The sequence below is a fragment of the Phascolarctos cinereus genome, unplaced genomic scaffold, assembly GCF_003287225.1.
Source record: "Phascolarctos cinereus isolate Bilbo 61053 unplaced genomic scaffold, phaCin_HiC Scaffold_4;HRSCAF=312, whole genome shotgun sequence".
NCBI classification, from domain to species: Eukaryota; Metazoa; Chordata; class Mammalia; order Diprotodontia; family Phascolarctidae; genus Phascolarctos; species Phascolarctos cinereus.
In genome coordinates, this window is record NW_027555847.1 from 587,830,539 (window position 1) to 587,902,627 (window position 72,089).

Sequence of the window (72,089 nt, forward strand, 5' to 3'; positions counted from 1 at the left end):
CAGGTAAGCAATATAGTGGGGAGACTGGTTTAAATTTCCATTCTGATGTAGGACAATATTCACTCTCCCAGGATGAATTAAGCAACATCAATAAAAGGCCAATTCAGAGATTTAGATCAAGAATAGACCTTGAAGTTTATCTAGTCCAACCAACTCCCCCATTTTACATGTGAAAAAATTGAGAGCAAGAGAGGATAAATAATTTATTAAAAGTCATGTAAGTAGTAAGCATCAGAGTAGGAACTTGAACCCAGGCCCTCTGATTCCCACACCACTGACCATTCTACTGTCCCATGCTATGAACCCAATCCATGTAATGATATAGTCCTGACTGAGAGGATGAGGAATTTGCTCAGAGTCACACGGTATGTGTCAGAGGCAGAACTTGAACCCAGGTGTTCCTGGCTGGAAGGCTAGTTCTCTATCTTCTTTGCCTCACTTCTTTAACGGAATTAGGAAATAAGCCCAGGAAAAGAAATTAAGGAAATGGATTAGATGCAGGTTAATGCTGTATTTGAAAAGGTAACACCACACGAGTTTTTATTGGGCATGCTAATTTGAAATGCCTGGGCTTTCACTATTCTAAAATGAATTGATACATTGACACAAAGGTTTGTTGGAAATGTTCAACAATGGCTCTCTGGGGGAAAAGCGCAAGCAAGATATACTTTTAAGTTTAATTTGCATTAACAACATTTTCTCTATAATCTTATTACGTCTAGACAATCAACAACAAAAAAATCAAACTGTAGCATCTACCGACTTCTGAGGTATAAATTCTCACACTCAGAATTTAACAATCAGCTCTCCTGAGTCAATCACCAATGCCTGAAATTAATGTAATGGAAGAGGTCAGAAGTTTGTGATGGAAATACCAAATGAGATTCAATCTGGGAAATGTAAAATAATATACTGCGTAGGAAAATAACCCCAATTGCATACAATTAAGTAGAAAGGAAATACAATACATGAAAAATGTTCCTGGGATTAGCCATGTTACAATTAGACTTGCAATGTGACAAAGAACCAACCATTGTACTTACTGTATTAGTCAGACATAGGGGCAGGTTTGTGTGCTGTGCTTTGGTGTGAATAAGACCACATTCATTAATTCACTTATAATGAGGACCTCTCTGCACTAGAAGGCACTCTGGGATAACTACCAAGCTCTCTGTGCCTACCTAAGGTTCTCAGATAAGTTGGATATCACGTATTCCTTAGCTTCATCCCTTCAAAGATGGTGGTATGTTCTTAGATTAGTTTAGGGATTGTGAATGTATCATCTAATCAAAGCTTGTGGCTTTGGAGTGGGACCTCCCTGAACCTCTGTTTCCTTCTGTAAACTAAAGGGGTTGGACCAGAGAGTCTTTGAGGCCCCAGGTCTACATCTATAATCTAATAAATCTATGAATGGGTAAGGTAGAAGGGGGAGAAAAGGGATGTTTAGGAAGACTTCTGATGTTTAGGACTCCGTGATAGCCTCTGATAAGACCACTGGCTACTCTTATTATCCCTTAGTGTTTCAGAAGTATATTATTAAAGACTTTAACTGGAATGGTAAAAAATAAATTGTGGTACATTAATATCTGTGCACTGAATGTATGTTTTCTTAGCTGGTGACTTCCAATTCCCAGAATCAACCCCTCAACCTACTGGCAGGACAGAAACTTGAAGGTCAGTTTCCTGTCACTTGCAGCTAGATATGGGTGGGGTTTTCGCTCTGGGTTTTTCCACTCAAAAACTTCTGCACCAGATAGACTTTTGTTGATCCAATATGTAACTCCTATCCCAAAGCCATTGGCATAGGCATAGGACTTTCCTGATTGTGGAGATGAATGCCCTGTCCTGTGTAAGGGATGGGGCAGAGTTGTCCAGAGCTGAAAGAGAGCTTCATTTCTCAGGGAGTCCCTTTCAGGACTCATCTAGCTTCTTGTCCTTTTTAGGACTCTTCAAGTGGTTAAGTCACTTTGGACATTTCTGGCTTCCAGCTTTGAAAAAGAAGATGGAAAAGGCCAACCCCACTTCAGGTTGCAGAAGGAAAAGACTGTGGGGAAACATGAGAAGAGCTGGCAGTCTCCATCATGTCCCTATTCCCAATTTGCTACACTAGAGACTTTGGGGAGTTTCCCCTTGGGTAAGATGCAAGACGCTCTCTCAGTTGAGTTGTTACCTGTCTCCCAATGGGAGAAGTCCTTCATGATGTATTATCTAAAATATATTCTGCTGTGTATATCTTTTCTGATTTCTGCTTGGCTATTGATTTGGATAAATGAATTTCCTTTGCTATTTTTTGTATTCATTCATTGTGGAACTGGTATTTGGTAAGAAAGCAGTCAAGCTTTGGATGTAGGGTCTAAGACCCCTCTTTCCCACAATGATAATAATGACATAGTAATCAAAAATTAGGATTGTATCCAATCATATCCATTGGACTAATAATATTGAAGGGAGCAGATAAACATAATTCTAGCCCAGTCCCTCCTTTCTCTGAGGAGAGCAGAGTGGCTCTTGCCCCAACTTTCTGCTTCTCCTCCTGGTAGGAATGAAAGCCTTCCTTGGAGAAGGGTAGGGGGAGAAGAGGTTAGATGTGTCTATTCTGCCTCCCTTTGAACCATACACAATGACAGCCCTCACCACAGGTAGGCCTCTCTAAATGTAGATCTTCCTTACAAATGTAAGAATTTGGAATGAGTGCCCTCCTGGTCTCTCCCAATGTAGCTCCAACTGTTGATATCCATTCCAGGGATCCACAGTTCTAGTCTCCAAGTTCCAGCTGTCTTTCCTCTTGTTAACACTTGAATGCATCTAACTATGTCCTGTGTAAGATCAAGGGGGTTTCCCTACAGATTCTAAATTGTTTGGTTATCATAACCCCACTCATCAATTCACATGGAGAGGAGGACTACACAGACATCAGTGAGCGCAGAGCCACTGCCTCAAACTCTTCTTTCACCTCAGATCTATTCTTTGTTCCCAAATTCCTCACCCTGGCTTTCTCCACTGCTTGGACCATCCAAGGTCCCATGCTCCTAGGGCACTTGCTCCTTCCTAGAACTGTCAGGAAGGAGCCTAGGTGACATCTATTCATTCACAACAAATATTCGTTAAGCATTATGAGTATGCAAGGCTCTGTGCTAAGGGAAGAGTTGAAAAGGGCTATAAAGATAGGCTGTGACAGGCCCCCTCTTCTAGAGGCAGTGTGGTACACTGGAAAAATTCCTGTATTTAGAGTCAGAGGACCTGAGTTCAAATCCCACCTCTGTCACATACTAGCTTTGTAGCCTTAGAGAAGTCACTTAATCTCTCTGAGTCTTTGTGTTAATTATATAATATATTACGTATATAATTAATATAATGAGATTGGATGAGGTGACCTCTGAGGTCCCTTTCAATACTAAATCTATGCTCCTAAGAGAATTTTCAATCTAATATGGAGTGTTTCTAAGCTGCAAACTCTAGTCTATTCCAGATAGCTCAATATTTAAATAGTATCTACATTGGGAGTCAACCTAGACAAAAGGAAGAGGGGAAGTTAAACGGATGTATTGGGGAGAAGTGATTAAAAAATAATCTTTTAATTACTGCAGTGTATCAGTTGATCCATAATGAGCTCTTTAAGGGAAACTTAACTATACAGTAGTTACTTTAGGGAAGCTGGATTTTAGGATCATAGATTCAAATCTGCAAGTGAATAAGAGACTAGTCCAACCCCCTCATTGTATGCATGAGGAAGCTGAGTCCCAGAGCAGTTAAGTGACTTGCTCAAGGTCACACAGGTAGTTAAGTGCCAGAGGTGAGATTTGAACCCAGGTCCTCAGAGTCCAGATCCTGTGTTTTATCCTTTGTACCACATTATCTCTCGGGCAGGGTTAATCTGCTGTTCATAGTCATCCTGGGAATCAAACACCATCCTGCGACCTTCTGTCTCATTTGGTGATTGGTCATCTGAAGTGAGTGGTTAAAGTGAAACACCTCTGAGCCTCAGTTTTCTTATCTGTAAAATGAGGGGATTGGACCTAATGGCCTCTGAAATCCCTTCTAAGTTCTAGGTCAAAGAGCTTATAATCATATAAATGGGTAGGGTAGAAATATTAGAGAAATGAGAAAGAAATCTGAGAGAGAGAAAGAGAGAGACAGAGACCTAGAGACAGAGCCAAAGAGACACAAAGAGAGCTCAAGAAACTTCATGATGACTTTGGGGCAGCTAAGTTTAGGAGAGAAATGAAAAGCATGTGTGTGTCATGAGGAGAAGGACACAGAACTAGGCACTGTGAGGAGACTCGTAGTGTCTGAAATAGAGATGCCATCCTAAAGCAAGGGAGGTGACTGAGAACAAGGTTTCAATAGTCTAGAAAGAGGATGACCACAGACTCGCAGAGTATGGATTGGACTGTGAGGATGGATTGAAGAGATAGGGGCAGATCCAAAAGTGTTTGTGAAAGAAGACCAGGCAAGCCTTGGCAACATTCCTGATTTGACTCCATTAGTTTTGCTTTATTTTTCCATCAGCTAAAAGGGCCAAAATTTCGGTGTGCTTTCACTTGATCTCGTATTTCGTGGTCCACCCCTCCCTTCAGATCTGCTCAGTCTTGACCCTGAGGAGTGGCCTCCATGGTCATGGAGGCATCTTGTCACTATTTGGTCCTGTCTCAATCCCACCAGCCTCCTCAGAGACAGTGGATGCCAAAGTTCTTTTGCAAATATGTAGGGAGATGTTTGAGTCACACTCTTGCTCAAGTGGACACTGTATGCATTTTCAGACATATGACTAACTCGGCAAAAATGGTTTAAAAAAATCAGAATAACACGATGTTCAGCAGCAGCAGGAGGAGAGTTATTCTTTTTTTCTCCCCCCCTTGTTTAGGGTAGGGGGATAAGGGTGAAGGAGTGGAATTGGTGAGAGATGCAATACACACCAAGGAGGGCAGATAGACCTGGAATCAGTCACCAAGTGGTGTTTCATTCTGGGTTGTTTTTCCTGGTCAAGTTTCAGAAGCACAGGGACAGTTAGAATATTGGCCACTTTTTTTTTGCTGGATTCATTTCACTGACCATCAGCAGCCTTTGCCTAATTTAACACTCATATGAGGAAAAAAAGAAAGAGGAGGGGAGATGACAATGCCAACTAGAAATTTAATTTGATGAGCTTTTTTTTTTGAGTATTTTCAAAGTGACACATGAGCACTAATGCTGGAGCAGTGAATATACAGGGTTGGAAGACATTTAAAGCACACTGACGTTTTAGCCAAAGCAGCTTGCAATAACTGGAATTTGAAAAAAAAACTAATTGGAGGTTTTCACATTTAGTTCTGAAGCACATTTTTTGGTCCCCTTGTGCCTTGTTTCCAAGATGGTAGCACCTGGAAAAACATGCAGCCTGATTTTTGTAATAGATATGAGCTCAGATAGTAAGGACTGCATTACACCAGTTCCTTTGAAACTGGTGGCGATATGGATGGAGCCTAAGTGGTGGAATCTTGTGTCTGGGAAGAGAAACATATTAGTCTGTGAAAAACACCAGACTTAGACAGTTTATGCACAACACACTGGACAAACTAGCAAGTGTCTCATTACCCATAAGAATCCAGGCCAAAACTTGGGGAATACAAAGCCAGATAAATCCTGCAGTTTTCCTTAAGTCTTTTATTTGGATAACTGACCTTGTGATTCCATTAATTCCTAAGTGAGAACTTTTCTGTGAGACTGATGAGATGGCCCTGCTCAGGGCAGTAGCGAGTTACCCATATGCTTCACCAAATCAAGTGTCCAAAGAACATTTCCTTTCACCCTGACTTGATTAATCACCCTGGAAAGCCCCTATTTCATCCTGCATACTGAAATGGGAGTAATTAGAGTGGTCCATGACTCTTTCTTCTCTTCCCCTCTAAGTTTACAGTATACTGTGAAATATGATAAGTTAATTCTTAAATACATAATTTTATGCTGAGAACAAGTATCTCTTATTTGATTTTCTGTACCCCCACTGGAACTTACTATTGTTGATTTAAGAATTAGACATCCAGCTTTTTTGTCAGATGAAATTGAGGGAAAATGTCCTCTGTCTAACATAACTGCCTTATCATGGGAGGGTTCCTGAACTTGTCCTATATCTTAATATCTGGAATAACAGTGGGATTGTTTGAGGGTCTGGGAATGGTGTGGTTTTAGCCTGTACTTCAGAACAGTGGCTTAATAGAATAAGAGAAAATGGTTAGGCTGTCATAATCTAATATATCACTGGTCAAAGGCATGAAAAGTGGAAGAGGAGACCAAACGTCCAATATTTTTTAAATCTTCCTATTAGTTTTGTGATGTCGGGTAAGTCATTTCACCTCTCCTGGTCCTAGTTTCTTTATCTGTAATTTGAGGCACTTAAATGAGAGAATCTATGAAGTCCCTCCCAATTCTGACACTCTATCATCCTATAATTCTATTTTGTATATTTTCTTGATGCATTTGAAGAAGGGGATAGGGCAAAATGGCCAAGGAAGCAGATAATACACAAAATCATTTCTACGGGGTGTGCCAATGGTCTAACAACACTAAAACTTTTAGGTCACCCTACATAATGCTTTTAATCATTCAATCAATATTTATTACACATCTACAATGTGCCAGGTGCTATGCTAAACACTGGGGATTCAAAGAAATGTAAAAGATACCCTTCCCTCAAGGAGCTTACGATCTAATGGGGAGGAAGCAACGTGGAAGCAAATGTATACAAACAAGCTATATATAGGATAAATAGGACATAATTAATGGAGGGAAGGAACAATGATTAAGGGGCTTTGGGAAAGACTTCCTATAAAAGATGAGATTTTAGTTGAAGCTTAAAGGAAGCCAAGAAGTCAATGGATGGAGTTGAGGAAAGAGAGTTCTCTAGGCATAGGGGACAGCCAGAGGAAATGTCTGGTGTAGAGAGATAGGATGTCTTATTTGTGGAACAGCCAGGAGGCCAGTGCCACTGAATGGAAGAGTTCATGGTGTGCATACATTATCTCATCTGACATTTACAACAACTTTGTGAAGTAGTTACTACAGCTCTTATTACCCCTCTTATTATGCCATTTTCAGATGAGAAATAGAGGTTAATTGGCATGTCACAGAGCATTGTACAAGACTGGAACATACATCTCACCTGACTCTAAGTATAGAATTCTTTCTTTCCCATTATGCCATTGGGTTTCTCAAAATGTGGGACTATAGTACAAATAGAATGTTACTCAAATATGGGAGAAAACATTGAAAAAGCAATAGAACTATAGTATTCAAGAGGAAATGTAGAGGGCAGCTTGATGCTATTTTTCTTTTCTTTTCTTTTTTTTTTAGGCAATTGGGGTTAAGTGACTTGCCCAGGGTCACACAGCTAGTAAGTGTCAAGTGTTTGGTCTGAGGCCGGATTTGAACTCAGGTCCTCCTGACTTCAGGGCCGGTGCTCTATCCACTGCGCCACCTAGCTGCCCCTATTTTTCTTTTCTGATTGTTAAAACTCTGCTTTCCTGGTCATTTGCACATTTAACTGGCACAACCTACTGTCTAGTTATGGTACAAAATACAAGACTTCCACCTGCCCCGGATGCCTGGGGTTTGATTTACCTGCCATATTGTATCATCAAACAAATGTGTTTTTTCCTTTAAATATATTTTTGTCAGTGGTACACTAAACACTAGCCAAGTCATTTCCCCCTGAACCCAAAAGAAGAATTAATTCCAGAAGTATAAATATTTTGAGAGAAAATTGTTCGCCATCCTATTTTCAAAATAGAAGACTCTCAATGAGATTTATGTGATGTAGCAAATAGAAAGCTAGATTTAGAATTAGCATACTTGGGTTCAAATACTGGTTCTATCACTTAATATCTAATTGATCTTGGGCAAGTCACTCAACCCTTCTAGGCCAGTTTCCTCATTTGTAAAATGAAGGTGTTATGTTAGATGATCTTAAAAGTCCCTGCTAGCTCTAAATGTTTCATACAATGTAATTCCAAGGGATTTAAAGAGGAAAAAAAAAGCCATAATCCCTGCCCTAGGGGATTTTGTGATCTCATATCAGTGATATTATCAATACACAAGTAATTCTTATCAAATAGTAAGTGCATAGAACTGGTCCAAATAGGACCAAATATCCCAGGATTGTAAAGAAGGTAGAATTCATTTATAGTTGTGGGGGATCATGAGAAACTTCATGGAGGAGGTTAGGCTTTGAAGGAAGGGAAAGATGTAGACATATGGGTGGAGATCTTTCCAGGCATAAGGGAAAGCATGTATAAAAACAATGGAGTTGGAGAAAGGAAGGATGGGATCAGGGAATGCTGAGTAGTGAGTAGAAGTCAACAAAGCTAGAAAGGCAGCTTTGGAGGCAACAGAAACATCTGGAATTTATAAGGGAACTCACAAAAGAGGTTCCCTCCATGGGTCAGTACCTTGGAAGAATTGGGTCATTCTATTCTGCACTGCCTCTGGCTGGCAGAAGCTTTTGGGGTGCAAATGGAGATAAATCAAGCTTGTGATGTTCCTCATTCTTCAATTCAGTTCAGTTTTATAGTGATTAATTATCCATTATGCCCAAAACACTGTGCTAGGCACTGTGGGGGGAGATTAAAAAAAAATCTCTTTTCATGTCTCATGGTAGCATTTGAATCACAGAGACAGACACCAAAACATGAAGCAAAGGGAGAGTAGTGCTGGAGCAAGGAAGCAGGCAAAGAAGAAGCAATTTTTCTCACATAGTCTATCTACTACCTAAACTTCATTCAGCTCTAACATTCCATGCTTCATAGCTTTTTTTCTGAACCCTGATCAATCTATAGTTGATATTTTCAACAAGTCAATGGTTCTGTAAGTCATACACACTTCCACTAAGTCTTGGGGAGGTAGAACTCGGTAAAATGAAAAAGGCCCCGAGGTCTTGGGTTCAAATCCTATTACTTGCTATTTGTGCTATTTGCACAAGTCCCTTAATCCCTCTGTGTCCCATTTTTCTCATCTGTAAAATGAGGGGTTAGGCTGGATGGTCTCTAAGGTTCTTTGCAGCTCTAAATCAACAATCCTATCGAGTTTTCGCTCCTCCATCCCCTACTCAAACTCTCTTTCCCCCCACATCATGGAAATTGAGGTATTTTATTCATTTGTTTATTGGTTGCTTGCTGCAGCTGCCGCTGCTGCTGTTTGTCCTTCGTTCTTGAAGACGACTGTGACATCGGCGAGGTGATGCCATGACGTGCAAGTGAACTGGATTTAAGTGAAGGAGGTAACTTGCAAAGTGAAGCTTTTCACTCAGTTCAGAAATGAAAGGTTAGAAAACTAACCTTCTAACTCAGTAAGCCCATCCACTCATTCGGGACTTAAAATTCCCCAAACAGGCAAATTCCCTCTCTTTGGAAGGAAATCCTCAGAAGGCTAGAGTTTGACATCATCAGATGAGCCTTTCAAAGAGCACAGACTCTTAAGGGAGTTTCCCCACGCAGGCAGTCCTGAGTGCCTTGACGCAAGCTGGCTGAAGGGGTGCATGTGTTCCCGTGCACAGGCAGTGTTCGGGTGCTGTCTGGCCTTAGTCTGTTTCTTTTGTTTGCATGTTCTCTCGGATGACAGACCCTAGTGAAAAATGCTTCTGATATTAATCATCTTGGAAGGCTGCTCCAGACACATTTTCAGCAGAGGTGCAGCGGTTATGTCTGCACACTGAACGCTGTGCAAATAGTTCCACTTCCGAAAAACACATACACGCCCCCAGACAAGTCTTTTTGTTTTTCCCTTCTCTGAACACAAGAATAGCCTGACTACACATTCTGAGGGCATTTGGGGGCACAGCCGCCCATTTTGCATGTACATATTTGTGGGCTCAGTGGGGTATGTATTCAGTCAATAGTAACACATGTTGGCAAGTGATCTCTGTCCAGCTGGTGCCCAGCCTTCTTCCAAAGACCGGAAGGCTTAGCCATCATTTGACAGGGACCCTTGGTAGTCAGGAGACAGGGAGTGGTCAAACAGATTGTTATCTAGGCAGAGCTATAGAGAAAAGTTCAAGCTACAGTGACCACAGCAATATATTTATATATCTGGGTAGTAGATTGTATGTTCACATCTGGACTATAAAAGTAAACAAGAGTGAGGTAATTCTCCCCCTGCTATGGCATGAAAAAGGGAAACCCAGTCATTCAATGGTTATTGGTGAAGATTTTATGGATCCTTCTTTCTTCTCCTTTCCACTTCCCTAAGTACATGTTCCTGCCCTCAGATTCCTAGCTGGGTTGATATACAAATAATGCCACTGCCTTAGTGGGAAAGCTAACATCTCATACTTAATGTCAAGGCTAGGGCTTTTTCTTGGGATGCTTGCTGTGGGACAGGGAGAACAAGTAGGATACCATCTCTTGCACAGGATGGTAAAGCATGCCAAATCAGAGGATTTGGATTTTAACTTACCCTGAGCCAGTGATATTTCCCCAAGGAAAGGCTTTTCAGACTTGTGCTCCTCGGAGCCATCCTTGGCCCACATGATGAGTTGTTTACATGAATGGAATTAGCAACAATAGGTAGAAGATGCAGAGAGGCAGAATTAACTGGACGTGGAAAAAGTGGAAAGAGTTGCCTAGGGAACAGCTTTTCCCCAACCCTCATTGGAGGTCTTTAGGTGAAGATTGGATAGGAACTAGTGGGGTGTGATATAGGCTATCTTTTCACTCAAGTAACAGTTAAACTAAATGACTTCTGAGATGACTTCCAATTTTAACAATCCAAGAGAAACATTTTAGAAAAAGGCTACAATGCGTAGTTTGGCTAGCCACACATTAATCACATTTTGCTTCTGCCTCATATCAGTGAGATCTTTAGAAATCTGGATGACATGTAGGAGGATCAATTTAAAGTTGAAAGGGCCCTTAGACGTCACCTAGTCCAAACTCCATATTTTATAGGTGAGGAAATTGAGTGTCCCAGATGTTAAATGACTTTCCCAAGGTCACCACCATTTACCAACGCGGTAAGTGACAGGGCCGGGTCATCTGTTTACAAATCTACCTTGTTTCAATCACACCATGCCTTTCTTCTATATTCCTAACTACTGAATCACATAATTTAAGAGCTGGAAAGAACCTTAGCAGCCATCTATTCACACCTATACCTGAAAAGAACCGCTGCAACAATATCCCACCAGTTGGATCATAGACTTTAGGGCTAGTAGAGAATCTTAGCCGTCATCTGATCCAATCGCTTCATTTTACAAATAAAGAAAGCAAAATCCGGAGAAGTTATGTGACTTGTCCAGGGTCACACAGGATGTGAAATGGTTATCCTTCTTTGAAGATCTCCAGTGAAAGGGAGAAATCCTGCCCATTCCAATGTTTGGATTGCTCAAATGTCTAAGCCCTACTTCAAAATTAAATTTGCTTTTTGGTAGTTTGCTATTGCTCCTAGCTCTGCACAGTGAAGCCAAGAAAAAAATCATAGTCCTCTTCCACAGAGAACCTTTTGAGTACTTAAATATGGAAAAAATCTTAGCTGTGATTTTTTTTCTTCAAGGTGTGTCTCAAACACCACCTTCTAGGGAACCATAGGACCTGAAGCCTTTGCTGATTCATGCTAATACCTTTCCCATTTTATCTTGTGTCTTGTATTTAATCTCTCTGTATTTATTCTCTATGAACACGTATGTGTAATTGTTGTCTCTTCCAGTAGACTGTAAGCTCCTTGAGAGCAGGGAGTGTTTCATTCTCTGTCTTTTTATCCCTAGCACTCTGAACAGTGCCTGGTGACTGATGTTTGTTGATTGATTGATTGACGGTTTGGTTTTGGAGCTGGTGCTTTTTTAACGGTGGTCCTTCCATTGGGCAATTCTATGAATTGAAAGATTAATACCTCATTGGGTGAAGTGTTCTCACAAAGAGAATCAGAGCCAAGGGAGAGCAGGCCAGCACTTAACTCCCTGTGGACCTATCACATCTAGTGTAGTTTCTCAGTGGGATGCAGACAAGACATGTGAAACAAGGCAAGCCATCTGGAAGATTGCCCAGCAGACCTTTGTGAATGGTGTCCATATGAGAGGAACATTTCTTCCCACACACATTCCTTCTCCCCTTCATGTGCATGGCTTCACTAAAACAACTGAGTCATGTTTTTCAAGAAAGAATGTGGGTGTCACACTCAGTCAGTCATCTGTGGCCTATAACTTTGTGAATGGATTTTTTCAGAGAGCATTCTAAACACAGCTGAGCCCAGATTGTCTCTTGGGTGTTTTCATTCCAACCCCATGTCATTGGGCCTCCTTTTATAGTACATCCTCCTATCTATTACTGCTGGAATTCCTAGCTCCCACAACTAGCTCAAAGAAATGTCCAATAGGACAAATATCTTAGAGCACAAAGATGAAAGAAAGATTGGCAAGGAACAATCAGATTGCAATCCAAATCAACAATAAATCAACAAGCCTGAATTAAGTATTTACTATATGCCAGACACTATGCTAGGTGTTGGAGGATTCTAATAGAAAAATGAGGCAGCCCTTTCCCTCAAGGAGCTTATGTTCTAATGGGGGTTTCTGCAATAGAAGAGTGGAGGCCAAGGAAGAAAGCCTCAATCTAGGGAACCATAGGACAGTAAATTGTTATACTCTTCCCAGGTTTTGATTTGGTTATTTTCATTCTCTGAAAATGATCAAGCACCGTATCTCCTTAGACCACAGTTGTTCAGCACGTTAGCCGTGTATACAGTGTATACAGGCATATACATGTGCTGATTTGGTAGCTGGCCAACTTAGCTATATTCAGCTAGTTGCTTACTCCTGAACAACCAGGAAGTGCTAAAACATGTCATTCATAGACATCATGGATGTCAACATGTGAATAGCCAGCCCCAAACCAAGTAAAGTAGACTCTACCTAGTCCTTTTCCCACTCCACCTCAGTCCTACCCCAACAACTCACTCACTCATGGTGATTGAAAAGGGTAACTTGATTACCACAAAGTTGTCCATAACAGTATAACAACAATAATAACACCACCTAGAATTTATATAGTGGTTTAAGGTTTGCAAAGCACTTTACAAATATTATCTCATTTTATCCTTACAGCAACCCTGGAAGGTACATGCTAATTATTCCCAATTTACAAATGAGGAAACATAGACACAGAGAGATTAAAGTGACTTGACCAGGGTCACACAGCTAGTAGGTTTCTGAGACTAAATTTGCTCTCAGGTTTTCATGATTCTAGGACCATCACTCTATTCACTGTGCCATCATGAACAGAGGATTGCTCAAGACATTAAGGAAATTTGACTAATGCCTGTCAAAAGGCCACCCAGAAACAATGAAATATGTCTATACATGAAGAATCATAGATCCTATACTCTTCAAGTTATAAGGGACTACCTGACGTAAAAATTCTTTCTAGAGCATCCTTTATGGAGAGTCATATAGTCTCTACTTAAATATTTCCACTGATCACCTCAGTAGGCAGTTCATTCCATTGGGGATGAGTGGGGGAAGGGAAGAGAATTTTAATTGTTCTAAATGACCTATGTTGACATGAAGTCTATCAGCCTGTAATTTCCACTCATTGATGCTACTTCTGTCCTATGAAGTAAGTATAGAATAAAGCTGTCCCCTTTCCAAACAACAGTCCTTCAAACTGCTAAAAATAGATATCAGGTATAATGGGAAAAATGCTGGATTTGGAGTCAAAGGACATGGATTTGAATCTTGACTCTGCCACTTAATACTTGTGTGACCACAAGAAAGTGATTTAAGGTAATCTTTCCGGGACTTAGTTTTTCATCTCTAAAATGAAAGCATTGGTCTAGATCAGTAATGTCAGACTCAAATCGAAACTGGTGCCACTGTACATGAATATCCTTGTAGGCCTCATATTGACTTCAAAAACCACATGTTAACATTATCTATGTTTTATCATATTTGTATTTATTTTAATTATTTCCTAATTACTTTTTAATCTCATTTGGGCCTCATTTGGGAGTACTATGGGTCACATAGGCATCCTGGGCCATGTGTTTTCTGGTCTAGATGACCTCTGAAGACCTTTATATATAGCTCTTAAATCTATGAATCCTATGAACCCATTGCCTCCACACTTTTAATCTTCCCTTCCCCAACCTAAAAACCCTCCACCCTTTTAACAATAGACTGAGATCTTGAAGGAATTTTTAATACCATCTGGGGGGCATCTAGGTGATGCAGTGGATAGAGTGAAACTTCTAAAGTCAGGCAAACTCATCTTTCTGAGTTCAAGTCTGTCATCAGACACTTACTAGCTGTGTGACCCTGGGCAAGTCACTTAGCCCTGTTTGCATCACTTTCCTCATTTTTAAAATGAGCTGGAGAAGGAAATGGTAAACCACTCCTGTATCTTTGCCAAGAGAACCCTAAATGGGGGCGTGAAGAGTTGGACACAACTAAAATGACTGAACAACAGTAAAAGCACAGCTAGGTTTCAAAACAATGTTTTCTCACTCTAAACGCAACTCATCACTTCAGCATTGTGGTGCTTTTCCTTTAGATTCTCTCTGAAGGAAATGCTTTGGTTCTTTTAGAGAGGCCCTCAGTAGGTTACCGAGTAGGTCTGGGGAAAAGGAAAGGCCACAGGCTTCTTGGGAAATAACAGGGACCTCCCAGAAACAGAACTCCTGGACAACAGGACTTCTGTCCCCCTTCTCCTCTCCCAGTGACTTAAGAGAGGGTCAGCAGGTCCAGTGCCTCCTACCCCAATGAACCTCAGCCATGTGAATTGTATCAGCATAAGACCTCAATAAGTACAGATGTTTCATTTAAAAACATTTTCATGCACCGTATTTCACCATATTTTGCATGAGAATTAAGGGAAAACAATGTGGTAATATCTTGTGGTCTTTTGGGCTCCATGTCATACAAGTGGATCACTTTGGCTGAAGGAGACAACATATTTGAGAAGAAGACAATTGTAAATGTCAGCAAACAACAAACATCATCATAACTTGTCATGTCCAGAATAAAGTTACAGCAAAGGCAATCCACTCAGCAATAAGCAGATGTGTATGAAGGAGGGTGGTATCAAATAGCTAAGCTCACACAGACCACAAATTTCTTTTGGAAAAGGCCTTTAAAATGTAATACCTGCAGTAAAATATACACAATAAATATAATATTTCAAGAGGGCTTAGAAATGGATGAAATTTATTATTTAAGGATGAAAAAAATAAGATTTGATGTACAAGTCAAGGGAGTTAAGAATCTGAACTAGTGAGATAGAATCTGACTATAGAGATTTTAAACAAAGATTTCGGGGGCTTTTTCCCCCAAAAGAATGCTGGATTTGGCAATTCTCTTCAATTAAAGCACACAGAAGTTAGTATGTGGGTGAAATAGAAGGAGATTCTCTTACAGAGCTCTCAGAGTTGAATTAATGTCTACCAACTCGAGATAGTTTGAAGATGAAATCTATCTAGTTAAAAGCATCAGAAGGAAAGCAGGGCATACTAACCAGAGGGGCCACAATCTTGGGCAAATCATGGTCTCTCTCTGGTCCTCATTTCCTCATCTGTAAAATAAGGAGTTTGAAGCCGATGACCTCTAAGTTGCCTTGCAGATATAAGCAGCAGGGTGGTACAGTAGAGAGAATGCTAGAGCTGGAGTTAGGAAAACCTGAGTGACTTCAGACATTTGCTTAGCTATGTGACACTGAGCAAATGATTTAACCTCTGCCTGCCTCAGTCTTAATCTGTAAAAATGGGAATGATAAGAGCACCTACCTCTTAGGATTGCTGTGAGGATAAAATGAGATAAGATTTGTAAAGAAAACCTTAAATGCTAGCTATTATGATGATTAACTTCCTATGAATGACAGTGTGGGATAATAGAAAGAAAGATGGCCTCAGAGTCAGGAAAAATAGCTGGGCTAGAATCCTGGCTTCAATATTTAATAACTGTATGATCTTGAGTAAGTCCCTTGAACTCTCTAAACTTTACTGCTGACCACATGAGATTGCTGTAAAAAATTTTTGCAAACTTCGAGCACTACATAATGGAATTATAACTATGACTTCTCTCTACCCATGTATCTAAAAGGAAAGACATTAAAATAAAGGCAAAATAATTGTAAAATGAATCAAGCCTTTCCCAAGACTATGAAAAGTCCTAAAGAACCAGGAAGAAGGTCATTTTTTCTGATGGACTGCAGAAAGCATTGAAGGCCAAACACTTGGTTGTGGAGAACTCAGACTAGAATTCCCTTCCACCCCGGCCCTGCTTCCACCGGCTTTGCTCTGGGCAGGGAGTGTAGTTCAATTTAGCTTTGTCCTTATTGGCAGACTCATGTCTATTGGCAAAACTAAGGTCTGTCACCTCGAATTTCATGGAAGATTTAGTCTCAGTCCCATAACTTACGTGACTCAGTCATTGTGATCTGTTCATTTAGGCCCTCACTTGATCTAGAGCAAGCATGGAAATAATTGCATTTAGGGAAAAGAAGGCTTTCATGGGTGACTTTTACAATAGTATTAAATGAAATGATAGGTTTAAAAAAAATATATCAAGGTGAATACATGCAATCTCTCAGGTGTCAAGTACTTATGGAATATCTATATAGCACATAGGTTTGCGATCATTCTCCCAATGCACATTTGTGTAGACAGGTCAAGTTTCAAGAAATTGACTAGTTCTTCTCCTCGGGGCTCAAGAGGGATTTTCTAACATTATTACTCACAAGCTTCCATATGATGTGTTCCCTCCAAAATCAAATGACCAATTAACATCTCCCCAATATCAATTTGGCCAGTTGGTTTCTCCTCATTATAATTAGCCAATTAACATTAATAAGCTTTTTACAAATGGATATTACTGAGGAGATATAGCAACAGCCAAAGTACAAAAAGCCTATGAAATCATATCTGTGGATAAATGGACACTAGGAGGGGAAGTTGGGGAAAGCACATACTATTTCTTGGGAATCCCCTCAGTCCAGGTCTTTTGTGCTTAGATTTCTATAGAGCTTCCTTAACATCTCCCTTCTCTTCCATAGCTCAACCCTATCTTTGCTCCTTAGAGGTATAATGAAACACCATCATACCTTGCTCCAAATTCTTTGCTTCCAGAACCTGTAGATTTCTGCATGTTTTTGACATTACTCTTTCCTTTTATGCCAATTCCTTAAGATGTGATCAAATCTCTTACACAGTGACTTTGATTAATTTAAGGAGTTGTACAGGCCCTGTTCACACTTGGTTCTGATTGACTGATTTTTAATGAGCTTTTTTACCTAAACAAAATAATAACTTTTAAATAGTGATACAAGTCAATTGAGTCCCACCCTTATTCCACTAAACATTCCCTCCACTGTTTACCTCTGGGTATGGCATAGCCTATGGACAAATTGCTCTTTTGGTTTCAATATACCTTATTTTGGCTTCTGAGTTGAGCAGTACTGCTGAAATGAATCCCAAAGGTCATTTCTAAAGAATAGCTGCTTCCTGAAGTCAGTTGCTATGGCTACAGGCAGACTCTAGTATATGCTCCATTTGTTGGATGTCTGATGTCTCTTCCAACCTATGAAAGCTCACGAGGCATAGAAAATAAGTGTAATATGGGTTCTAAAATAACTTGATTGTACAACCTGAAAAATGCCACAGGATAATATCTATAAACATAAAGTCTTAAGCTGGTCCATTCAATTTCCATTACTTATTTGCCCAACTTCAGGAAAAAAAAAACCCATGAAAGATAGAACAGCAGTTTCCTTTTGTATGCTGTCTTCCTCCATTAATTGTAAGCTTCTTGAGGGTAAGGATTGTGTTGTCTTTCTCTGTATCTCCAGAACTTAGCATAACGCTTGGCATATAGTAGGCATTTAATAAATCTTTGTTGATTGACTGACAGCACCATGTTTTCGCAGTTACATGCTGGCCAAGGTAGAGGTATAAGGTAGTGGTAGCAGCAACATTTGCAGTTACCACTGTCTCTGTGCATCTCCACAGCCACCAAATCATAATGTTTCTTCTTCCTCACTCAAAAGCCACTAGAAAGAAGCAGTTCTTTTATTCATTCTATGCCTTTGCATATTCAATTCTAGCTAGGTGGCCAATTAAAAAGTTTCTCATTACCACTCAGGGAGTCAGCAGGAAACAGTAAAAATATCTGTTCATGTTATCAATAGGGAAGGAAAAGGCCCCTTCAGCACGATTTTTTATGTCAGCTCACCATCCTTGTTGTAGAGGATTTATACCATACCATGCATGCTCTAAGACCAGGTCCTCATTATCTTGTTCCCGTCATATCCTGAGCATTGCATGAAGGTCTATAATGGAGACCAAATTATTAACTCAGTCCCAGGAGCTTCCAATTTAATAGAACAGATAGAGCTTACTCACATGAAACAAATAGTATTAAATGCTACAGTGTATGGTTATGAACATAAATGTTATATGTGTGTAAAGAAGGGACAGATCACTGGGAAACGTGGGTAAGGCTTCATGGAAAGTTTGAACTCATTAAAATCATATTGGTCATTTAGTATGAAATTAAGTTTATAATCCCTTTAGTTTTTAGATTTGAGATTTCAGTGCCAAGGAATAAAGGGTTCAATATCCAAATATTTCATATTTTGGGCAAGTAGGTGGCTCAATGGATAGCGTGCCAGGCCTGAAGTCAGGAAGACCCACCTTCTTGAGTTCAAAACTGGCTTCAGACACCTACTAGCTGCATGACCCTTGGAAAGTCATTTAAACCTATTCACCTCAGTTTCTTGTCTGTAAAATGAGCTGGAAAAAGAATTGGCAAATTGCTCCAGTATCTTTGCCAAGAAAACCCCAACTGGAGTCACAAGGAGTTGGATGTGACTGAAATGGCTCAGCAACAATAACAACCCAAATATTTCAAACATGCTAGGGGCAGCTAGGTGGTGCAATGGATCCAGCACCAGCCCTGTATTCAGGAGGACCTGAGTTCAAATCCGGCCGCAGACACATAACACTTACTAGCTGTGTGACGCTGGGCAAGTCACTTAACCCCACTGCCTAGCCAAAAAACAAACAATTTTTCAATAATGTTCTTCTTTATCTATTCTGGCAACTAGATGTCAGTAACTTGGGGTGGTGGTGGGGGAGCTAGCCACAGAAAACCAGAGTAATTGTGTTCCCTTCCCCACCATATGTGTGTGTGTGTGTGTGTGTGTGTGTGTGTGTGTGCTTGAGACCAGATTCGAACTCACAAAGATGAGTCTTCCTGATTCCAAGCCCAGAGCTCTATCCATTGCACCACCTGGCTATCCTTCTGGCCCCTTCCTACATTTCCAGTCTTTTCACATATTATTCCCTTTCATATATTCTGCAATCCAGTGACATGAGCCTCCTTGCTGTTCCCTGAACAAAACATTCCATCTCCCTATGAAGCATTTTTACTGGCTGTTGGCCATGACTGAAATTCTCTCTCTCCTATTATCTCCATCTCTTGATTTCCTTATCGTCTTTAATATCCTGGCTAAAATCCCATCTTCTGTAAGAAGCCTTTCTGATCTCCCCTGATACTAACACCCTCCTTCCAAGACCATCTCCATTTTTTTCTGTATATATTTTATCTGTACTTAGTTGATTATGTGTTGTCTCCCCTATTAGACTGAGATTCTTTTTTTTCTTCAAATTTTATTTTGGACTCAAACACAAAAACTCAAATACACAATAGAGAAAAGAAAAAGAAACATATCACAAACCTAAATATTGAAACTTAAATCCAAAGTAAGAAAAAAAAAAGCATGTCATGTGCACAGCAGAAGATAAGAGAGGATTCAAAATATATAGCAATAAATTTCCACATCAAGAAAGCCTGTGCTACACTTTATGTTGAAAGCTGTCCGTCTTTCCTTTGCTTACTTGTGTTTTTTGTTCTCTATTGTGCACTTTTCACTTTGTTCTTTTTTCCCTTCCTCCTCTTCCCAAGACTACATATATACATGTATACATATATATATATATACATATACATATATATGTATGTGTACATATATATATATATACATATACATATATATGTATGTGTATATATGCACATATACTTTCCCTAACAAATTCTACTCCTGATGTTTGTTTTTATGTTTGTGCATAGCTCTTATTTCCTATCCCTCCTGACTCCTCTTCTTTACTTCTACCCTCTACCTTGTCCTCCTGTTGCTAAGCCCATCTCCCTCCAAGGATCCCTCATCTATCTTCCCAAGTCCTTAAATCCAAACACCATTCTATACCCTCCTTTGACCTATTCCCTCATCCTCCCCTCTAGAAAACCCTCCCTTATTCTCTCCCCCTCCCTATTCTGTTACCATTTTATTTCCTCTGAACTTAGAAGACTTTTATACTCTTCTAGATATATATGTATTGTTCCCTCTTGAACCCATTCCCAATGAAGGTAGTTATCAGAACTACCCATCCTCCTCTCCTATCTAATTCCTTTGTGTATTTTCTTCCTCTTGAGCCTCATTTGTATGAGATAATTGCTCTTTTTAGCTATCCTTTTAGGGTTTTATTTTTAAAGTCATTATCATACTCAGGTCTACCCTAATGTTTCTTACAAAGTACCCAATTACTAATAAGATGCTTAGACATACATGTTACATTTTATATACATAAAAGTTAAAGAGTCTGTCCATTATTGAGTTGCTTGTAGTTGGTTTTTGTTATGCACTTTATGTTTCTCTTGGCTCTTGTATGTCAAATATTCTATTAAGTTCAGGGTTTTTTTAAACAAAATCTTGGAAGTCTGACAGTTGATCAAATTTCCATTTTTTCATTCAAAAATATACTGAACTTTTTTGGGTATGATATTTTTGGCCAGAACCCCGGTTCTTTTGCTTTTTGATATATAGTGTTCCAAGACCTACGGTTCTTTAGTGTCACTGCTGCTAGGTCTTGTGTAATTCTAATTATGGCATCACCACATTTAAACTGTTTTCTTCCTGTTGCTCTTAATATTTTATCCTTGAGCTGGAGATTTCTGAATTTAACAATAATGGTCCTATGAGTTTCCCTCATAGGGTCTCTTTGAAGTGGTGACTGATGGATTTTTTTTCTATTTCTACTTTCTCCTCTTGTTCTAATGCTTCAGGACAATTTTCTTCAATTATTTCTTGTATTATATTATCAAGATTCTCTTTTTGGTCATAGCTTTCTGGTACTCTGATTATTCTTATGTTTTCTCTTCTTGATCTGTTCTTCAGATCAGTTGTTTTTCTTATAAGATGTTTCACCTTCTGTTCTATTTTTTCATTCTTTATATTTTGTTTTATTATTTCTTGGTCTCTTAATTTCACTGGCTTCCCCTTGCCTAATTCTAATTTTCAAGGTGCTGTTTTCTTCCTTAAGATTCTGGATCTTCTTTTCTAATTGGTTGACTTTCTTTTTATAATCTTCTTGTTTTTCTTGGATTGTTTTTATTTTCATTTTTTAGGTTTTTCCTCAATCTCTCTCATTTGATTTTTAAAGTCTTTTTAAAATTCTTCCATAAATTCTTTTGGGGCAGGTGACAATTTGACATTATTTTTTGGGGTAGAAGAGAGTTTCTTTATTTGAATGTCCTCCTCTGAAAATGAACCCTGGTCTTCTCTATTCCTGTAATAATTTTCTATGGTTGGAATTCTTTCTCTTTTGCCTGTGCATTTTTGGCAGTAGTAACTTAATTTTTGTAATCACCTCTAGTCCTGGGGCATGGAGGATGGTGCCTCTTGCCTCAGATCTTCAGTTCTCCCCTCTATCCCAGAATCAAAACCAAACCTGCAGTCTCCTGTAAGTGTCCACAGCCAGAATTATCCCACCCCACTCCTTCTGCACTCACCAGGCATATGCTGGTTCCTTCTCAGCCCTGCGGCTTTCCACAGTGGCACAGCTAGGTCTGGTGTTCCTTATCATCAGAGAATCCTTAGATCTTCCCTGGCTCAGACACCCAACTCCTCTCACTGTCCCGGAGGTAAAAGTTCCTGTAGCTGGGGCTGAAGCAGCCTCCAAATCCAGCTAACCCCAGAGCTTGTCTCTTGTTGTTAACTCCAGATGGACCCTAGCCTTGGAGGTGTTTACTCTTCATAGGGACTGAGCCTTGTCCTGGGGTTTTTCTTCAAATCTCTGATTGTTCCAGAAAGATCCCAGTTGTGCCCTTATTCTTATTTATTTTTACCCGCTCTTTGATCACCTTGAGGCGCTATTTAACTTTTGTGGGGGAGAATCTTGAGAGCTTGGAATTTTCTGACCTACTCTGCCATCTTCCCAGAATCCTCTGCTAGACAGAGATTCTTGAAAACAGGGACTGGTAGGTTTCACCCCCACCACCTTTCTTTGTATCCCCAGAGCTTAACACAATGCCTCTTATGTGGCAGGCACTTTATAACTGCTTGTTGATTTGACTTGAATTGCTAAGTATCTCACCCATGGACTTGGGGGCTTTTTAATGTATTTCTAGGAGAGTTTCAAGCTCTCAGGAAAGAAACCATTGATTTTCATACATAGATAGCCCAGGGTAAACTGGTGATATGACCAGGGATGGTCAATTCACACCAAGAATCAGCCTTTCTTCATACCTGGCTCTAAACTCTACTCCTTCAGCATATGTTTAAAGATGATTATGTGATGTCTTCCCTCTTTTTAAAATGAGGGATTATTCATAGGGAAAGTAGACAGACCCTGACATGAGTTGTGTGTGGTCTACTTTTTGTCAGAACCCACCCACATTTCCCTGGGTGATGACATATTTTTTTTTAAGGTTTAGATATTAAAATATAACCAAGTTTGCAGGAAGTAATCTTAGATCTGGGTCTTAAAAATAAGGCTGTGAGTTTGTTTGAAAAGTAGCAGACAGATGCTGCTAGTGGTTGTCTCTTCACTCTGAAAATACTCTAATAATATCATCTATAAACATGATGTGAGATCAATCAGTTAATCAACAGGCATTTATTCAGCACCTCCTTGGTATCTGTCACTTTATGGAGATATAAAGACAGAAGCGAAAATCCCTGTTTGCAAGGAACTTACATTCTGATGCAGGAGACAAAATGTATATGTATATAAACATGTATATATATATATATATATATGTATATATATATGTATATATATACATATATGTACATATACATATGATACAGATAGTTTTGGGAAGATGTGCACTAGTAGCTGCGGGTGGGTCAGGAAAGGCTTCATTAGAAGGCAGTGCTTGAGCTGTGTCTTAAAAGAAACAAGAGATTCTGAGAGGTTAAGGATGAGCAGGAGAAGTAATCAGTTATGACTTACTAGGTTTGACCGTGTTTGGTGTGTCATTTTTGAGCACTGTTGGATAGCCTCAAATCCTAAGGAGCTGTTTTCTTGCATAGAATGATATTAACTGACATCCATATTGGATGATGAAAAAGTTTCCTGTGGCTGTACAGAACCTGAAAGTCCTGGATTCATTGTACGAACCACCTAACAACACAACTCAGAGGATTCAGATCTTCCATAATTTGATTTTCCCTGATAAAAGATACATATTTTCAAAGTATTTACTGAAACACTGAAAAAAATTAACCAAATATGTACAGATACTTCTATTAGAAATATCTGGATAATTGTTCAAGTGGTTACATTATTGTTGTTGCTTTTTCGTTTTTTTACAAATTACCTGAGTGGTTTGAAAATGTGTCTAGAGCCAAGTACTGGCTATTGCTGTATTCTTTCTTTCAGATGTCTTATCTGGTGTTCCCTATTCTGTTTTCCTGAGAACAGTAGGACTGAAAATTACAAACTGTCAGACACTCACCCCTGCTGGCAACATGTCTGAGTGTGAGAGATAATCCTAATATCATTCTTGTTGCCTTTTGGAGGCTTCACACAGCTGGAAGAATGAACTGTTAGTCAAGTCGTGATTTGTTTTAGGGCTTCCTTCCACATGGGCTATTCCAGAAGCTGTGGATCCTCAACTGTGGGTGAAGTGAATAAGAAAGCAAACTTTCAGACTTCTGTTTATTCTTAGAGTGGTTGAAGTTACAATATTATTGGAGAATTGATCCAAATGAAATATTTTATTTGTTTTACTTTTAATTTGATGGGTCCACTAAAAGAAGAGAAGGTGTCCATGTGGGATAGGGCGAGAAGTGGCAGATGATAATGAACTCTACGCATTTATGCAGCTGCCATGGTGGTGGTGGTGGGGGGGGGTGAGGAGATTAGATTTGTTCTGTTTATCCCCTGAGGGCAGAACTGGGAGCATAGACAAAAAAAAATACAAAAAGACAGATTTAGGCTTAATGTAAGCAAAAGCTTTCCTAAATTCAAGGCGTAAATGTTAAATGCCATACAATTCTATCAATAGGACACTTTAAATTAGATCCTGTAATCCTGTGATTCTTAGACCATTGTTTCATTCAAGATGCTGACCCACTCTGTTTCTCTCCCCTTTTTACCTCAACTTCTTTGCCTTTTGGAATCCTTCAAATCTTGGCTCAGGTGATACTTATATCAGTGGAGAACATACCCCAAGCCCCAAAAGGTTTTTAGAAAGAATTTTATTAGTAGATTTAGCAAAGGAGAGAGCCAGTAAAGGTGTTGCTCCCTCCCTGGATCGATCAAGTCGCACGTTATATAGAGTTCAAATAAAGTTAACAGCACATGAACTGCCATACATAGACGGTTTGCCTATCAGGTACATAGAAACATTCAAGTAGATATAATCGTTCAATAAAATTAGGGCAAAGCCAAAACACAAGCTATTAGGGAACCTAAACCACAACCCAAAATAAGACTTGAGTGAGCAGACAGAAAACACAAGTGTTTTGGGTGGACCCAAGCATTCTTTACTTACATCTCCAACTTCCCTGGAACATCTCTGAGGTCAGCTTGACCTCTACTATAAGCTTTGGGTTAGATAATTTCTAGTCATATAAAGCTACGTTCAAACCATATTTATAAACAATAGTAACTATTTTCCCCATACCTACAAGAAGGTTTTCTTGTCTCCCCCCACAACTGCTAGTGCGTTCCCCCTTCCCAAAATAGAAACAGGACCACTAATTCATAAATAAGGATCCCTATGGGTGACCTAATGACTTGGTTTTAAAATGTAGTGTTATATATGTTTTATTGTGTAATCTGAGTCCCAAATCCCATTAGTATGTGTCTGTCTTCTCATTGGTGGAGATTAATATTCCATATTTGGATGAGATGCAATGTGGAGCTAGAGAGGAGAGGGCAAAGATTTCATCTCTCCAGGTCTTTTCAAGTCTCTTTGTGTACTTCTGGCTTATGAGTTAGAGAGAGAACATGGAAGATGCCAACCTTTGAATGGGATCTGGGAATCTCTCTCTTGGTTGAGGTGCATTACCTCACTCCCAGTGAGAGAACTCCTTTATTCTGTACTGTCTTGTACATATTTTCCTATATATACTATCTCTGATTTTTGCTTTGCTATAGACTCATATAAATAGATTTCTTTGCTACTAGCTATGAATGCTCATTGTGGAATTGATATTTGGTGGGGAAGGGGTCAAGTCATGGATATAAAGCTTGGGGTCATCCTTTTCCCATTAATGAACAGCAATCATGAGATTAGACTGAACCTGAAAACTGCATCTCCTAGGCTACTAAAATTCAAGGGAGCAGATAGTTATAATTCTATCCCAGTATCCCTTCTCTCTGAGGAGATCAGAGTGGCTAAGCTTCTGACTCCAACCTCCTCCTTTCCTCCTGGCTGAAATTAAAGCATCCCTTGGAGAAGGGTGGAGGGAAAAAAATCTAGAGATGTCTGTTTTACTTCCCTTTGAGCCACACAATGACACTCCCCAAGTACATGTAGGAGACAACCTTACTACAATGTTTTTTTTTCAATTTATTTTCTGAAGTATTTCCCATTTCCAAAAATCTGGTTTGGGTCACACTCAGGAATGTTGCTGGCAGCATGTTGGGCACTTTCTTTATTTCCATCAACCCCCTAGTCATTTAGACTTGCCATGTAGGTGTTTTCCTCAACTCCTCACTCTCGGTCATCCTTCATAGCCAATCAGTGGTCAAATCCTCTCGTTTCTACTTACGTAACATCTCTCACATATGCTGCTTTATTTCTTATGACACTGACACTACTATGTTCGGGTTCTCATCACCTCACACCTGGACTATGGTGATAGCCTGCTGCTTGGTTTTCCTGCCTGAAGCGTCTCCCCACTCCAGTTCATCCTCCACTCAGCTGTTGAAGTGATCTTCCTAAAACTCAAGTTTGACCTTATCACCCTTGTATTTAATAAATAGGGTTCCCTATTGTCATTAGGATCAAATATAAAATCCTCTAGTTAGCTGTCAGAGACCTTTGTGATATGGCCCCCTCCTACATTCCCAGTCTTTTTACACCTTAGCTCCTCTCCATATACTCTGATCCAGTGACATTGACCTCCCTGCTGTTTCCTGCCTGGGATATTTCATCCCTAAAATTCCTAGCATTTTCACTGGCTTTCTCCTGTTCCAGCAATAATCTCTCCTGGTCTCTGTCTTCTGGCCCCCCTGGCTTCCTTCAATTATCAGCCAAAGTCCTATCTTCTGCAAGAAGCCTTTTCTGGTCCATCATCTTAGTGGCTTCACTCTGGGACTATCCCCAGTGCAGCATGAATAGATCCCATTTGTGTATAGATATTTGCATGTTGTCTCCTCCATTAGACTGTCCAAATCATCTCATCTATAAAATAAGGATGCTGTACTAGGTGATGGTTATGACCTATTAATGCCTTCTTGTCCTGCGCCACTCATTTCTTCTCCATGGTCACCTCCAAGTCCTCTAGCAAGCATTTGCCCTATAATACACCTATAATACAAGCAACACACTTCTTTAGAGACTGATTAATACATAGTTTGTAGCTTGTTTATATCTTTTGCCTGGCTTCTTTCTTTCTCATGATGCCTATCTTTGCTGTTTTTCCATTAGTAAACAGTTTCACCAAAGAGTGAACTTTCCAACAGAGAGGAGAAAAAACAAAAGTTAGCCAAGTGTAATGACAGCTTAGCAGCTCTGTTGAAAGTCTGATGGGGAAAAAGAGATTGAAAGTGGGTTTTAAAAAATGATTTATGGATTTTTCTCTTGCCAAGCTGTTTTCACTTTTCATTACCGAAACTGAGAGTTGATTATCCCTGAAAAATAGAAATATAAAATTAGAAAGGAAATGGTAGATTTGTTTGGTTGATTTTTTTAGCCAGTGGAAGTGAGAATATTAACAACATAAGTATCTTCAAAGATTTTAGTAAGGGAACAATTTTAAGAGTTTAATTGCATTAAAAATAGCACTATTGTTTCATAAAAGGTAGGTCACAACTAAGTGATTAGATATTTCTGAAGATATTTGTTGCTGTGATGAGAATGGAAAGAAAGACATATACATGGAATTTAAAAAAATGTATTTTGGTAACACCTCAGAAATGGTTAGTAAGGCCTTGGAATTGGGGACAAAGATGGAAAAAAAAAGCTCAGGAAAGCAACTGAAAGGACAGCGTTTTCTAGCTAGAAAGGAGTTGTGACCAGAACACCCCTGGGATTAGTATAGAAATATCAATTATTTGTAATTTCAAACATAGTTGGGATTGTAGGATTAGATGGTAAACTTGGTTGGGGGCAGTGTGTGTGTGTATGTGTGTGTGTGTGTGTGTGTGTGTGTGTGTGTGTGTGTGTGTGTGTGTGCTCATGCAATTAAATTAGAAAAGAACATTGTGTGGCCAGATTCCAAAGAACATGTTCATCATAATTGTGGGTGACATGATTTATTATATTGTTCAGGAAAAGTTATTATACTATTTGAATATAACTTTGTGTCATTAAAGGTTGTCTACACCCGGAATGTCACCTGACCCCATTAATTCTCTAGGAAAAATAGAGGTAGCTACTAGGGTATTTCGGGTTCCCCCAGATCTGGACCTACTCAAAGCATTTTTATTTGGGGCCTCCATACCTGGCTCATGTTTTCGGTACAGCCAAACTTGTGTTTTGGGTTCCTTTATGTTTTGGCTTTGCCCAAATTTTACTGAATGTTTACAGTTACTTGTAGCTGTCGTAATCTACTTTGCTTTCGTGTTGCCCTCTTAGCAAAATTCCTTAACTCTGTATGTGTGAGTCATATGTGGATACCCTTGTCTAAATCATATATAATGTAAACCTTCCAGAGCCTGAATGAGAGGGAGCCACACCCTTTCCAGCTTGCTTTTCTCTACCAAATGACCTAATAAATTTCTTTTTAAACTATTTCAGATTTGGGGGTTTGTTCTTATGAACAATATAACATATCCAACACAATAAACAGATCTTTACCATAATTAATATAATTGGGGTTTTTGTAACATCACTGGACACTCTGTGAAATTAGTAGGATCCATTTTTACAAAGGTCAGCCTAGCTTGGACTTAGTGTAATCCCTTATTACCCATGTGGCCAAGGCTGGGAGATCACTTGAACTAGGGAGTATTGAGATACAGTAGGCTAAAAGTGATCAAATATCTGCTCAAAGTCTGGCACCAACATGACAAGCCCTAAGGAATGAGAAATCACTAGGCTGCCTGAAAAGGGGTGGACTGGTCCTGATTGAAAGAGCAAGTCAAAATTTTCGAGCTAATGGTATTGGGATTAGGGGTCCAGCCTGGATGCAACAGGGAAACGCAGTCTCAAAAAAAGTCAATCCTGAATAATGGAGCAAAATGATAGGGTTTGGACTGATGGAGTAGAGAAGCAATTAGGTCTCTTCCAACTCTAAACCTGATTCTTGAAACTCTGGAAATATAACAAAAGCCATTATTAAATTACTGAATTCTGTTGTCAAACCAAGAGTACTTAGAGTCAAAAAATATGTGTTCAAACCTTGGCTTAAACTTTTATGAAGAAGAAACAGTGTCTTGTGTTCTAAGCTTTAGAATAATCTAAGGTATAGATTCCAGGAGAAAGGCAATCTTTTATTCAGAGATTGATCCAAAGTAAAAAGGCATCAGGGGAAAGCTTTATGGCTGATACATCCCTGTTGAGAATTAGCAGGGAGGCCTTATATGGTTCCAATAGCTAGGTGGTGAAGTAGGCAGCTAGGTGGTAAAGTGGATAGAATGCTGAAGTAGGAGTCTGAAATACTTGAGTCCAAATATTGTCTCAGACACTTACTTAGCTTTAGCTGTGTGATCCTGGTTAAGGCATCTAGCCTTTCCTAGCCTCGGTTTCCTCATCTATAAAAGGGAAAAGCCAAAAGCAACTCCTTCCAAGGCTGTTGTAAGGACAAAAGGAGATAACATATGTAAAATGCTTCATAAACTTTAAAGCATTATATAAATGCTAGTTATTATTAAAAACAATTGAGAGATATGTGGCCTTCTTAAGACTTGCTGAAAAGCCTCCCAAGGGATTATAAACAGGAGACAACTACCCACTTCTGGAGATTCATTTAAGGACAAATGATACTTCCAAAAGGAATCTAGAAAGCATTGCTAGGAGTTACGAAATCTTGGACAAGAAAAAAAAAGAGAGCTTATGGGCACAGAAAGTGTTTTCATAACTGCTGCTGACTGAAGGTAAAGGTATCAGAAAAGAAAGAATAAATAATTTAAAATATCATATTGGAAAATAGGATTGAAATTTATGTACCACTGCTTAATATATGGGAGTTACAGGTTCTTGATCAGAAATGGAATATATCTAATAAGAACTGATAATAATATATTTACCTAGAGACTCTGGACATGATAAAAAGGGCTTTAAACTAAAACTGAGAAAGTGAATGGGAAATTTGCCCATACACATTTGCCAAGTAGCATACAACAGAGAATAGTGGATATAACAGAAAGAAAGTAATATAAATGGAAAGGCCCAGTAATTCACAGGAAATGATATAGAAAAAGGACAGCAATAAAAGTCATAGCTTTGGTTATCAAGGTCCTATGTCTGTAAACAAGTGTGCAGAATAAAGGTACCTTTAAAAATAACTATAGTTTTTAATATAAGAAGTTTGAATTTAACTTCATAAACTGAAGATTGGAAGAATGGAATGCATAATTAGAATATCAAAAATGCATGCCTAATTTAAGAGAAAGAGATTATATAAAAGGGGCAGTGGTGTAGCATTATATATCAAGAAAATATATTCTTGTCTTTAATAGATTTTTTTTTTATCGACAGCTTTTGTTTTTATACTGCCTACATTTCCTCCTATATCCTTTCTTTCCCCATGTAAGAGAGTCATGACACAATGTTTTTTTAAAAGAGAAATAAAACAGCATAACCAACTAATATGTTAAAAAAAATGTGACATATACAATGTTCCACATCCATGGACCTCCACCTCTGCAAAAGAGGAAGGTGTTTTCTCATATCTCTTTTTGGCAACAAACATATTCCATATCATTTGGTAGCATTCCATTTCTATTGCATTGTAGTTGTTCTTTCCATTTATGTTGCTATAGTCCTTGTGCATATTATTTTCCAGGCTCTGCTTGCTTCACTTTACCTCACTTCATATAAGTTGTTCCATATTTCTCTATATTAAATACGCTTGTCTTTTTATTTTAAAGCACAGTTATGATCTGTATGATTCACGTATTACAATTTAGCTGCTTCTCAGTCTATTGACATCTTTGTTCCCAGTTGTTTGCTACCACAAAAAGTGCTGCTATAAATATGTTGTTGTACACAAAACCTTCCTTTTTGTCATTGACCTACTTGGGGCATGTCTCCAGTGATCAATCTCTGGGTCAAAAGGTATAGGTGTTTTAATAACTTTATTTCCACAATCCCAAACTCTTTTCCAGAATATTACAAATTTACAACTTATCTAACAATGTTTTAGTGTGCCTATTTTCCCAAAACCACTCTAATATTGACTTATCTTTTGCCATCTTTGCTACTTTGATGGATTCCAAAGTAGTTTTCATTTGCATTTCTCTTGTTACTAATGACTTGCAGCATTCTTTTATATGACTTTTAATAGTTAGCAATTCTTCTTTTGAAAATCATTTATCCATATCTTCTGACCACTTATTTATTGAGGAATAACTTTTAACCTTACGTATTTCTGTAAGTTTCTATATATCTTTAATTTTAAGTTCTTTTTGGAAATACTTGATACAAAGTTTTTTTTTACAGTCAACTTCTTTCCTTTTTATCCTAGGTGTGTTTATTTTGTTTCTGCAAAAGCCTTTTTAATTTCATTTAATTAAAAGTATCTTTTTATCTTTTAAAATTCCTATTACTCATTGTTTTGTTAAGAATTTATCTCCTAACACTAATACATTGTTGGTGGAGTTGTGAAATGATCCAACCATTTTGGAGAACAATTTGGAACTATGCCCAAAGGGCTACAAAGATATGCAGACCCTTTGATCCAGCAATAGCACTTCTAGGGCTATATCCCAAAGAGATCATACAAATGGGAAAAGGATCCACATGTACAAAAAGACTCACAGCAGCTCTTTTTGTGGTGGCAAAGAATTGGAAATTGAGAGGATGCCCATCAATTGGGGAATGGCTGAGCAAGTTGTGGTATATGAATGTAATGGAATACTATTGTGCTATAAGAAATGATGAACAGGCTGACTTCAGAAAAACCTGGAAAGACTTATACGGTTTGATGCTGAGTGAAGTGAGCAGAACCAAGAGGACTTTCTACACAATAACAGCCATGTTATGCGATGACTAATATTGTTAAACTGAACCCGTCTCAGCATTACAAGGATCTAAAACATCTCCAGAGGCCTCGTGATGGAAAATGCTGCCCACATCCAAAGAAAGAACTATGGAAGTCGAATCATTATCACTTATTTTTTACCTTCTGTGGAGTTTTGTTTCATCTCTCTGATGGTTCCTCCTATTGGTTTTAATTTTTACTTACAACTTCACTAATGTGAGAATACGTTTAATAGGAATGCAAATGTATAGCCTATATCAGATTGTATGCCATCTTGGGGAGGGTGGAGTGGGGAGGAAGGGGGAGAAAAATTTTCAATTCAAAAGAATATGGAAGTGATTGTTGATAAATCAAAATAAATTAATAAAATTTTTTTAAAAAGAATTTATCTCCTACACATAACTGTACAAGACATGTGATCTGCTTCTTTTCTGAGTATTTAAACCATGATTTTTAACATAAGAGTAATATATCCAATTTGAATTTATTGTGGAATGTGGTATAAGATGTTAGTCTAAACCTAATTTTTGCCAGATTGGTTTCTGGTTTTCCAGCAGTTTTCATTAAATAGGGAACTCTTTCTTAGGTAATTGATGTTTTCAGGTTCATTAAACTCTGAGTTATTTAGTTCAATTACTTTTTATTCTTCTTTAGTGGGTATGTTCTATCGATCTTCTTTTCTATTTTTTATCAAATAGTTTTATTTTTAAAATTTTTCCCCTTGTTTTCAAAATTTCTTCCTTTATGATTGTTTTGGAATCATTAAACTTTTCATATTCTAGTTTTTAAAAATTTAATGCTTAATTCATTTAACCTCTATCTCCTTTTATAATAGATGTTTTAAAGGACTTTTAAGTGAAATTTTTCATTTTATTTTTTCCAAATATGTGTAATAAGCATTTTTTTTAATTTTGTGTTTTAAATTCTCTCCTGCCACTTTCCACCCCATCAGAAAGCAAGCAATTTGATATAGATTATACACACAGTCAAGGAAAACATTGTCCATGTTAGTCATGTCGCGAAAGAAAACATACACCAAAAAAAAAATGCAAACAAACAAGAAAAGTAAAGTAAAATATGCTTTGAATTGCATTCAGACTCCATCAGTTCATTCTCTGGAGGTGGATAGTATTTTTCATTAGAAGTCCTTTGGAATTTTCATAAACCATTTTATTACTGAGAATAGCTGAGTCATTCACAGTCAATCATACACTATTGCTATTACTGTGTATAGTGATCTCCTGGCTCTGCTCACTTCACTTTTCATTGGTTCATATAAGTCTTTCGGGGTTTTTTCTGAAACCATCCTGCTCATCATTTCTTATAGCACAATAGTGTTGCATCAAAATCATATGCAAGTTATTCAACCATTCCCAAATTTATAGGCATCCCTTTAATTTCCAGTTCTTTGACACCACAAAAAGAGGTGCTATAAATGTTTTTGTTGATGCAATCGGGGTTAAGTGACTTGCCCAGGGTCACACAGCTAGTAAGTGTCAAGTGTCTGAAGCCAGATTTGAACTCATGTCCTCCTAACTCCAAAGCCAGAGCTCTATCCACTGCACTACCTAGCCGCCCCTATAAATGTTTTTGTACATATTAGTCCTTCCCCTTTTTCTCTGATCTCTTTGAGATACAGACCCAGTAGTGGTATTTTTGGGTCAAAGGGTATGCACAGTTTTATAGCCCTCTGTGCATAGTATCAAATTGCTCCAGAATGGTTGGATCAGTTCACAACTCTACTAACAGTGCTTTAATGTCCCAATTTTTCCATGTCTCCTCCAACATTTGACATTTTCTTTTTTGTTATGTTAGCCACTCTAATAACTGTGAGGTGGTACCTCAAGATTTTTAGTTTATATTTCTCTAATTAATAGTGACTTAGAGCAATTTTTCCTTACAACTATAGATAGCTTTGATTTCTTTATCTGAAAACTTCCTGTTCATGTCTTCTGGCAATTTATTATATGAGGAATGACTCATATTTTTATAGAGTTGACTTAGTTCTGTATGTATTTGAGAAAGGAGGCCTTTATCAGAAATATTTGCTGTAAAAATTTCCTCCACTTTTCTGTTTTCCTTCTAATCTTGACTGTATTGGTTTTGTTTGTGCAAAACCTTTTAATTTAATGTAATCAAAATTATTCATTTCACATCCTGTAATGCTCTCTATCTCTTGTTTAGTCATAAATTCTTCCCTTGTCCATAGATCTGATGAACTATTCCATGCTCTCCTAATTTGCTTATGGTATCACCCTTTATGTCTAAATCATATATCAATTTTGCTCTTATCTTAGTATATAGTGTGAGATGTTGGTCTATAGTAGTTTCTGCCACATTGTCTTCTAATTTTTCCAGCAAATTTTGTCAAATAATGAGTTTTTGCTCCAAAAGCTTGGATCTTTGGGTTTATCAAACCCAAATTATATTGTTGTTAAATTATCATGGTCATTTATTGCAATGTGTTGTGTATACCTAATCTATTCAGCTGATTCATCACTCTATTTCTTAGCCAGTACATGATTATTTTGATGATTGTCACTTTGTAATACAATTTGAGATCTGCTATGGCTTGGCCACTTTCCTTCACATTTTTTTTTTCATTGATCCCCTTGATATTCTTGATCTTCTATTCTTCCAGATTAATTTTGTTATTATTTTTTCTACCTCTCTAAAATAGTTTTTGGTAGCTTGATTGGTATGAAACTGAATAAATTAATTTAGGTAGAATTGTCATATAGGCTCAGCATACCCATGAGCAATTACTATTTCTCCAGTTGTTTAGATTGGACTTTATTTGTGTGAAAAACGTTTTGCAGTTATGTTCATATAGTTCCTGGGTTTGTTTTGGCAGGTAGACTCCCAAGTATTTTATGTTATCTACAGTTATTTTAAATGAAATTTCTATATATCTTCCAGCTGGATTTTATTGGTAATATGTAGAAATTCTGATGATTTATGTGGGTTTATTTTATATCCTGCAACTTTGCTGAAGTTGTTAATTGTTTCTCTAGGATTCTTCAAGTACACTACAATGTTGACCGCAAAGAGTGACAGTTTGGTGTCCTCATTACCTATCATAATTCCTTAGATTTCTTTTTCTTGTCTCAGTGCTATAGCTAGCATTTCTAGAACAATATTAAGTAATGATTGTAATAATTTATGTCTTTGCTTTACCCCTGTTCTTTGGGTAAGCTTCTAGCTTATACCAACCCTACCCCAGGTTCCCCTCTATTATAAAATCTCTTTCATGACTCTTTTATGTGAGATAACTTACCGCATTCTTCCTTTGCCTTCCTCCTTCTCCTAGTTCATTCTACTTTCTCATTCCCTAATTTTATTTTTTTGGAAATCATTCCATCATAGTCAACTCACACCCTTGGCCTCGTCTATATATACTCCTTCTAATTGCCCTAATAATGATAAAGTTCTTAGGAGCTACAAGTATCATCTCTCCATGTAGGAATGTGAACAGTTGAACCTTATTGAATCCTTTATGCCTTCTCTTTTATTTTTATCTTTTTACGTTTCGCTTGAGTTTTGCATTTGAAAGTCAGATTTTCAACTCAGCTCTGGTCTCTTCATCAGGAATGCTCGAAAATCCTCTATTTCATTAAATATTAATTTTTTCCTGAAAGGTTATATTCAGTTTTGCTGGGTAGGTGATTCTTAGTTGCAATCCTATCTTTTTTCTCTCTATAATATCACATGCCAACCCCTCCAATCCTTTAATGTTAAAGCTGCTAAATCTTGTGTTATTCTGACTGTGGTTCTATGATATTTAAATTACTTCTTTCTGGTTGCTTACAATTTTTTCTCCTTGACCTGGGAGCTCTGGAATTTGACTATAATATTCTTAGGGGTTTTCATTTTGAAATCTCTTTCAGGAGGTAATTCTTACCATTTCTATTTTACCCTCTGGTTTTAGGATATCAAGACAATTTTCCTTGATGATTTCTTGAAATATAATGTCTAGTCTCTTTTTTAAATCATGTCTTTCAGATAGTCCAATAATTCTTAAATTATCCTTCCTGGATCTATTTTCCAGATCAGTTGTTTTTTCAATGAAATATTTCACATTTTCTTCTATTTTTTTCTTTCTTTGATTTTATTTTATTGTTTCCTGATGTTTCATGGAGTCATTAACTTTTACTTGCCCAATTCTAATTTTTAAGGAATTATTTTCTTCAGTAAGCTTTTGTAGTTCCTTTTCCATTTGGCCAATTCTACTAATTAAAGAGTTCTGTTCTTCATAAATTTTTGTACCTCTTTTTCCATTAGGCAAATTCTGTTTTTAAAGGAATTCTTTTCTTCAGTGAATTTTTGTACCTCTTTTACTGTTTAGCCTAATCTGTTTTTCAAGTTGTTATTTTCTTTAGTATATTTTTGTGCCTCCTTTACCAAGCTATTGACTCTTTTTTCATTATTTTCTTGCATCACTCTCATTTCTTTTCCCAATTTTCTTTCACCTTTCTTATTTGATTTTTAAAATCTTTCTTGAGCTCATCCAGAAATTCATTTTGAGCTTAAGACCAATTCACATTTTATCTTTGAGGCTTTGGATGTAGCAGTTCTGACTATTGTCTTCTGAGTTTATTTATTGATCTTCCCTGTCACCAAAGTAACTTTCTATTGTCCTGTTCTTTTTTTGTTGTTGTTTGTTCATTTTCCCAGCATATTTCTTGACTTTTAACTTTATGTTAAAGTTGAAATCTGCTCCGGGGATTGAGGTGACACTTTCCAAGCTTCAGGGTTTTTGTGCTGCTGCTTCCAGAGCTAGTTCTGGAGGTCTGCAAGTTTTCAGTTCTTACGAGAGGTGTTGTCACTGCTTTCCTCATCTGTGCTCTGGTCTGTGAGCAACCATAAGCATGCTTCTTTGCCCTGGGACTGTAACTAGGGCTGCTGCATCCCTGCAGCTGCAAGAGGTTTTGCTCTTTATCACCCAGAAATTGTGACTGTGTCTCCTACTCTTCTACACTTATGAGTGTCAGTGTTTCTTTATGCCTTAAACCTAAGACTAGGCTCCCTGTTACCCCATGAGTGACCACAAGTATTTTTCTCCAACCTGAAACTATGACCAGGGTCTCCATTCCCATGCAGCCGCAAGCACTAGCGTGCCAGTGCTCCTCCTTGCCCTGGGACTGTGACCCAGAAACACATAATGGCTATGCAATTGTCCTACATCCAGTGCCAGCAAAGGGTCCCCTGTGATTTCCTTCTGACCAGTTTTCCAGCCCCCTTACCATCTGTGGGCTGAGAGCTGATGCAGCTATCCCCAAGGCCCACTGATTGCTTGCTGGGAAACAGCCTGCACTGCACTGTGCTCCAGGCCTGACCATCAACCTGATGACACAGACCTTTTCTGCTGACCTTTCTGCTAGAAGATTGTTTCACCCTGACCTTTTGTTGGTTCTGCGACTCCAGAATCCAATCTGAGGTATTATTTTAAAGTTATTTGGAGGAGAATTTGGAAGAGCTCAGGTGAGTATATGCTTTTACTCCACTACCTTGGCTCTACCCTTTTTTCTATTTTCTTAACCAGTGTCAGTTGGTTTTGATATAATATAATATAGTTGGAGGTCTGAAAGTGCTGTTTCCTCTTCACTACAACATTTGTAATTATTTCCTTTAGAATTTTATATCTTTTGTTTTCCCAATCAACATTGTTGTTATTTGGTATAGCTCTGTAAATTTACTCTTTAACAGTTTGATTGGTATAGCACTAAATATATAAATTAACTCTGGTAGTATTGTCATTTTTATTATGTTGGTATGATCTAGCCATGAGTATTTACTATTCCTCCAGATATGTAAGTTAGTCTTTACTTTAAGGAACATTTTAATATTTGTCTATCAAGCAGGCCTGCACAACCTGCAGCCTACAGGCCTCTTACAGCCCTCAGGTCACTTATAGCCAGCCAAAGGATTTCCTCCACATAGAAAGGATGTTTTATCTCTACATTTTCCTCAGGCCACTTGAAATCCCCAAGGGCTACAAGTGGCCTGCAGGCCACAAGTTGTATAGGCCTGCTATAGAGAGATTGAATTTGCTTTGGTAGATTTGCTCTCAAATATTTTATGCATTTTATACTTCTTTTGGGTGTAGCTTTCCTTTCTATTCTAGACTCCAGTATTTTGTTACTTTTACATAGAAATTCTTCTGATTTTGGCGAGTTTATTTTGTAGCCTACAGTTTCCCTAAAACTACTGTCTCAATAGGTTTGTTTGATGATTTTCTAAACCATCATGCTATGACATTTTGGTTATTCTTTGCCACTCATTATGCCTTTAATTTCTTTTTCTTCTCCATCTGATTATACAGTTATTTCTAGAACTATATCAAATAACATTGGAGAAATAGAGTATCTTTGTTTTACTCTTCTATTTATTAGAAAAACTAGCTTATCTCTATTTCATATGAAGTTTCCTTTTGTTATAGACAGAAACTTTTTATAATATTTAAAAGACAACCATTTATGTCTATATTATATGGGGTTTTTTAGCATTAATGTTGCACTTTGTCAAAGTTTTTTTTCTTATTTATTATAATAATTGTAGTTTTAGATAATTTTGTTTTTGATATGAGAGAGGTTGATTATTTTCCTAATGTTGAACCATCCTTGCATTCCCTGTTATAAATCCAACTTAGTCATCATCAATGATTTTTTAGATAAATTGTTATAGTCTTTTCCTCAGAATGGTATTTAACATTTTTGAATCAGCCATCAATAGTATTAGTCTATAACTCTTAAAGTTTGTTTAGTGTCGATATTAATCAATCTTTAAAAGTTTCATAGAATTCTACTGTAAAGTCGTCAAGATCAGGAGTATTGTTTCTTTCATATTTCCATTGTAGGGGTTTTAGTTCCTTTAGATCTTTATCTGATATTCTGTTAGTTTAGGAACATTACATTTTATTTTTGGCAAGGCAGTCAGGATTAAGTGACTTGCCCAGAGTCACACAGCTAGTAAGTGATGAGCATCTGAGGCTAGATTTGAACTCAGGTCCTCCTGACTCCAGAGCTGGTGCTATCTGCTGGACTACCTAGCTGCCCCAGAGTCTTACATTTTTAAAGGTAATCTATTTCTTTTGTGTTTTTTAATTTTGTTGGCATATAGCTATATGTGGTAGTTTCTAATAATTCCTTTTATTTCTTCTGGTTTTATTGTGAATTTATCTAGTCTATTTTTTAATTTTACTTTTCTTCATTTTAAAAAATCTTTTTCTTTTTTAAAGTTTTATCAAATTTATCAAATTTTTAGCCATTTCAAAGAACTAGACTTTTGTCTTGTTGATCAGTTCTATAAATTTTTAGTTTCCAATTTGCCTATTTCTCTCTTAATTTTCAAGATTTCCTCTTTATGTTAATTCAGGGTTTTTTTAATTTGTTGGCATTTTAGTTTTTTAAATGCACATTCCTATATTTTTTCTTTATTCTATATTTTTCTCTTTTGTTAGTATGTTTTCTATGAGGATTACTATAAATGGATCCCAGAAGTTTAGATACATTTCTCATCAATATCATTGTCCTTCACATAATATTTATTGTTTTTATGATTTTTTTGACTCACTGCTTATTTAGGATTATATCATTAAACCTATATTTAGGTCCGTATTCTTGTTTGTGCTTTCTGAATTAAATTAATTTAATGACTATTTTTATCATCAATAAAGGATATATTTAGTATTTCTATCATTTTATATTTATTCGCAATTTCTCTTGCTATAATAATATTAACTGGCATTTATATAGTGCTGTAAGATTTTCAAAGTAATTTATAAATATTTACATAGCTATGGACATCTGGTCCCACTAGAAGCCACTTGGGACAGTTGCTGATGCTGGAAAAATAAATTCTCCAATGTAAGAGGAGTTTGAGACTATACTGTGTCCCAGTCCTGGGTGTATATCAAACATCAAAGGTGGACAAGTCACAAAGTGGGTGACAAGTAGAGTATAAAGGAAAAAGACTGAAACCACTAAAGACTTCACGGAGATGATAATTTAATTTAAACCTAGAGCACAAGCAGGTAAATCAAAAAAGAAGATACTAAAATTAGATGGAAGGATAAGTACTAAAACATTACAAAATAGCCAGAATGACAGACAGTTAATGATGAAGAATGCTACCCACCAACTGACAGAGAAATTATAAACTAAATATGCAAGATGAGATATATATTTTTTACTTGACTATGTATTTTTGTTCTAGGTTTTTTTTTTCTTTTTTCCCAAGCTCTCAAAAGTGAAAGTCTAAAGATACAAATAGGAAATTCCAATAAGAAAGGAAGGGGGAATATCTCTGTAGACAACTCTGGATAAACAGGAAAATAACTCAGGTTACAAACCCATCTTCAGTAGCTCTCAATCCCTTCTCCACACTCTCAATCTATTTGTAATATTCTACCCATACTCCAACCCTAATTCCAAAATTATTTTTTCCTGTGTGGAAATTACTGCAGCCTCAGAACTGTGCTACTTATCAGAGATCCTTTATCACTGTCCCTAGAATGCTGAGATGGCCTCATGGAGAGGGTACAAGAACTAGTACAAATCTTGTTAGCTACTAGCAAATGTAGATGCACATATGAAGAGACCTGCCTCTATAATCAATTAATCAACAAGTATTTATTAAATGCCTACCATGTGTCAGGCACTGTACTAAGTTCTATGTATACAAAGAGAAAAGCAAAACATCCCCTGCCTCAGGGTGTGTCTATGTATAGACATAGATACAGACATAGACATTGACATAGACATGAACATCGACATCGACATCGACATCAACATCGACATAGACATAGACATAGACATAGACATAGACATAGACATAGACATAAACATATATGTGAGTATGTATGTACAAGATAGAGGTAGCTAGGTGGCACAGTGGATAGAGCACAGGGCCTGGAGTCAGGAAGACCTGAGTTCAAATGCAACCTCAGACATTTCCCAGCTATGTGACCCTGGGCAAATCACTTAACCTCTGTTTGCTTTAATCCACTGGAGAAGGAAATGGCAAACCACTCCAGTGTCTTTGCCAAGAAAACCTCATGGGCAGTATGGTCCATGGTGTCATGAAGAGTTGAACATGACTGAACCACTGAACGATAAATATATGAAAAGTACAAGGTAGCTACAAACTAGCGGTAAAGGCACAAACTGCTGGGAGGACCACAAAAGGCCTCATATAGAAGGTGACAGGAGCTGAGTCTTGAAGGAAACCAGGAGACCAAGGTAAGGAAGAATAATACTCCAGGCATGGGTGATAGTGGGTGGAAAGGCGCAAAGATAGGAGATGAGAGATAGGAGATGGAGTCTTGTGAGTGAGAATCAACATGCAATCCTAATTCTTCACTCTCCCCAGAACCCCTAAATCAAGGTTTGTTCTATCAGTAACTCATCTCTCTGATGATCCATATCCAGACATACTCACAAACCTTTCCCACTCACTTGCTAAGACTCACTTAACTTCCACATCCCTCTCATATCAGCCACATAACTCTCTTATCCACTCTCTTGTCACAGATGCTTGTTACTATCCATTCTCAACACTTAAAATCACACCGGTGATCTCATACCCTCAGTAGTTCATGACTCATTCATCACAAACCTCCTGGGGCAAATTTCCTAGTCACAAATAATCCACTGATTATCAGAGTTAGAATGATTTTGAACTGTTGGGTGCATCTACAGCTAACTCACTCCTTTATACAAAACACATTTTTTTCATTAACCCCACGGATAGCTTTCTGGTTTGACTAGCAAACTTATTATTAGAAAGCATGCATATTGCCTTCCTTATGTACCCATTGTGTGGAAAGTTGGGCTGAGTGCTGAACACAGACTTTCAGATGGCCACATTTCTTTTCCTCTAGAGAGCTGAAATCTAAAATCAATGACAGTCAAGTGACTCATAACAAAGAACACATGTTGGTTATATGACAGAGGTTATATGATGTTTTTAGATTGTATTCTGCTGGCCATAATGAGCCATGGAACACCAGAAGATCTCCTTAATGAGATCCATTACGAAGCAAAAAGAGATTTGTCCAGTCATCCAAAGAGGAAAAACCAAGTGGATGAAGACTGCATATTGCTCAGTTTATGGGCCACCTATATCTAGTCTATCAGAATGTTTATCTTGGAAAGAGTTCAGAAACACAATGAACTGGGCCCAGAATTGAACAGAGGAGAATGGACTGGACTGAATTTGAAAAACTATTCAGCACTTTAGATGATCTCAAGCTGCTCCCTGCTGTCAAATCCCATCTTTTAAAAACCACTGGTGCCACATGACTGTGATCACTGAACACCACAATCTCAGAAAAATCAACACTTCAGATGACCCACAGCAATGGAAAGATGCAGGGCAGGGGTGGGGTGATCCAAGCAGGTTACAATATGTTACCAATTATGATTTGTGTGCTAGAAGTGGTGTAAAAGACGTGGTCAAGGGCATGTATGACCAGAACCTAGGAGATGAGCCAGGCACATATTAAAAGCAAGGGATAACAGATGGATAGCCTAAGTGTTGCACTGGCAGCCACACAGTATTTTTTTAAAGTCCCAATGAAAGGCTTCTAGTGTGTTGGGGTATATCTGTGGGAGAGGAACATAAATGCTGTGTGTAGTACATGTGTGTAATACCAGAGATTGTGATCTAAAACCAAAGGGTTAGTTATAATTTGGTCCAGTGCATCCTGAGATGCAGTTTTCACTAGGTTTTCTTGCTCTTCGTGAATATTTTGAAAGTGAAGATAACTATTCTTTTTCTTCCATAGATTGGATAGTAGAGTGAATGAGATTCTTCTTGGCTGAGCAACTTTAGCCTAGGAATTAGAGAAATGTAGCCTCAGAGTTAGAAGGTAATTTAGAAGCCATCTAGTCTAACCCTCTACCTAATATAATAATTCTCTCAATAGAATCTCTGACAAGAGGTCATTTTCCAACACCTTAAATAAAGGCAGTTTGGAAGTCACTCAACTCTTTTATTCCTTTTCAATGAGAGAAAAAAAACAAAGGAAGGAGGTGTGGACTTTAGATTTCTTATAGGAGGGAGTTTTCCACAGGCTGATAGGTTTTAGAGCTTATCCAATTCAACACCATCATTTTACAGGTCAAAGAAACTGAGTCCTAGAAATTTTAAATGACTTGTCAAAGTCACATTCCTAGTAAATAGCAGAACTCAGGTTAAGAATTCCCTTCCTGGGTCCAATTCCATGCCCTATTCATTGTAGTACAATTTGTGCTGCTGATTAAATAATTTCAACTAAAAGTGAATGAAAAGGAGGAAAAAAGAAGAAAGAAGGAAGGAGGGAGAGAGAAGAAGGAGGAAGAGGAGGACAAGAAGAAGGAGGAGGAAGAAGAGGAGGAGGAGGAGTACAGAGAGACAGAGACAGAGAGGGAGAGAGACAGACACAGAAAGAGAGAGAGAGAGAGAGAGAGAGAGAGAGAGAGAGAGAGAGAGAGAGAGAGAGAGAGAGAGAGCAGGACTGGTACAAAAAGGTTCACTCAGTTTGTCAGCACTGAAAATCACAGAACTGCACCTTCTCTAAAACCAGGCCATGAGAACTAACCTTTCACAAAGCAGAAAACTGTTTCAAAGTGCATTCCTTTCTATGAAATACTCTGAAAATGTGCTTTGGACTGTGGAGTAGATTTGGAGAGTTTGGACCTGCATTTAAGGGAAGGGCCACAATCAAGGTCGGGTGTCATAAGTTTAACCTGACAGCCACTGGAGTGGTTTGCTTGGGTAAATGGTTTTCTAACTGACAGCTTTAGACCCTGGCAAGTGCAACGAAACTGGAGTCCAAATCCTTGTGAAGATCTAGATCGCTAAAAGCTGTGTTAATGCGCTAGATTAAATGTACCGAAGCTGAAACAGCCCCACAGTCCCCCGCTGTGTTGGTGGTTGACTTTAAAGAAAAAAAAATTAACTGTTTATTTTGATTTCTTTAAGTGTTGCAAAACCCCATTGCCTTCATTCCACGTTCCTGACCCTACTTCTCCCGGTAGTGCTTATTCATTTACATTTCTCTTCAGTGTTTCTCTCTCAAAGCCTCCTAAAAGTCTCTTTGGTGGTTTAAAAAACAAAAACACTCTTTGGGGGATAAGATTCAGCTAAAATCTCAGAAGTTTTTTTAAGATTCCCATTTCTCCTTCCATTTATATAGCGCTTTCACACCCCTGATCACATTATCTCTTTGCCTGGCACATAATAAATGCCTATTGACTGACTCACTCCTTCTCAAAGCCCCAGGAGCTATTCCTACATAGAACTCAATGATCTTAGGCCATTTGGTCCAAATCTCTCATTTTTAGATGAGAAAACTGAGGCAAAAGGAATTTAAGTGATTTGCCCAATGTCACACATGTAATAAGTATCAGAGGTGGGATTGAAAATACGTAGTCTTTCACAGTTCTACTTTCTTTCTTTATTCCTTTATTTCAGCAAACCTCTCTTTTTTTTTAAATTCAAAATGAGAAGGCAGAGAAAACATTGTCCTGGAGGTAGTTGATGCCAATGAATGTGTGTGTATGTGTGTGTGTGTGTGTGTGTGTGTGTGTGTGTGTGCGCGTGCATGTGCGCACATGTACATATGTGTGCATTTTTGCTAAACAGGTGAGTTACAGGATGATTAACTTAGAGAAGAAAACACAGTGGGAGACAGGAAAAAATGTCTTCTGGTATTTAACAAGGTGATATATGAAAGAAGGATTAGCTGTATTCTGCTAGGCCCCAGAAAAAAGAACTAGGGCCAGTGGTTGGAAGTTACAGGGAGGTAACCTGTACTGGTATCCATGCAATGTTAAGAGATTATTGGAAGGACATAGGTAAGAGTTCCATAGGATGAAAAGACATAAATTGATTTAGATCTAAAATATTGGAATGGCACCCAAATGAATGAAATCGTAGATTCATCAGAATACCAAAGTATAAAGATAAATTTCCTAAGAATTAGAGCTGACTCGGAATGGCTCTTGATATATCAAATTCCCCATTGTTGGAGGTCTTTAAGCAAAGCTGTATGATCAGGTGTATCCTTGTCAGTGATGATGTAGACAGGGATTATACTCTTAGGTGAGGTTGGAGTAAGTGACTAAAGAGGTTCCTTTTAACATTGCAATTCTACAAGATTTTGAGAATCCAATATAACAAGCATTTATTGAACACCTACCATGTGCATGGTACTATGGTAGGTCTGGTTGATACAAAGGTCAAATGGGAAAACAGAGTGGATGTATTAAGAATAGACACAATTATTGATTAAGCATGTGCCCACCATATTCCCAGGACTAGGAAACCTAAGGAGATTTTTTTCCCCAATGTTATGCTTGTTTTTAGGGACTGACATTTGAAAGGGAGTATTTTTTTCAGAATAGGCAGTGAGTTGAGAGGGCTCAGAATAAAATTAAATTCCTTCCTGGGCAACGTCAAGACTTCCTCTTATAATTCCTTATACTAAATTTGTCCCACACGCTCATTAGAGATTAGTTTTGTGGACAGGAAGAAAAACGCCATTTTTTCATTTGAAACCTTGTTGTTCGCCTGAGTCTAATTCACTAGCCACAAACCTATCGCAATCCCACTTCTTCCAAGTTACTCAAAATGAAATTTACAGCATTCATAAATTTTTATAATTTATCGTGGTAACCTATGCTCTGTTCATGGCTTAAATGTTAAGTTCTTAACATTGCTCAGGCATCATGTGGGAACAATAGACACATGGTCACACCCCTAGTACATTCCAGGGAGAATCAAACCCAGAATAGTAGATGAATACAATCATAGACTGGAAATGGTCCACGGTCTTATTGTACTGTTGTAAACAAGAGTTGTTCAAAATAGATTAAAGAAAGGTTGGCCCTGTAAAGCATGTCGACCTGGTTGACTTTTTTCCCTTTGAGTAAAAGGAGATATTTAACAAGAAAGATTCAAGCTGGTAGTACTGACAGGTCCTCTGAGAAGCTCTCAAGCCAAGGCAAATCAAAGGGGGCGGAGTGAAGGGGCAAAGGATCGAGCAATGATTAAAACATCTAAAAGGAAATCAGTAATTTTGGAACTCCAGAGCTGGAAACAATTAGAAACTGGCTGGCAACTGTCAAGAATCAATAAAAGAAGGATGCGATTTTTAATAACTCAAAAATAAAGCATGCTGGTAACATGTTAGGAATGGGGATGGGGGTTGGGGGAAAGGGAACAGAAGAAATGAAATAGACATGAAATCTGTTAATAATTACTGTCTTTGCCAATGCCAGCTTGCTCCTCTTCCACCATTTGCTTCTAGTTCCATTGCTATACCCTGATCACAGTCTCAGACCAGAGCACACTTCAGCTGACCAGAAGCAGTGACCTAGCTGGATCTAAGATTTCTTGTTGTTGTTATTGTTATTGTTCATTCATTTCAGTTGTGTCCAACTCTGCATGAACCCATTTGGGGTTTTCTTTTTTTTTTTTAATTAATTTATTTTGAATTATCAACAATCACTTCCATAAACTTTTGAGTTTAAAATTTTTCTCCCTCTCCCTCCCCACCTCGCTCCCCAAGACAGCTGTGCAATCTGATATAGGCTATACATATACATTCCTATTAAGCATATTTTCACATTAGTGATGTTGTAAGTAAGAATTAGATCCAATAGGAGGAACCACCAGAAAGAGGAAACAAGACACAACAGAAGAAAAAAAAATAGCAAATGGTATGCTTTGATCTGCATTCAAACTCCATAGTTCCTTCTTCTTTGTGGATAGCGTTTTCCATCATGAGGCCTTTGGAGATGTCTTAGAGCCTTGTATTGCTGAGAAGGGCTAAGTTTATCAATATTAGTCATCGTATAACGTGGCTGTTATTGTGTACAACATTCTCCTGGTTCTGCTCACTGCTCACTGATGCTTCACTCAGCATCAGACCATATAAGTCTTTCCAGGTTTTTCTGAAGTCAGCCTGTTCATCATATCTTATAGCATAATAGTATTCCATTATCACAACTTGTTCAGCCATTCTCCAATTAATGGGCACCCTCTCCATCTCCAATTCTTGGCCACCACAAAAAGACCTGCTATAAATATTTTTGTATATGTGGGTCCTTTTCCCATTTGTATGCTCTCTCCAGGATATAGCCCTAGAGTACTATTGCTGGGTCAAAGGATGTGCACATTTTTAATAAAAAATTACGCCCTTTGGGCATAATTCCAAATTGCTCTCCAAAATAATTGGATCATTTCACAACTCCACCAACAATGCATTAGTGTTCCAATTTTCCCACATCTCCAACATTTATCATTTTCCTGTTTTGTCATGTTGGCCAATCTGATAGGTGTGATGTGGTACCTCAGAGCTGTTTTGATTTGCATTTCTCTAATCAATAGTGGTTTAGAGCATTTTTTCATATGACTATAGATAGCTTTAATTTCTTCATCTGAGAACTGCCTGTTCATATTCTTTGACAATTTATCAGTTGGGGAATGACTTGTATTCTTATAAATTTGACTTAATTCTCTATATATTTTAGAAATGAGGCCCTTATCAGAGAGGCTAGCTATAAAAATTATTTCCTAATTTTCTACTGTCCTTCTAATCTTGGTTGCATTGGGTTTGTACAAAAACTTTTCAATTTAATGTAATCAAAGTTATCCATTTTGGTTTTCATAATGTTCTCTATCTCCTGTTTGGTCATGAATTCTTCTGTTCTTCATAAATCTAATAGGTAAACTGTTCCTTGCTCTCCCAGTTTGCTTAGAGTATCAGCCTTTATATCTAAGTCCTGAACCCATTTTGACTTTATTTTGGTATATGGTGTGAGATTTGGATCTATGCCTAGTTTCTGCCATACTTTTTTCTGGTTTCCCAACTGTTTTTGTCAAAGATGGAGCTCTTATCCCAGAATGGGATTTTCTTGGTAAAGAAACTAGAGTGGTTTGCCATTTCCTTCTCCAGCTCATTTTATATATTAGGAAACTGAGGCAAATAAGGTTAAGTGATTTGTCCAGGATTACACAGTAAGTGTCTGAGGTCAGATTTGAACTCAGGAAGAGAAGTCTTCCTGACTCCAGGCTGGGCACTCTATCCACTGCCCCACTTAGCTGCCCTCTGAGTCTAAGATGGCAACCAGCATTTATGTAGTGCTTTAAGTTTTGCAAAACACTTCACAAATATTTGAAAGCAAATTAGCAAATTTGCTGGCACATAGTAGGCATTTAATAAATTCTTATTCCCTTTCTTCCCCACCCACTGTCGCAATCCTTACCAATCCTAGGAGGTAGGTGCTATTATTATTCCCATTTTACAGTTAAAGAGATCAAAGGAGACAGAGGTTAAATGACTTGCCCAGGGTAACACAACTAGTAAGTGTTTGAGGATGAATTAGAATTCAGGTTTTGCTAATTCCAGGTCCAGAACTCTATTCACAGTGCTAGCTTGCTGTTAGATTTCTGTTCTTCAGAAGCAATAATACATAAGCTGGATTGGCTCACATCAGATCAAGACCTGTTTTACAAATTGTCCATCAAGTTTCTGAATGGTCCCTTCATACTTCAGAGTATGTTATTCTGCTATCCTATGGTAAATCTAGGATACCAGAACTTCTCCTTTTCCATGGTTATTAATAATAATAATGTCAGTCAACATGCATTTATTAAAGTATTTACTATGCATTAAACACTGTGATAAGTTCTGGGGATACAAAGGAAGGCAGAAAAAAAGTCTCTGCCCTCAAGGAGCTTAAATTCTAACGGAGGAGATCTATAAATTATTAAGTGCATGGAAATTAAATACAGAGTAGATAAAAAGGAAGGCTTTAGCAGCTGGGAGGATCAAGAAAGGTGTCCTACAGAAAATAGGATCTGAGCTGGGTCTTGAAGGAAACAAGAGAATCCAGGAAGTAGAAGGGAAGAAGCAAAGAAGTTCCAGACATGAAGGACAGCCAAAGGTTTGGAGACAGGAGAAGGACGTCATCTGCGGGGAGCAGCAAGTTGACCAATATGGACAGACCATAGAGTACAAAGAGGGAAGGAAAGTGAAAGGAGGCTCGCAAAGTAAGAAGATATAAGGTTATTGAGAGCTTTAAATACCAAAGAGAGGACTTCATAATTGATCCTTTTATAAAAATGATTTTTTTAAAGCCTTTTTGATCACTTGTGATCTAGCCAGGAGTCCTTGCATTTTAAGCTATGGTCCAAAAATCCAAATCATATCCTCAGACATTTTCTTAGCCCACTGTTCAGTTCTCAGATAATTTTCTTTCTCTTCTACATCCCTTGTCTTCAATGAAAAGCAGCAATGAAAACAACCTGTATCTTATGCCTTTCCATTACTTGCCCAAGACCTCATGATATTTGTTAATATCTTCTTGGTACTTCCTGGCAGCAGCATCTGTCCTCATCTGAATCACCAAAAGTTATGGGGAGGGAGGGCACCCAGTTTGAAAAGCCTTGTTATGTTACATCTTTGATTCATGCCTCAGGAAAATAATAGATTTCTTCTTCTTGTTATCAGACAGCCAAGTCCCTGTCTCAATCCCTCTGAGTAGGGAGTCACTAAGGGCAACTACCCAGTTCTTTCTCTGACCTTTACTGGATAATGTCTTACCTAATCTTTTCTGAAACTCTACTTTATCATTCCTTGGAGGACAAGCAGCTGCTTCCTTTTGAGAACATCTAGCTCTCTCACCCCCAGGAAGAGCACCAAGTTTATTTTTTAATTCCAACCGTAAAGTTGTAATTTTCTTCCTGCCCTCCTCTTTGTGACATTCTTCCACTCACCAATCTCCTGACAAGGGTCAAGTTTTCCCTCTGTCCTCTCAGATCTTTTTCCCCATTGAATGCTGCTTTTTTTTTTTCCCTAAGGAGAATTTGATTGTGCCTAGCAATCTGGAGCGTGGGAAGTGCTCCTCAAGCCCCCTTACCTTCTCTTCTAGGAGGGAGGCATCTTACACTTGGGACACAGAAAGCAATCACAAAAACTTAAATGTTGCAGATTCAATGCAAAAGTCTATGAAATTCCCCCTGCTCTTCAAAACGACTGAGATGCTAAGTCTGGTATTGGAGATACTTATGAAGGTTATACCTCAATGCCTAAGCACCTCCTTAGGAAAGGGAAAAAATCCCTGTTATCAAGAAGCTAATGGGGGAAATAACATACAAATACCTATATACAAATAAGATATATAGATAGAGAGACCTATAAATAGATACACACACACATACACACACACACACACATATATATCTATATATGAATACATGTGTTTATGTACATATACACATACTTTAATAAATGCTGTTTTTCCTTCCTTCTTTCCTTCCCTTCTTCTTTCCTTCCTTCCTTCTTTCCTTTTTTTCTTTCCCTCCCTCCATGCCTCCCTCCTTCCTTTCTTCTCAAGGAACCTCCATTCTTCTAGATAATGGTTGCTGAAGTGGTCTTTAAGATGAAAAGGTACTAAACAGAAGTTAAGGATTTAATGATTTATTTAAATACTCAAATCTGAGTGGGGGGTCCAAAATGTGGGAATGGAAATTTTAAGAGAAAAATTTGAACAAGATTGATTTAGCCTGTTTAAGGTTAAAAGGATTTAGACCCTTTAGGAAAGGATATGAAAGGAAAAAAAAATCCCTCAACTATGAAGTGCCTCCAATTGTTTTTGCTCTCGTACAGTTGAAAAGCAGCTGGTGAAAGGGCTTGGCCAATTCGCAACGCTTTCTGAGGAAGGTGACTTAAGTAAGGTGACAAGCAAGGAAATAAACCTGCTGGTGTTTTCAGAGGACATCACCAGTTTCTCTCACACATAACAAAGGACATAATTGGCAAATTTGTTTTGGTATACTTTTTTAAATGAGGGAAAGTGGCCAAGAGTATGACAAAGGTATCATTTACAGCATGCATTCTTTGGTTCCTAGTTCAATTGCCTCTTCTTCTAAAATTTCTGGGATAAAGGAGACGGTGATGACTTTATGGAATTCTTGTCCTTACAGTCCTCTAACCTTGGAGGTTGGGGCCACTTTATTCCCACATGTAGCATTTGTCTTGCCCTGGGCTCTAGGACCAACCCAATCCTCAGGCAGGAGCATTACGAGGAGCCCTTAGTGACTAGTTCTCCAAATCAACATCAGCTCAGTCCAAAGGTGGGTCCCTCTTTGGCTATTGAGCCCCAGGTCCTCAGTGATTAGAATTCTAATATCATAGATCTAGAACTTGAAGGGAACTTAGAGGTTATCAAATCCAGTTACTTCATTTTACAGACGAAATAGCTGCAATCCAGGGAGGTAAAGACGTAGAGGATCATAAATGTGGAGAGTTGGGAGGAACCTTGAAAGCCATCTTTCAACCCTCTCATCTTATAGTTGAGGACCAAGTTAATTTTCTATTTGCATTGGCTGTCCAAGTTACATGTATGTGTGTGTACATAAACACATATTTGTAGATGTACACATGTGTATATATATGTGTGTATATGTGTATACACATACATGTTCACAATGCATATATGCTGGGAATGCTTTCCCTCCTCGTCTTCTTCCTCAACTTTACCCATTGACTTCTCTGGCTTCCTTTAAGTCCCAACCACAAGCCTTTCTCAACTCCTCTTTATTCTAATGGCCTTCCTCCATTCGTTATTTGCTATTATTTTTATCTCTAAGCTTTGGGCATTTTTATTGTCTGTCCTCCATACTTGAAATGCTCTCCCTTTTCATCTTTAACTCCTGGTTTTCCTGGATTCCTTCATATCTGAACTTATAGCCCACCTCCCAATCCCTCAATTCTAGTGCCTTCCCTCTATTGATTATTTGCTATTTATGCTGTCTATAGCTTGTTTGGATGTGTTATTTGCATGTTGTCTCTGACATTAGACTGTGAGCTCCTGAAGGGCCAGGAGTGTCTTTTGCCTCTCTTTGTATCATCAGGGCTTAGCACAGTGCCTGTTACACGGGAGGCATTTCATAAATGCTTTTTGACTGACTGATAAGTTTCTTTTCCCTTTTCCAACCATCTGTTTCCTTGATAACATCTTTCATAACATTTTTTGCATGTAAGTCATCATTCATCATGCACTGAAGCCTCGTTAAGTCCACCTCGTTTCTCTCCATTGTCTATACTTTTAATTCTTCAGAAAGCACAGATTTCTAAATAGTTTGTAATCATAGTGTACCCCCAAAAGACTAGAGCAGAGGAAAATAAAAATGCTTATTTAGGTGGATAGCCTTGTTTTTAAAGTATAACCTTTGTCTAAGTGATCAAATTCTCTAAGTTGGGAGAGGCTTCAGAAGTCATTCCCATCAGGGAATAATTCTCTCTGAAACACTCTTGTCGAATAATCATCCAGTCATTGCTTGAAATCTCCAATTAGAAAGAAAGCCAGTACTTGTCAAGGTGCCCATTCTATTCTACTTCTATGCTGTCCTCATTGTTAAGAAGTGTTTCCCTTCATCAGTTATAGATTTGCCTCTGCAGCTTGTGCTCATTGTTTTTGGCCCTGGCCTCTGGGGTCATGAAGAACAAATATTCTTCTTCCATGTGTCAACCCTTCTTATGAAACCTGAAACAGGCCCCTTTCCCGGTTACTTCATACTGATCTTCATATGGTGTGAGCTTGAGATCCTTTGCCATGACTTCATGGAACCACATTGATTCTATCTTCTGGACACTTTCCAGATTGTTAATGTTCTAATTAAAATGTAGCCTCCATAATTGGGTGCAATATTCCACATCTGTTCTGAGTGTAGAGAATAGTGGAAATACTGCTTCCTTAGTCCGGGGCATTATATCTCTCTCAGCTTTAGATCCAAGAAGTGTTCTTGGATTTAGTGTTATGATAGTGACTCATATTGAGCTTGCACTAACCCACCAGATCTTGCTCAGAAAAACTGTTGTCTCTCCGTGCCTCCTCCATTTTGTACACCTGTGGAACAAAGGTGCTAGTCACTTAGTGATAGGAAAAAGGATTCTCTTCTACGTTGGACTAACCATAAATGTGGGAAAATCCCTTAGGATAGCTCATTCATCTGAAAACCAACTCCCACCTACAACTCCACTGGCCAAAATCCATAAAAAGAAAGTTTTTATATAAAAGAAGGAAGAATCAGGGAACTTGATATATTCCATGACTCTAATCTTGAGGGTACCACACAACCTAATGTGGAATACTCAGTGTCACCATTAGACAATGAGGATTATGTCCTCCATGAATTCTCATCCTAAGGCCCTTCAGCAATCATGAGGGTTTGCCAAGGTTCTCCCAAGATGTTTGCTTTGGGGATTAAAGAGCTGCAGTATATCTTTCCTGCCCTTCTATCTTCTACTCCCCTCAACTTTAAATTCCTCCATTGTTTCTCTCAGCAATATTGTCCTCTTGGCTCTGCTTTCTGGCCTGACCATTAGGTAGATATGTCAGTGTCTCTTGGTATTAGGGTACCCAGAGAAATTATTGGAGAAAGGGAACTTAAGAGATCCTCTGTTTCATTCAGCAAACATTTATTAAGTGATTATCCTGTTCTAGTGTAGCAAGGCAAAACCAAATATAGTCTCTCCCCTCAAGTGGCATATATTTATGCTTAAATTTACATTCCATTAGGAGATAAAATGTGTAAGCATAATTATAAATTAGATAGAATTAAAGGAGAGAGAAAGCACCGACAACTAGGGTAATCAAAAAAGTCTTCTCCTAAGAGATAGCACCTGAATTAGGCCTTGAAAGAAGTTTAGAGCTTTAAGAGGTGGAAATGAGAAGGGAATGCCTTCCAGATGTGGAGGTGGTGGTGGGGAAGAGACTGAGCAAAGACACAGAGGTCAGAAATCAAGCCAAGTTAAGGACAACAAATTTGGCTGAAATATAAAGTATGAGAAGGAGAGTACTATGAAAGAAGCCTATAAAGGTAGGGGGGAGCCAAATAGTGAAGATCTTTAAAGCTAGTCTAAGGAGATTATACCTTATCATAGAGGCAATAGGGGACTGCTGTATGAAGAGCAGAGTATCATGGATAGACCTATATTTTAGGGAGATTATTTTGGAGGCAAGATCTGTCAACTAATTATGTCTTGATTATATGTGGGCCGTATGAGGGAGAGAAAAGAGTCAAGGATGACTTCCAGGTCATTGTGAACTTAAATGTTCAGAAGAATGAGGGTCCCTCAACAAAAGTAAAAAAGTTTTGGAAGAGGGGCAGGTTTAAATGGGAAGATAATGAGTTCTACTTGGGAATAACCAGCATCTATACGGTACTTCAACATTTCCAAAGTGCTTTACATACATTATTACATCTGATCTTTACAACAGTGTGGGGTAGGAGCTATTATCCCCATTTAACAGATGAGAAAACTGAAGGGAACTGAGGCTGTATGATCTTCATATACCTAGTAAACCTCAGTGCCAGGATTTGAATTCAGTTGTATTTATTACATTGAGTTGCCTTCTCTATGTTGGATCTTTTTTTTTTTTTTTTGCTTTTTGGTGAGGCATTTGGAGTTAAGTGACTTGCCCAGGGTCATACAGCTAGTAAGTGTCAAGTGTCTGGTCTGAGACTGGATTTGAACTCAGGTCCTCCTGACTCCAAGGCCAGAGCTCTATCCACTGCTGTTTACAGGATATCCAGGAGGAAATGTCCAGCTGGCAACCCGAGATGTGAGAGTAGGGGTTAAGAGATAAGTCAGGGCTAGATATTTGGATTTGGGAGTGATCTACATAGTGATGAACTCATGGGATCCAGTGAAATCACTAAAATAGAGAGAGGGTATAGAAAGAAAAGAAAAGATGGTACAGTTTAGTCTTGGAGGGGCAGAGAGGAAGGAAGCACTCATATGTCTCTGGATTCCTTCAAAACTCAGCAGAAATCTCATTTCTTCAAGAGGATTTTCTTGTTCTTTAGCCCCTCCTCAGCCCAGTTCCTTCTCTCTGAGATTATCTTCCATTTCCACTGCATATATCTTGTGTGTTTTTGTTGTTTAGTCATTTTTCAGTCATGTCCAACTCTTTGTAACACCATTTGGGGTTTCCTTGGCAAAGATATGGGAGTGGTTTGCTATTTCCTTCTCCAGCTCATTTTACAGATAAGGAACTGAGGCAAACAGGGTTAAGTGACTTGCCCAGGGTCACACAACTAGTAATTGTCTGAGGCTGGATTTGAACTCATGAAGATGAGTCTTTCTGGTTCAAAGCCCAGTGTTCTATCCACTGTGCCACCTAGCTGCCCATCTTGTACGTACATAGTTGTTTATATACTATCTCCCTCATTGAAGCTCCTTGAGACGTTGACCATATTTTTCTCCTTCTCTGCATGTTCATTGCTTAGCAGGGTGCCTGGCATATAGTAGGTACTTAATAAATGTTTAGACTTGTCAGAACAGGACATGGATGATAATTCAGAAAAGGAAATCGATCTTCCTCAGTCAGAGAATCCATTGGAGGGTAAAGAAGAGGGAAAAAATATTACTAGTGCTCTTTGAAGACTGGTGTATCCCCCGCCTCCACATATTATTACATGAACCTCCCCAGGACAAATAGTATTTATGCATTTAGTTAGCTGAGCCCCACTCCAATCCAGCTACTTTTACACCTTGCCATCATTTGGGTAGGATATGTCTCCCCTGTGGGGCTATTTCCTTACTACCTTCTGACCCAACCAAGCCCCTTTAGCAGTCCTGTCATTCATTCTCCCCAGTCATTGGGTAGGAATATGGAAATCATATTGGGTGGGTCTGTGCTTCTCATTGTAAATCAAAATGTTTGTATCTTTGGGGCTTGCTTCCAACTCTCCTAAATCAAGTTGGTAGAAAATGAGAAAGATGTGAGCTCAGACTACAGTAGCCAAAATCCTTCACAGGCCTGGAAAGTGGTCTCACTTTGTCTCCTACGATAAGTAGCTGTCCAATCTGCCTTCCTTAATGACTGACAGCATCTCAGAAATTTTCCGATCTAATCACTCCTGTCCATCTTCATCCCTGGCAAGGCTCATTCCTTTCCTTTGATGCTGGTTTCTCCATTGTCTTTCTGGCTGTTCATGGGCCTTATTTGTTTGGAACATTTGGGAACAGTTCCATTCTATCAATTTATTCCCATATCCTATCAGACAGTGGTGAGCCTTATTAGAACAAAGACAAATTCTGATTCATAATTTGTCCATATTCCTCACAACCACCGGGCCTAGGCTGGGTGTTCCAATACCCTGGACCCACATTGGTTGGTAAAGGAGATCTTAGAATCACAAGAGAATTCAATTGGGAGTTAAATGAGTTTAAATTCAGAGTCCCACTTTGTCACTTGCTACCTGGCAATCAATCAATCAATATTTATTTAAAATATTAAATATTTTAAATCAATTAAGTCTAACTTATAAATTATTTAATGAAATATTTTGTTATTATTTAATTAAATTTAAATTTAATTAAGTAAAATATTACAAATAAAAATATTCACAATGTGACAGTCACTGTGCTGAACACTGGAGATACAAAGAAAAGTAAAAACAGTCCCTGCCCTTGAGGAACTTACATTCTAATGGGTGGGACCAGTATATAAAAGATAAAAACTGGGAGGATGGAAAGTAATCTTATAGGCACTAGCAGCCAGGGAAATGGGAAAGGCTTCCTAACACCGTCTGGTTTTTAAGCTATCTTGAAAAAACAAGATATTCAAAGAAGAAGAGGAGGAAGAGCATTCCAAGCATGGGAGAAAGTCAGTGTAAAGACATGGAGATGGGAGATGGAGCATGATGGAGCAAAAAACAAAGAAGCCTAGTCTACAATAGAGTGCAGGAGGGGACAAAAATATAGGCAAATTCTACAGGCAGGGAGAGGCCAGGTTGTGAAGGGTTTTAAAAGCCAAAGGGATTTACATTTAATTCCTAGAAACCCTTTAGATTTCATTGAGTAGGGGAAAGATGTGTCCAGACTTAGATTTTAGGAAAATCACTTTGGCAGCTGTGTTGAAGATGAATCGAGCCAAAGGACCTAAGGCAGGGAGATCAATTACAAGGCTATAGAAGTTGTCCAGGTGAAAGGTGATGAGGGTCTGAACTAAAGAGGTAGATGTGTGAATCAAAAAGGGGGCATATAGGAGAGATGTTGTGAAGGTAGAAATGAAGAGTAAGCAGCATGTGGTATGTGAGAGTGATGAGTCCAGGATGAAGCCAAGGCTGCAAACCTGTATTACTGGGAGGATGATGGAGAATACGGAAAAATGGAAGAAGGGAAGATTTGTTTGGCACATGTTTAGTTCAAGATGCCTCCAGGATGTCTTGTTTGAAGTATCCTATACATGGCTAGTAATATGAGATTGGAATTTAGATGAGATTAGGGTTGAATATAGAGATCTGGGAATCATCAGCATAGAGATGAAAATTGAACCCACAGGAGCTATTGAGTTTACCAAGTGAGACAGTGTAAAAAGAAAAGAAGGACCAGGACAGAACCTTGGGGAACACCCACATTGAATGGACATGACATGGATGAAGAACAAACAAAGGAGATTAAGAAGGTCAGACAAGTATAAGGAGATCCTAGAGAGAACTGTGCCTTGTAAACCAAGAGAGCAGAGAGTTTCCAAGAGAAAGTGGTCAGTAGGGTCAAAAAGGATGAGGACAAAGAAGAGGCCATACCTATCCAATCTCTTCAATTTATAAATGAGAAAAAAAATTGAGGTGTTGAGAGATTGTTTTGAAAGGGAAATTCTTTTTATTAAAAATGTTAAATTAACTTTAAAAAAATTAATAAGCATTAGTTTTCTCTCTCATTCACTCTCCCCACCACCCTCCTCACCAAAATAAAACCCTTGTAACAAATATGTATAGTCATGCAAAACAAATTCCCGTTTTGCTATGGCCAAAAATGTGTTTCTTATTCTGCATATTTAGTCAATCACCACTCTGTCAGGAGGTGAGTAGCATTCTTTATTATCAGTCCTCTGGAATCATGGTTGATCATTTTTTTCCCCTTAGTTTTTCATTTTTACAATGTTATTGTATATATAATTATTCTCCCACTCTCGCTCAATTCATTCTGCATCTGTTCATAGAAGTCTTCCTGCATTGCTCTGAAACTGTCTCCTTTATTATTTCTTGCAACACAGTAATATTCCATTACATTCATATAACATAATTTGTTTAGTTATTCCCCAGTTGATGGGCACCCCTTAGTTTCCAGTTCTTAGCCACCACACACATACACACAGAAAACTACTATAAATATTTTGGTACACATACGACCTTTTCTTCTTCCCTTGATCTCTTAGGGGAATAGGTCTAGTAGTGATATTCCTGATGTAAGGGGTTTTACAGTTTAGTAATTTGGGGGGCACAGTTCCAAATTGTTTTTTAGAATAATGGCACCAATTCGCCATTTCACCAACAGTGCAATAATGTTCCTATTTTCCCAATGCCCCTCCAACATTTGTCCTTTCCCCTCTTTTGTCAACTTTGCCAACCTGGCCGATGTGAGGTGAAGCCTCAGAGTTCCTTTAATTTGCGTTTATCTAGTTACTAGTGATTTAGAATTTTTTTTTGTAGGGCTATGGATGGCTCAGATTTTTCCCTTGAGAACTGACTATTTATCCTCTTTGATCATTTATCAATTGGAGAATGGCTTTGAAGATTAGAGAGCCTAAGGGACTTGGTAAGGGTTTGTATAACTAGTTGGTGGCAAAATCAAGAAAGAATCTTAGTCTCCCAACTCTCAGCCCAGAACTTTCCCCATGACATCATGCACTTCCTAAGTAGGAATAACCTCCCCTTTTCAAACCTTCCACATCCCATTGGGTTTACCAGGAGTATGAAGCAGCTCTAATGAGAAAGGCTCTGCCCAGCCACCGACTGGAGTACATTAAGGGGAGGAAATCAAGCAGGGGCATGTTTGTAGATCTGTTGTAGATTACCTTCTCACTCAGTATGTGCATCAACCAATGAGAAATGTGTTTCTCTCTAATTTATTAAAGGTCAGGCAGCATGGATTGATAACGGAAAGCCCATGTCTGATACATTTGCTTAAATTGAATTCTTGGGGCATATTACCGAATCGGTAGACATAATTTATCTGGATTTCAGGAAAGCATTTGAGACCATACCGTACAACAGATGGATTTAGTAAGGCAAAGTATTGAATAAAGTGTCAGGTGGCAACTGTTGAAACAGGTTTAAAATAGCCTGGACCAAAAGCAGGGTGCCCTGAGAGGAGATACTTAAAAGTACAAATACAAGGGTCAACTTGAGGGTCATTATTTTTAAGTCCTTGACCCTAATTATAATTTAATTTCCACGATGGCCATATCTCTTTATAGAAAAATCTAGGAAAAAGAGAATAGATTTAAAAGGAACAGACTAAAGATATATTTTGAATTTTCCTTTCAATCTATCAGTAGGATTCATGGATTGGTGAATGAATTACTATTCTACCAGAGGAATACAAATAACAAAAAAGACACTGACAAACCAAAGTAAGCCAGAGACCTCTCTTCTCAAATGAAGTGGAATATAGGACATTAAATCAGGAAAAGATAGCAGAAGTTGGATATTAGTATGATCATCTGATGTTTGGTATCATATGGTGTCCATAACACCAGAAGTACTCTGAGTTAAAGGTTCATATGATATAATAAAATGAAAAATAATAGAGGGAGAGTCTGGCCCTTAAACTGGTGTCCACAAATGTTAAAAGAACTAAGGATGTAGTAGCAAGGAACCAGAAATGAAATAGATGTCCACTGACTGAGAAATGGCTAACACATTGTATTACAATGTAGCAGAATATGATTGTGAAGTAAGGAATGATGTCAATGATGAATACAGAGAAGCACAGGAAGACTTATATGAACAAATAGAGATTGAATAGAAATACATATCTAAGTAAATCCACAAAAATAACACACACAATGGCAACAGCAATGCAACTGGAAAGAACAACAACAAAATAACCAAAACAGAATGCTGTGAAATTATAATAACCAAGGTTGACCACATAGAAGACATGTAAGAAGGTGACTACCTACGTTGGGAAATCTAGGTGGCAGAAATAGAAAAGATACCAATAATTTAAAAAAACTAGATAAAAATCTTTACCCCATTGTTTGATCTATTTTGTAAGATTTATAAAAAGATACAAACAAAAATCACATAGGAGGAGAAGATATGCAAGGCTTTCAATTGTTATGGACAGCTTGCACCAATGAAATCACACATTCATTGAAACATCAAGTCAATGGTATCCTTTATTTCCTCAAAATCATCAAATTCCTAATTTAATTTGAATTTATTTGATCTTCAGGGAATATTTAGATATCAATTTGCATAAAGGAATTAAGATTTCAGCTAGTACGCATTTTGCTTCTCTCAAGTTTAAGATCAGTGAACACTTTGGTGAACCTAGAAGAAGACATGGACGAGAGTTGCTCAAAATGAGCCAACATGGATGGATTGAAATCTGCATCACTGGATGAAATGACTAGATACAGCTAATATTCAAATGGGAGCATAGCTTTACAAAGGAGAATCCATTTTTGACTCATTTGCTTAAATTTAATTATCTCTTTGCTACTAAAATGATCATCTAATGTGACTGCATTTCTAGTTTTCACCTAAAAGACAGAGACTAGATCTGTGACTTCATTGATTAAAGGGAACTTCTAGATAAAGAAACACTCTCTGCTAATACAGGCTGGCACTTTCTCTGTAATTTATATCTTCAAGAGCTAAGTAGAGCACTGAAAGTTCAGTGACCTGCCAAGGGTTGCTTAGCCATTATGTAACAGACATGGGACTTGGCCCTAAGTCTTCCTAGCTACCAGGCCAGCTCTGTATCCCATCTATATCCAGAGGCTATATAGCCTCTGAATTAGTGTTTACATTTAATTGATCTGATCTTATCTTTTCAAATCCATCAGTGAGAGCAGTCATTGAGAAAAAAGCTTTATCTCTTACTTGAAACTAAGCAGTGAAACATTGTCCTTGGACCCAAATCCTGGCTCCTAGTTCTGCCCCAAAGCCTAAAACTAGAGAGGCCAATCTGATCAACAAGGGAAAGCTTTGTCTGGGACAGAAAACAGGCATAAGAATTGGCCTGCTGAAGCCAATACTTCTTACTTACACATTTCTGCCCTTCCCAGGGTACCTTTTCCCATTCTTGCCCCCTCCATGGATCTCCATCTGGACCAACTTGACATCAGGTAAGTTCCCTAAAGGATAGCTCTGGCTGATCCCATTCTCTGGAAATATTTAGGAGTAATAATTACATTGACTGGGTGTACAAAGCCTTGAACTGAGTGTGGTTTGAAAGAATACGTTATATTACATAGTCACTATACCCAAAAAACTTACAATCTAATTGGGAAGAGGAAAAAAAAGTGCCTAGTATAGTGCCTTGCACATTGTAGGTGCTTTATCAATGTTTATCAAATGAATGAATGGATTCTGAGTGAGTAATACATATCTACAAGTATAAAATAATGGGGTGTATGTCAGAAGGTCATGACATGATCAAAGTGGCTGTACAAATAACTGACAAGCGTCGTTATTACTATTAATACCATTTTACAAGTGGTAAAACTGAGGACTAAAAAATCTGGACATATTGACCCAAGGTCACACAGCTAGTTACTGTTAGATCAAGGAAGATTCATAAGTCCAGGACCCATTCCAGTAAAACACACTACTTCTTGGATAAGATAGCCCTCTAAGTCAAGGGTTCTTAACCTGGGATTTGGGAACTCTATTTTGTTGTTGTTGTTTTTACATTTTGATGACTATATTTCAATATAGTTAGTCTCCTTTGTAATTCTATGCATCTCATTTTGTGAATTTGTAAGCCTCATTGTGAGAAGGCAACCAGAGGCTTCACCAAACTGCCAAAAAGGTCCATGGAACTAAAAAAATTAAGACCCCATGCTCTAAGTGGACAAAATTCCACTTGATGGAGAAGTCTTAGATTTGGTTCCAACTCTACCTTTGGCTTCCCCCCACCTAGGCCCTGGGGATGTTTCTACTCCTTAAGAACTAGCAAGGCGGTGGGGTAGAAAGATGAGGGTGTTTTGAGTTTTATGGTGGTTCTTGGTTTCAATCACAAGTTTCAGGCTGAATTTGTAGTGTTTGTTTTGACCTAGTGGATCCATAACTCCTTGAGCTGCTAACATGATTACTTTGTAATTTGTCATGGGATACAAAGAACGAAGGGGCACCACACAGCAAGTCAGCTAGAGCTGTTTGTGTAAGGCCTCATGGGGAGTACAGTAAGCCAGCCTTCCATCGACATTTGAAAAGAGGCCAGATTCACTTATCACTAACTTTTTCCATAAGAACAGAACCTCTCTTCTCCACAGCTCCTGTCATCCTGCCAAAAAAGCATTATATGGCCAAAGCTTGCTATACTACTCAACAGAAAAACTAGTGCTCTCACTGGTAAGGATGATGCATGCCATAAATCCATGGGAATGCAAGTACTGAACATTGTTGTAGGTCATTTTTGGAAAGGTTGGTTGAGCATAAAATGATGCCTTTGCATGGATTGGATAAGACAGCATGGGTTATGGATTGAATCAATTATTTGTGTTGTGGGTCTGATCAGTCTTAGAATTTTAGCTTCCTGAGATTGAGGAATAGTTATTCTACAGAAGTCTTTGTAACTCTCACCATAATCTATTTCAAAGCTCTGTATACAACAAGCAGCCTGTAAGTGTCATTAATGAAATGACCATTTTATGGCCTACGTAATGAGTAACATGTGAGCTGATATTGAGTCCTAGCATGTTGGCTAGCCAGGTATCGCTAAGCTGAGAACACAGAGGTTGAAGACCTTCTCCTAACCTTTTCCTTTAGCTGCCCCTGTGGTTTGCCCTGAGTTCATTGTTCTGGAGTTGGCTGTCTTTTCAATGGGGTTCTCAGGGCCATAGTTCCCCCTCCACCTCAGATTCCTGAGGAACAATTCTATTTTTGACCTTAGTCAAAGACCCTCCTCAGTAAGCCATGAGGAAGTAGATGTATCCAGAGTATACAAATATGAATCACGTATAAAATAGGGAGTTTTATTCCCATACATAAAGGGCAGTACTAAGCCATAAAGGACTGTGGAATGAGTATCACCAGTTGAGAGGAGATGAACAATGGCATGTGCTGAACTTAGAAGAAAACTAAGGATTCTGAGAGGCAGAGGGGAGGAGGGACTGTGATCTAGTGATGGGAATAGCCAGTATAAAGGACCTGAGGTAGAAGATAGAATGTTGTATGTGAGGAAGAGCAAGAAGAAAGGTTGGGCTGAATTGTGGAGTGTGAATCAGTCAGTCATTCAGTGAACTAGTATTTATTAAGGACCTACTATATCCTAGGCACTCTGCTAAGCACTGGGGATACAAAGAAAGACAAAAACAGTCCCCACGTCCAAGGGGTTCATATTCTAATGGGGGGGAGAGGTCAATATGCAAAAGGCTAGTTGAATTGGAGATAATACAGAAGGAGAAACTAAAATAAAAGAGGACTGGGGAAAGTTTCTTGTAGAAGGATGGACTTTAGCTGAGACTTGACAGAAGCTAGTGAAGGTAAGATGTAGAGATTAAGAAGGAGAGAACTTCAGGCATGGGGGACAGCCAGTGATAATGCTCCGGCCAATGGAATATGGTGTTTGAGTATTATCAAGGAGACCAGTGTCACTAAATGACAGAATACATTTGGGGTTCAATGAAGACTGGAAAGGCAGGACAAAGCCAGTTTCTAAAGGACTTTAGAAGCCAAATAGAGAATTTTATATTTCATCCTGGAGGTAATAGGGAGCCAATGAAACTTAATGAATGGGACTTAAGGGTTGACATTGTCAAACTTGTACTTTAGGAAGATCAATTTGACAGAATAGTGAAGGATGGAGTGGAATGTGAGGAGACGAAGGAGAATGAGGTGTAACAAAGCTGGAGATGTACATTGGAGTGAGCTTTAAATCTCCAATAGCAGTTTGTATTTGATTCTAGAAAAAACAGTGAGCCACTGGAATTCGTTGAAAAGAGGAGTGACGTTATGAAACCTGTATTTTAGGAAAAATCACTTTGGCAGCTATATGAAGCACAGATTAGAGAGGAGAAAGACTGGAAGCAATGAAACCATTTATAAGGCTACTAAAATACTCCAGATGAGAAGTGTTGAGGGCCTGAACTACTGTGGTTTATATGTGAAGAGAGAGACAGTGACAGATGAGAGTATTGGAGAGAGTGTAAATCTGGGCTTTTCTGATTAAAAATAATAATATTCTTTTCTACCATGCCACTGTATATCTCATGTGAGGAGAGGAAAGGAAATGATTACCAGTGAGCAAGGTAGAGGATATCCCACAAGAAAATAAGCCCATTAATGTCTTGTAAAAGTAGATAAAGATGTTAGAGATAATGATGGATTCATAAACCCATGCTGAAAGAGCAACAGGGTTATTCAAGTAAAAATCTATTAAGGGTCAATTGTCAATTGTCAAATCTCTAATAATAATGATTTTAAATCAATGAGCATTTATTACACACTTACTATGGGTGTTGTCTATAAAAGGCTCATTTTCATATTCATGTTGAAATCTGTACTCATTGGAACTGAGATCCACAGAAAATAAGAATGAGTCCATGTGCCCATCTCTACCCAACAAATAAGGTCATTGACTCATCCCATCAAGTGCAGCAATAAATCAACAATGCATGATTCTGGGGTATTCAAACCATCAAGGGGTCCATCCTTGTTATGTGACTCACCCAGTACTTTTGCCCATGATCAACTGCTTCTGATACATCTGTCACCCTTGAACTTCTACAGAGTTCTTTATTTGTCATATGGTCCCACAGAAAGAAATCATACATCATTCTTTCCATTTCATGCTGGGTGACCACAAGCTTCCATCTTTGTGTTTTGCCATAGACCTTCCTTACATTGAGCCAAGATGTGACTTTCTTGGAATCCCCACCCGTCTCTTCAAGTCCTGTCCCTGAAGCCAAGTATAACTAGTCTAATCTCTTTCACATGACAGCCCTCCAAATATTTAAAGCCAGCTATCCTATCTCTCCTATTCTCTCTCTCCAATTTTTCTTTCCTCAAGACTAGATACGCAGAGTTCTTTCAACTGATCCTTCCAGGCAAGGGTGTGCTGGTAAATGTTAAGCAAAAATCTGGAGGGGAAATATGTACACAATATATTTTTAAGTTCATTCTGTATTATTTGCATTTTCTTCATCACTTTCTGACATTTAGAGCAGAGGTGTCAAACAGGCAGCCTCTGGCCACATAATGACCCAACACTTCCAAGCGAGGCAGGAACCAAATTAAAATGCAATTGGGAAATATTTAACAAAATAAATAAAAAATACAATAGAACATAGGTAGTGTTTTCATATACCAATGAAAACATATTCTAAGTCAGTATGCAGCTTCAGGGATCAGTGGCACTGTTTCTCTTTGAATTTGACACCACTTGTCTAGACAATAAATCAAGTCCTGATTTATAGCATTTGCCAATTGAGAGGTACAAATGCTCATATTGAAAATTGAATAATCAGCTCTTGACCTGGTAGGAAATTATTCTAGCACACCCTTGCTACAACAGCACACTTACAGATATGCTCCAATTTGTCAACATCTTTTCTAAAATGATATAACTAGAACTGATCACAGTGCTCCAGAGGTGATCTAACAAGGGTAGAGTACAATGGGCCTATCACTTCCTCTTCTTGTTAATAATAAAGTTATTTTTTTACTAACATTTTTGACTGACATGTTATAGGTGTTAATTAATTGATCTTGTACTATTACCTTTTTCTGATCTTTCCTATTTCTTTCAAAAATATCATCACCCTTCTGTTCACCCAGGTTGACAAACTCAGCATTATCTTTGTCTCCTCACTCTCACTCGCCCCACCTATCCAATCAATCACAAATCTTGTCATTTCTGCCTTTACTACATCTCCTGTGTATATCCCCCTCCTGTTCTCCATTCACATAACCACCTAATTCCAACCCCTAACACTTCTCAACTAGAGAATTACTATAGCCTCCCAATTGCCTCATTTCTCCCCACTATAAACTAGCCTCTACACAGCTACCAAAGTGATGTTCCTACAGGACAAGTGTGACCAAGTTACTGCCCTACTCAATAAACTCCAATGGCTCCCTATTGCTTCTAGTAGCAAAAAAGAAAAAAAACTTTTCTGGCATGGAAAATCCTTCAACCTGGCCTCAACCTACCTTTATAGACTTATTACATACACTTTAATGCATACTATATAGTCCAGCCAAAATAGCATTCTCCATTTCTCATCTCCATGAGTTTGTGCTGGCTGTCCATACATCAAATGCAATCTCTTCTAGAAAGCCTGATTTCCTCATCTTGTACAATGCTTTCTTCATCAAGTCTTTTCCTATCTCTCCCAACTGCTAGTGCCTTCTCCCCCTAATCATCATATATCAATTTGGAAAATACATATGCATATATATACATACTTACATGTAGATATGTTTACATATATACATACATATGTACATATATACACATTGTCTATCCTGGCTATATTGTAAGTTCTTCCAGAGCAGAGATTTTTTTTTCTTTGTCTACCCGGCACCCGTCACAGACCCTGACATATACATAGTATGAGCTTAATTATCCAGTGTTAATTGATTGATTGCAGGTCAGTAGAAACCCTAAGCCTATTTCACATGAAATAGATTCTCTAGTCATATGTCTCCTTTCCAATCCTGTACTTGGGTAACTAGCTAGTAAAATGGATTGTCTCCATACAAAAGACTACTGTATGGCAATTTCCAAACCATGTTAGATTTATGTATAGTCTCTCCCCAATAAAATGTAAGCTCCTTGAGGGCCAAGGTTGTCGTCTTTCTTTGTATTTGTATTTCCAACCCCTAAAATACCACACCTAACACATAATAAGCACTTCATAAATGCTTTTTCATTCATTCATGGCAAAACTTGATTACTGGGCTTAAAGTTTTCACCTTCAGATTCATCAGTGTGTAAAAAAGATAAAGATAAGACATTAATTCCAGAAGGACATTAGGTGTGTGTGTATGTACATATGTATGTATGTGTGTGTGTGTGTGTGTGTGTGTGTATATATATATATGTATATATCTGTGTGTGTGTATGTATCTATACCTCTCTCTCTCTCTCTCTCTCTCTCTCTCTCTCTCTCTCTCTCTCTCTCTCTCTCTCTCTCTCTCTCTCTCCCCCCACTACCAACGAACAACTTTTTCTAACCTCCTCATCTTAGTAGAACAGAACAGATTAGTTTATCAAATCACCTAGCTGACTTCCTGGACCCTGAGGGCATGGGATACAAAGTGGGTTACTCTCACTAGGACCATTCAATAGTCTCCATAAGGATCACTGTCTGGTTAAGGGTTCACCATGAGCAATTTGAGCTAGGAGAGCTCCCAGGAAGGTGGGGAGCTAAAGGGAGGAAGGAGAGCACACTGCAAACAAACATTGTCCGTTGGTGTAGAATCTGCCTAGAATCAACCTTAACAGTGAACCAGGCTCAGCAAATACAATAAAAGACTATTAAAGAAAGGGCTTGAAGCTTGCTCCCTATGCTTAAGTTATTTAGAATCTATCTGAAGAGAGAGGACACATACATGCATATGTCTATACATGTGTATACATATGTGTATATATGCACATATGAAAATATGAACACATGACAATCACCACACACAAGATTACAGACTAACAATTTTGCACTATAATGCTTCAACCTTTCTTGGGCCTATGTGCTTCATGGGCTTCATGTCTTTAGTTGGTAGAGAGTGCTTGACTTCCTGGTTTTTGTCATTCCTAGAGCAATAAGGTCTATTTTCTAATTTAAAGAAATAAAAGACAATTTGTAAAAGTGTTCAATTAGCAATGAAAGGGAAAATGTTGAAAGTGTTAAAGAAACAAATTGCAATAAAGGTTAATAAGACATTTACTAGCTGGGTTCTCCTGGGGAAGTCACTTAACCTCTGTATGCCTTAATTTCCTCATCTGTAAAATGGGGATACCAATAGCACCTACTCCCCAGGTTTTTTGTGAGGATAAAATGGGATAATACTTGTAAAGCATTTTGCAAACTTTAAAATGCTATATAAGTGCTAGCAATTATTATTATTATTATTATTATTGATATTACAAGCAAAACCCCCTAACAAACCCCAAACTTACTACAATAGTAAAAGTACCCCATGACTTTTTAAATAAAAATAGAGGTGATTGGCAATCCTCTTTGGCCAAGAGAGTCTTGATGGTAGTTTAGCAAAACAGATGGAGACCAAGAAAAAGAGTCAGACAGACCTGAGTTTAAATCCAGCCTCAGACAGTCACTAGTTGTATGATTCTGGGCAAGTTACTTAACCTTTCTCAGCCTCAGTTTCCTCATCCATAAAAAAAAAAGATAATAGTGGTATCTATCTCACAAGGTTATTGTGAAAATCAAATAAGATGACACATATAAATCTTAAGGTACAATATAAAGGTGGTTATTATTCAGTCCTCTCAACATTATCGTTGTTGTTTTTGTTATGCCCAACTCTTTGTGACCCCACTAGGGGTTTTTTTGGCAAAGATACTGGAGTGGTTTGCCATTTCCTTCTCCAGCTCATTTGACAGATTGAGGAAACTGAGGCAAATAGGGTTGAGTGGCTTGCCCAGGGTCAAGCAGCTAGTAAATGTCTGAGGCCAGATTTGAACTTAAGAGGAGTCTTCCTGATTCCAGGGTTAGCACTCTATCCACCGCAGTCACCTAGCATGATTATCATGCATGACTATGCATGTCTTGGCATCACCTCCTTGATGTCATGGCCCTCTTTGAGAGCAAAGGACAAACACCAACAACCAGCTGTTCTTTGATTCATCAAAATGAAAAGAAATGGGGGTAACAAACAGATCCAAAGGAAGGAAATATTTTCCAAGTGTGAAAGGACTTAGCACATTCTTTTTCCTTTATGGTCTTGAAAATTAATACAATTTCCTTTCTCTGGGATGGTCAGTCAATAAGCATTTACTAAATGCCTACTATATGTCAGGCACTGTGCAAAATGCTGAGGTTGAGAAGAAACATGAAAAGCCGTGGCTACTGTCAAGGAGCTCTTGTCTGATGAGATAGCTCAGTCTTGCTTGGAGACAAGTTTCAAGGTTTCATCCATCTCTAGAAATCAAATATTAGAAAACATTAAACAGCTTTTAAAAAAATAGGAGATTTTGAATTAATCTTTTTAGATAAAAACTCCATTTCTTTTCTTTTTGTTTCTTGTTCTCATACTAAGACTCTAGTTAGGAGGATCTTTGGAGAATCCGGGAACAGGCGATCATATTTATTTTTTGCACAGTAAATTACTCGAGCCATGTGCCAGACACAGAGCTTATCCCAGAGCCTGATGGGGAGCCTGGGACACCCACCCAGCAAGAAGAGAATTATGTTGTATGGGAACTAAGCCTCAGAAAAGTATTACCAGGGTTTTGCCATATACTACTCTTGTCCTTAAGAAGGAAGAAAGAAAGGGGAGGGGTTTGCAAAGAGGGATGGGGAGGAGATAATGACCACCAAGAGAGGACATGAATATATTAGACAATATAGTATTTCCAGGAAGATCTATAAAATGAGGAATTCCAAAGGGTTATGTAATCACTTGACTTTATCTCTGCATTTCTAGGTGGTAATTTCCCTTGATCCTTTTCTTCAGGTCTTAAGAGTTTAAGAATGCTGCTGACTTTATGACCCAAACCAAAAGGAGGCCCTCTCCAGCCAGCAAAACAGAAAATGTTTTGGATGATGTTGATGAAGACATTTCAAAGTGAGAAAGTAAAAGGAATACAGCTGGTATTATTCCAGTTTGTCAAGTGGGGTATGCAACTGCTGACACTGTGGTTTGTCTTTAGGGGATATGCTTCCACTGTTCACCAGGTCACTAAGGGTAGTAAATGGTGAAGTCTTCACCACTTGGTTTATAAAATTTCCCCTGCCCCATAACTTAAATACTCGCCTCTAGGGAATCCTTCCCTAAAACCCAGCTTAAATTTCCCCTTTTCAAACTTTATCCCCCTCAGCAGCTATTTGGTTTCGAAGATCAGAAGTCAACAGGGAGAGAACTTTACTTTGGGTTAGGAAATGAAATGAAACGCCTCCTATTTCATCTCTAGTTTACTGAAGGCCTGATGCTCTGGTTCATGAGACAGAGCAAAATCCCAGCTGGAGTAAATACTGCCCCTTTGGAGATTAGCCAACAGCCAGGATGAACACTTCAGTACTTGTAAAGCTACCTCTCCCAAGACATTAGCTGGTACCCAGAATGTAGACTGGAGGACAGTTTCATTTGCAGCCTTTCTTCCTCCATAGACTCTTGACCTACTTTATTCTGGAGCCTTGAATGTGCCTGGAAGCCAGCTGAGCCCAGTTTACAACCAAAAGCATGGGATCTGGAATCAGAACTTGATTAAAATCCTGGCTTTCCTATTTAATTAATTTAATTAAATCCTACTTACTTGTTGACAGAGACAGACAGAAAGAAAGGCAAAGACAGACCCAGAGACAGAGAGATAGAGTCAGAAATAGGAGAGACAGAAGAGAGAAAGGAAAGACAAGGAGATGGAAAAAGGACAAAAAAGAGATTTGCACCATATGAGACTAAATGTCTATCCAAAAGTGTAAGACCTATCTCAAAGTGGAAAGAGTTGCCTCAGCAGGTAGTGGGTTCCCCCTCACTGGAGGTATTCAGACAAAGGCAGGACAAGCACTTGCCAAGTAGGATGTAGGAGGAACTATTATATGGCTACAGTTTGGATAAATGGCCTCTGAGGGCCCTTCCAACTCTGATATTCCGTGTGTGTGTTTCCCTTCCAGTGCTAAATCCTATGAACTCTTATAAGTCAGCAACTGTCTGCCTTTCACTTTAGAGCAAATCCTTTTCTCTCTTTAATCAAAATATGGATTGACTTTAAAAATGAATAAATTCAGCCCCTTCAGGTTAGCATGATAAAATTAGTACTTTTTGTAAATTATGCTCTGTTACAAAAGAAACTGCTCTACTCAGTGAGCACCCCACCACCTGAAGCAACCAACATATATAGGCTCTATGAAAGAGTTAATTCAGAGATATGAGGTCCTTTCTCTAGAACTTTAGCCCTGGATGTCAAGGAACAAGTACGAGGCTGGCTCCCATATGTGTCCCTGGCTTGGAGAGCTACAGTCTTCCATTCAAAGTCTTTCTCTCTGCATGACTTCCTTGGAGTTCCTTCCTCCATTCTGTTCAAATGAGATAATATTTGTAAAATGCTAGCGCAGCCCATAACACATAGTAAGTGCTATATAAATGCCTATTCTCTTCTCTTTCCTTCCTCCCCCCACTAAAGTTCATTCTACTAGAGCAAAATTACATGTACCCAGATATTAAATTCCATGAGGGCAGAGATAAATTTGCGGCTACGTCCCCTGTGATTTAGCACAGTGCTCTGTTCACAGAATATCTGTGATGAAACTCCCATTGATGGACATTATAAGCCTGAGAATAGCTACACTTCCATGCCTCTTAGTTTCCTTTGGCCCACCCTCCAACCTCCTTTCATCTTCTTTTTATGTGTTGTCTTTCCCCATAAGAAGATAAGTTCCTTGAAGGCACTGCCTTTTTTTCTGTTTGTATGTGCATACCCACATTACTTAGTACATAATAAACGCTTGTGGTGCTTATTAGTAAATGCGTGTTGACTTGATTCCGTGCATCTCTCCCGAAAAGTCTTGAAACCAATTTCCATAAGTGCCTCATTGCAGGTATGCAGTGTTTTGCTCAGTATCATCTTAGACTGCCAGGAATCACCTCTTCCTCCACCCTATTCAGGAACATGCAAAACCACCCTAGGCTTGGGGGGATGCTGGGTCATAGATGTGTAATAGGTAATCTGTTAAAAGCTAAATACTTGCCAGCACAAGTAAAGCATGCTGGACTTAAAATCAGAATCCCTGGTCAAATTCTGGCTTTGACACATGCTAGTGTTGTGGTCAGGAGCAGGCAAGTCATCACTTTCCCAGTATGAACCTCCCTTCCCTCAAAACCTTACATTTTAAAAATTATTTATTTATAGTTTTCAACATTCATTTCTATAAGATTTTGAGTTCCAAATTTTTCCCTATCCCTCTTTTCCCCCATCCCCAAGATGACATGCAATCTGAGCTACACATGTACAATCATATTAAACATATTTCCACATTACTCACGTTGTGAAAGAAAAATCAGAACAAAAAGGAAAAGCCGTGAGAAAGAAAAAGAAAGAGAGAAAGTAGTAAGTTTTAGTCTGCATTCAGACTCCATAGTTCTTTCTCTGAATGTGGACAGCATTTTTCCATCATTAATCTTTTGGAATTGCCTGAGAGTGTTGTATTGCTGAGAGGAGCTAAGTCTATCAAAGTTGGTCATTGCACAATGTTGCTGTTACTGTGTACGATATTCTTCTGGTTCTGCTCACTTCACTCAGTATCAGTTCATATAAGTCTTTCCAGTTTTTCTGAA